The 72,089-nt window shown below is 36.6% G+C and overlaps 4 protein-coding genes across 4 annotated transcripts; 3 read left to right on the forward strand and 1 right to left on the reverse strand.

Annotated features, from left to right (window-relative positions):
• Positions 1-17,090: 17,090 nt before the first annotated feature.
• Positions 17,091-17,903, forward strand: LOC140137228 (craniofacial development protein 2-like). The gene has a single exon (XM_072158878.1). It carries the CDS (start codon positions 17,091-17,093, stop codon positions 17,901-17,903), a length of 813 nt encoding a protein of 270 aa, XP_072014979.1.
• Positions 17,904-20,919: 3,016 nt separating this feature from the next.
• LOC140137855 (uncharacterized) lies at positions 20,920-37,566 on the forward strand. The gene is made up of 4 exons (XM_072159653.1): positions 20,920-21,191; positions 31,468-31,699; positions 32,859-32,975; positions 37,453-37,566. Exons 1-4 carry the CDS (start codon positions 21,021-21,023, stop codon positions 37,542-37,544), a joined length of 612 nt encoding a protein of 203 aa, XP_072015754.1. The 5' UTR covers positions 20,920-21,020; the 3' UTR covers positions 37,545-37,566.
• On the forward strand, positions 37,546-48,753 carry LOC140137230 (uncharacterized). Its single transcript, XM_072158879.1, has 7 exons — positions 37,546-37,561; positions 37,612-37,779; positions 39,350-39,600; positions 40,482-40,595; positions 40,742-40,946; positions 42,231-42,440; positions 43,068-48,753. The coding sequence occupies exons 1-7, from the start codon at positions 37,546-37,548 to the stop codon at positions 43,127-43,129; spliced, it is 1,026 nt and encodes a 341-aa protein (XP_072014980.1). The 3' UTR covers positions 43,130-48,753.
• A 7,035-nt stretch (positions 48,754-55,788) lies between these two features.
• LOC140137231 (uncharacterized) lies at positions 55,789-62,741 on the reverse strand. Its single transcript, XM_072158880.1, has 4 exons — positions 62,664-62,741; positions 59,755-61,284; positions 58,930-59,105; positions 55,789-57,905 (listed from the first exon to the last, which is right to left on the reverse strand). The coding sequence occupies exons 1-4, from the start codon at positions 62,717-62,719 to the stop codon at positions 55,789-55,791; spliced, it is 3,879 nt and encodes a 1,292-aa protein (XP_072014981.1). The 5' UTR covers positions 62,720-62,741.
• Positions 62,742-72,089: the final 9,348 nt, after the last annotated feature.

Consider the following 72,089-nt stretch of genomic DNA (forward strand, 5'->3'; position numbering starts at 1 on the left):
ATGGATTTTAAAAAATAAGGTTATTTTGAGAAAACAAGCCTAGATAACTGCAGCCTTGAAGAATATGGCTCAAAATAAGCTAAGGTGTTATAAAAGTGTAACACACAATTATTTTTCCAGCTCTTTTCTTTTGGTCTCCAACCAGGTTTAAATTATAGTATGCACATATATCGTTCATAATACACTAAAAGAAAGATAAGTTATAGACCATTTACTTCACAAATTTAATTTTCTAGCCCTTAAATGACGTTATATTTGACAGACACAATTTTGATGATTTTCTGCAATCAAATAAAAATTTATAAAGTATTACATAAGGTATTTTGTGGTTATTTAGGTGTAGGACCTACAGCAACTGATTGTGGTAAAAAATGTGTCCAAATATTACAATAAGGAGGATAAATTGTTATAAATAAAATATGTGTGTCTGTCAAGCCATAACATACGCAAGATGTCTGTCAAATGTAACATACAGAATAATAATTTGGCAAAAACAGTAGTTCAAGATGGGAAATTGAATAAAGATCACATGCAGTTTATAAATCACATGTTTTAAAACACTTTTATAAACTCTAAACTATCATCATAATGTGAACATCAAGTGATTTTTAATTTTTTAAGCGTTATTATGTATGTTACTTTTGACAGACACATACAAATCTTATGTATGTTACTTATGCATAAATGTTTGACAGACAACACTTAACAATGGATTGTGTCATCAAAAAGCTTCTCCTCACAAAGTGATAGTGCCACAAAGCTAGGTGGAGCTAAATGCTATGTCATGTAGCATAATTAGCTGTATCACCCTAGTTTAGCAGGAATTACAGCACCGTCTTGCGTATGTTACTATTTGACAGACATTTCAAGAAAAAATTTTAAATTGTTATATGTTCAAAAAAGATGGCAGCCACTTACAAATTGATTATAACATGGAGAAATGAAGTTATTTACAATAGATTTACCCTTTAGTTTATGCTTCAAGTCTTTGTTTATAAAAAACTGAGGGACTTCAAAATCAATCAAAAGTTTGACAGACAATAGTAACATACATAAGGCAAACTTTTAAATCCTTTTTTGATCTGTTAACTTATAATTCATAATGCCTCTTTCTGTTTTTTTTTTTTGATTGGTTTACTGCACCATTTTGGGAAACAGGTCACATGAATTTCTATAAGGATCCATAAAAAAAATAAAAGCTGTTGAAAAAAGGCGTCTCTTGGCATGTTACAAATAAAAGTGTAAAAATAGGCATTTTTACAGCTATTTTTAATTTTTTTTATTATTTAGAGTGAAAGGATTTTACTTAAATTGTGTATGCTATGTCTTTACTACCTAAACTTGCCACTAAACTAGCAAATATTCCATTTCTATAATTATTATTTTTAAAAAAAGATGTCAAAATATATGGCTATAATATGACACCTTAGCATATTTTGAGCCATATATATATCTATTATACATGTAATATTCTTCAAGGCTGTTATCTCAAAATTATACCGTAAAAATTATACCGTAAAATATGCAAATTAGGTACCTAATTGTTTTCTCAAAATTATACCGTAAAAATTATACCGTAAAATATATGCAAATTAGGTACCTAAGCCCAGGCGATTTTAGCAGATTTAGCACTCCGAAAGAGACCATTTTTGACATAAAAACCTGTTTTAGACTTTTTGATAAAATGCTTCCTTCACCCTAAAAAAGTGGTTTTAATTGTCACATCACATTTTTGACCGCCCCTCTTTGGGTATGTGGGAGGGCCCACATGGGGGGTGTACTAATGTGCATGAAGATAACATTGTATAAAATAAGAGTAATTTGTAAAATGCAGTATGTTAATCATACAGAGCAGTGTGATGTCACTACAAATTGGGACTAAAAATAGTCTACATGCCTCTCCCAAGGGAAATACATACACACACTCACCCCCCACCCAACATCCCCCACCCCCAAGGTCACCCCGACTGATGGCCACACAAAGCCAAAGGATATAGCTAAAAGGTTCATATCAAACCTTTGACCCAAATTTGCTTCCATTTAGACCTTAAAACATGACTTGACTAGAGTATAGGACTATACGAATATGGCATCGGTCCAGCATCATCTCAAACATCATCGTTCATTTTCACATTACATGTACATATGTACACTTCTTACTAGGGTAATATTCATTGAGGAAAAAGACACAATCAGTATAACATGCTGGTCTGATACTAATGGACCAAAATTCATCAGTTTTGGGGATGAAAAGGTGTTCTCAATAATATAAGATTTGAGCACATGCATGTTAAATGAGTACCATTATCTAGCCGAGGCATCCAGTCAGGTTCTAAAGAATTTTCATTTTAAAATTGGAAATATATTGAGTCCAGAAAGAGTCATCATCTTTTGATTAATTTCCGACTTTTTCTTACTGAAATCGGGAAAATTGGAACGTTCCGTTTTTACAGACTTTGAGGGTTAAAAATCGGACCAGTTCCGCCAAAATCGGAACGGTTGGCAGGTATGCTAATCGTGTTATCCCCTGTCCGAGTCCTGCAGCCATTAATATTTCATTCACCCGTACAAGTTCTTTTTGGTGCTGAAATGGTTATAAAAATCTCCTGATATTGCTCCCGGAGATCAGCTGAATAGGATATAACACACATGCTACCAACGGCATCTGCAAAATACCGACATGCTCCATTACACGTTTTGTGATTGGCTGCACAGACCGTTTTTCCATATCACTTGGATTGCGGTTAAAATTCTTAACACAGGCCTCTATGTAAGGTTATAAGCCAATTTCAACTAAAATTGGCCATGATGTATGCATCTTTAAATGGATCTGGCTTGTGATTGGTGCCCAGATCTTGCTAAATAAAAAATAAATGCAGATATTTAAATACCGCTTTATGCCGTAAACAGCCTCAAAGCGCTTTACATTTATTCCGCTGTTATTAGAATATGTCAGAACCATGTTTGCTGCCTACAAATGGCGCGGGGTTCATCAGGGTTTATCAGTACAACGACTGACTACCCCTAGCTTTCGCGATCAATAAACTGGTAGATTCAAAAATCAGAATTGTCCAGTATTGAATTGCTCGTCATGCAAAAGCAAGTCAAAAAATGAATTGTTTGCACTGTCTAAAATGCTTTGTTATTGATAAAATTGGCCATAAAGGTCAATCCTCCATTACAGCCTATTGACCACAACCTATGTTGTGATGTTTCCTATAAGCTAGGTAACAAAACATCCTACATGTACATGGTTACAACTATTCCTTATTTGACTTATTTTTACATAACAAGCAATTTGAGACCAGTTTCGTTCAAATCGGAGCATTTTTAATTGTTGGCCCCTGTGTGGCCAAAAAAACTGACCACCGCCAAAAAATTTGACCTTTTTGCTTATAACTCAAGAACGGTAAGTCACAGGTAGGTAAAACTAGATACTTTTTCTGAATCCTTGCAATGAGAGGAATAATTTGGTGTGCTTGTTAACCAGATTTGAGCAACTTTGAAATTTGACCACTGTGTTGAGTTGACCTTTTAACCTTGAATATTGCCAGAGTGCCGGGAAATATTTTTTGTTAACATCTTGAATGTGTTATAGGACCTTAAAAGGAAGCTAAAAAAGTCGGTTTGGTAGAGTCCTGGGGGGGATGCACATTAAAACCTGGTAGATACCCGACTGAGCAAATTTTTGGCTAGACTTCTCGAGCATGCTCAGTCACAGGGTTCGAATTCGGCTGTATCGCATATAGCAGTTTACTCTATATTTTGAAGTAACTGCTACCCAAATTTGCATTTGTATAACCAGAGTATATGTAATAAAGAGGAGGGTCAACAGAATTATATCCTTGAGATAATCCCGTAGGTAATCCGGTCGTATCTATTCATAGTCCTTTATTCTCAAGTAGTTTTAAACATCCACTTGAAATATCCTATGATGTTATGTGTGTGACCGCCCATGGTTGACCGATTTTCACTTCAGAATTAGAAATATTTCCAATGTTTCTAATATAGAGAATTTGTTGAAAAGTATGAAACAGCGTGTGTATAAGGACCTGCTGCTTGGATGGAATACCACATGTGGATAATACTAAGAAAGAAATTGAGTGCTGTACAATTTCCCCCCAAATCCGCCCTTTTTTGTAAATAATATAAATTTCTAAAGAAGACATTTTTAGGATTTTTTAGAGAGGTGATGATTGTTGATCATTTCTATTTTATTATTTTATGTATTTTCCTGTCATTTCCTGCAAACCTAATAAAGATACATGTACATGTATCTGATAATTGAAAACATTCTTTATCATAAATAACAGAGGCTGAAAGTGGCAACAAGCAGCAAAAATTATAATTTGCCATGGAACTTCAGTCATATTTTATCCGAAATCTGACAAGATGACAGGGTCTGCATGCATGGTGTGCATGGCATGATGACATGCACACATTGACCTATCCCTAAAAGCAGTTAGCTGCAACTTGTGTATCACACCCACCCCGGGTTCAAACCCCATTGTGGATTCTATTGTAAAGCAGCTAAATAGGGTGATTCATCATTTACTTTGAATGAGCGGTCTCACACATATTTTGTTTGAGGATAGCTTGATCTACCTCCTCTTTATTACATCTTCTCTGGTATAACACTTTTTATAGTGCTTATACGGAAGTATCCTGACTATGTCATGAATTAAAGCAACTAGCGGGATACCCGCGCTTCGCGCGGGTCCCCGCTAGATGAGTAAATGGGAGCGATCACTAAAACACAGGCATGAGACTGCACTTTCCTAAAAAAACCTGAAAAAACTGAAAATGTGCGTGAAATTGGGCAAAAAGTACCAAAAACAGGCTGAAATTAAATAAAGTTGCGGAAATTTTGACTATAAAAAAAACTGAATTCAGTTTTTAAACTGAAAATTCTCATGCCTGAAAACAGGAGGAATTACTGAAAAGGTAGAATCATTGAAAGGTAAATTTTATTTTTCTAAACCTGTCCCTTCTTGCATTTTCATTTTCTTTTTAGTTTATTCTGCACGGGCCTAGTTTGTTTCCATTAAAACAAAATGCTATTTAGCTTGTGATTTTCCGTTTCCATGTTATTTATCTATATCTAGGCCTAACCCCATTCCCATTATTTTCTAAATCTATCCTTTCTTATACGTTCCCTTTATAGCTTCATTTTTATCAGCTGCTTAGCTTGTGATTTCCGTTTCCTTCAGTTGTTATTTATTTTTCTTATTTTTCGTGATTAGTTTCTAATTTTAACTTCTTTTTTCCCTTAATTTTCCTGATTAGTTTCTTTTCTTTCCCTCTTTAGTTTGCACCCGTTTCATTTAGTTACTGTAATCATAACCTGTATAATAGGCCTACCCGTAGGCCTACCTTTTTTGTCTTCTTCTTTTTTTTCTATTCATTTAGCTCATTTCTCTTCAGTTTCTTTTGCATCAGGTCTATTTTGTTCCCATGCTGCTTAGCTCGTGATTTCCGTTTCCATGTTATTCATTTATTGAGCCCCGTTCCCATGCATTATTTTATTAATCTACCATTTCTTACATTTCTCCTTTTAGTTTTGGCTTTTTTTCTACATTTTGTTCCCATTTTTCATCTTTCCTGCTTAGCTTGTGATTTCCCGTTTGAATTTTATCTATTTAATTCTGTTCTCATTATTTTAGGGTTTTTTTACGTTATTTATTGCGGGTAATCTCTTAACCGAATCCAGTACCATGTATATAATCCACAACCCGACCCATCCATAGGCCTACCTTTTCAGTTTTGTCTGATCCTTTCTTTTCTTTTCTATTTCTCTGGCACGGAAAGTTGGTCTGTGCATATTCTGCACCCCGTACGTGCGCGTCACATTGCTCAGTAGGCCGACGTACTAACGCCAACCCCTGCTGCCAGTTAGTTACAGTACGCGCTACCACTGAGTTTTGACAACAAAAATCCCGGAAAAACCCGGTTTTAACCATATTTTCACTGATTTTGAGGCCAATTCTTGGTCTTGACCGTTTTCAACCAAATAAAGTGCAATGCGTTCCCCGTATATTCCTCAATCTCCCGTATGAATGTGGCTGTAAAACTAAACGACGATTCATTATAGGCCTAGAATAAATAATAAACTTCACGCGACGTAGCCTTAATCTCTTGGCTGCCAACTTCGGTGCAGTGGCGGAAAATGGGGTGCAGCTCGTAAGATCATTCTTTTAGTACACGATGTTGTGCATCTAGATAGCCTGAATCATTTCTTGGCCACCTCGCAGTTGGCAGAAAACAGGGCAATGTTGCTTTGCGTATGGTTTTTTAATGGAAACATTATTACGCGGTTCACACTGTCCTTATTACCCACAATGCCACTGCATGCGATTTTGCATAGCAACACGATAGTTTTTTATGTTATTCTCTTAGTTACCATCAATTTTTGCAAAAATGAACCTCAGATGGTTTAATGGCAATATGTACCCGATCAATGTACGAATAAATCAGAGCTGAAAGTGAAATCATCTCTGAGTCTATTCGCGCACAAGATTTAGCGACTTCCTTTTATTTATATAGATGTGTGATTTGCATAAAGAATAGATTCTTAAATATTTGTTTTCACTGAATACATTATCCCCTTTTCGAGCCAAACAAATGAGGTACATTGTATAACAAAGAAAATTGCGATTCATTCCAACGCCTACAATGCGTGTACTACGCTCGCCGATCGTATTACATGTAACTGCACGGAGCATAGCGCTCGACGTGTGTACATATAAGCTGACATCGATCGTTGAACTCTGAATAAAACCGGGTCGACCCGGTTTTAATACAAAAAGTAAAATTTTACTGTTATTAAAGCACTTCAGGCATAGTCTTTTACGTGGTATTTTAGTATACCACTGGGCATTATAATTTTGCAAAAAGTAGAAATCCGAGTAAAATTGAGGGCGTCGCTGTGAAGCAAATCACAAACTGCTAGATGTAAAAAATTTTAAACGAATTCAAACCCTGCTCAGTCATGAGCTGATTCTAAATATTTTGAACACTTGAGGAGTTGTTCTGGTAACCTGCAGTTTCAATTTAAGTATTGGAAATGCCCAGGCTACAGGGACTGAGCTACTAACCAGTACCACTGCAGTATTTTGATCTTTTGCACACAATTATTTACTGTAAAACGGGGTGACTTTGGACAGTGGGGTGACTTTGGACACACATAGGAAAAACTATTATTTCATGTACAGGCTGTTTTACCTTTCATGGCCACGCGTTTTGAACTCGCCACCCAAAAATGGTGGTTTTGTTACGCTTTTCCAAATCGAGACTCGTTCAAATTGTTATATCTCTGCTTAAACAAAAGGTATTGTAGTGTGTTTGGTGTCATTTTGTAGCTAAATGAGTGACCTAACAGACCTCCAAAGGAGAATTGTTTATCAGCTAAGATAGTGGAGTTATAATTTTTTGAGTTCAGAATGGCCGAGGTGGTTGTTGTGGCGGTGGCGGTGGCGGTATGTACAAAGTCTATGAGAAATATAGATTTTGTGTGTGCACGTTGAATCAACTGATCATATCTTTGCATCCATATGGGCTACAGGCATGGTTAAGAGCTCTTGTGAAAGGTTATTAATTATGCTAATTGTTTTTAATCATTTTAAACTCTTTATGATTGGTTTAGTCTATAAAATACAAACTTTTACGTACAAAACTACCCGTTTTCATATTAAACACTGTAGTAAGCAATGCGGATGTCTTCAAAATCTAAAAGTTGCTGTAAATTTGTAATTACTTACCCTATCATAGTCAAAGTAAACATTTTCTGAGAGGAAATTTGATGAGGAATCTAAATATGGACTTACTTTTTCTGTATGGGTTAGGGGTAAAATGTTTCAGCTCAAAATATGTTGAATTGTAAAAAAATTGAACATATTTTGGGACACCCTGTATTCTGAGATTACCAAACAGCTGTGATTTTTTTTCTTCCAAAGTCAGTAGGCTCCCCCTAACCTCTAACCAAATCAATGTTGTTTACTTTGTTTATATCTGCAAGTTAGTAATAAGCAATGCATTAAGTGACCCATTTTTTATTTGGAAATTTTTTTTTCCACCCTGTATAACTTCAAGGTCACCCTGTACAATGAGTTGAAATGTGTATATTTAAATTGCTTTTGCCTTCAGCTTTCCAAAAATGTATACTTTTGCTAGTTTAGGGTTGATAGTTGTGGAGATATTCTAATTTGAAACTTGATAGATGTAAAAATTCATAATATTTGTGATGTAACGCCAAGGGTGGCGAGTTCAAAACACACAGCCTCATATATTTCTAAGAATATTTTTATATGTTCAAACAGTTCAATGATATGTGGTAATGTATGGACATTACAAATGACTTAAGTTTCCCAGTATTATGTGTTATCTTATGTTTTTCATAACTTTTTAGCTGGGCCCATAAAATACAGGATTTTTGTGGTGGTCAAACTTTCGGTACTCCACCGGAACATAAGATTAAGAGTGGAAACTCGAGCCTGTTGGTTGGATAGTGAACACAGATGAATCAAGAACCTACCTGGATAGTCATGATATCTACCCACTCTTAAGAATTTAAAAGCAGGCTGTGTCCAATGTCACCCCAGGGTTTGGCTTCGTTTCCAGGGTGACTTTCTTTGGACATAATAAACGAATGCCAAAAAATTTGACACTTTGTTTAAAATACACCACAGTGACCTTGCCCTACCCCAACAGTGTCGTCTGTGCTCCTACCCACCTCACAACTACTTCCACCCTCTCCATTGCTCTACTCTTCATTTTGGGGTGACTTTGGACATGCACTGAATGCATGGTGTCCAAGTCACCCCAAACCCAGGGGTGACTTTGGACAAACTTTGCCCCCTAAAATTATCGGAAAATAAAATAAACTCGAGTTGACTCTATGGGCATGAACTGTCCTCTATTGCTACATGTACTTGCTAAACCCAACATGAAACTCAGAATTCTACTGATCATTAAAAAAATATATACGACAATACATCAAAATTGTCCGAAGCCACTCCGCACAGTGTCATCGCCCCGATATCTCCATGGTAGAAATCGCCATGGTAGGTTGAATCCACAGCCACGAAAGGTAATTTTATTCCGACCTTATGAGACGCATATAATTAGCCAAGTGACCTGATTAAGGCTACGGACAATAGCCGGGGTAATTGATTTCTCGCTGTGTGAGTAAGCTTGTATACGACATTGGCATTGCGGTCAATTGTCATACTGCCTCCACTGGAGTAGTGCCTGCGCGCTGTAGTCCATACAAGACCAACGCAATATAAAATTAGCGATTTTGGTCAGATTTTGAGTTCAAGACTCACGGCCGTTTCTCAAAGCGCAAACTAACGACTATCATATATATCTATTCAACACGTATTTTCAAGTGTATGAGACCAGATCTGGTTTCTTGAGACGAAATCATTTACGGGAGATATTCATCATTTTCTAACCCGGTTACAACTCAATGGACAGTGGTTATCCGAAGATTTTCGTCTGATATCAAAATTAAAAATCGTGCATAGCAATTCATGTGTATCGATCCCGTGTATTCATTTTAGTGTCTCTGCTGCACCAAATAATTATTAGCCAGGCGATGTCGGTGTGCCCCGTTTTACGCCGCGGTACTACATGTACGAGTAGACGTTATTATGGGCGGCCGTGAGGGCCAAAAGGGTCTCAAAACTACACAAGGGTCTCAAAAGTATAATAAGGTCTCAAAAACACACAAAGGTCTCAGAAATAAACACACAGTAATGTCTCAATAGCACAATACGGTCTCAAAAACAGAGAAAGGTCTCAAAAACAGAGAAAGGTCTCAAATACAGAGAAAGGTCTCAAAAACAGAGAAAGGTCTCAAAAACAGAGAAAGGTCTCAAATACAGAGAAAGGTCTCAAAAACAGAGAAAGGTCTCAAAAACAGAGAAAGGTCTCAAAAACAGAGAAAGGTCTCAAAAACAGAGAAAGGTCTCAAAAACAGAAAGGTCTCAAAAACAGAGAAAGGTCTCAAAAACAGAAAAAGGTCTCAAAAACAGAGAAAGGTCTCAAACACAGAGAAAGGTTTCAAAAAAGAGAAAGGTCTCAAAAACAGAGAAAGGTCTCAAAAACAGAGAAAGGTCTCAAAAACAGAGAAAGGTCTCAAAAACAGAGAAAGGTCTCAAAAACAGAGAAAGGTCTCAAAAACACGCTATGGTCTCAAAAACACGTTAAGGTCTCAAAAACACGTTATGGTCTCAAAAACACGTTATGGTCTCAAAAACACGCTATGGTCTCAAAAACACGTTATGGTCTCAAAACACGTTATGGTCTCAAAAACACGTTATGGTCTCAAAAACACATTATGGTCTCAAAACACGTTATGGTCTCAAAAACACGTTATGGTCTCAAAAACACGTTATGGTCTCAAAAACACGTTATGGTCTCAAAAACACGTTATGGTCTCAAAACACGTTATGGTCTCAAAAACACGTTATGGTCTCAAAAACACATTATGGTCTCAAAAACACGTTATGGTCTCAAAAACACGTTATGGTCTCAAAACACGTTATAAAATACGCCAATGTCTCAAACCAGGTATTACAACCGACCGTTATATGTGCAGTACCGCATGCAGTACTATACTGCACACATCAGCAGGCGAAACTACACATTCTGTCACGCACTTCCGCATGAGGAACTACATATCCCAACTTGCATTTCCGCATGCGGTGATGCAGGTCGGGATGTGCAGTTCCGCATGGGGAACTGCAATATTTTTGGTGTATTTCCGCATGGGGAATTTCGGTATATAGGCCTATGGATGGGTCATTTTGTTTTCAAAATTGTCTTAATTTCTTTTGGAAAATAGACCAACTTTGCATCACTGCAGCCAAAATGTTTCTCAAATTGCTTGCGGTTGTAAAAACTAAGACAATTTGTGTTAGACAATTTGTGTTAGATTTGGCCAAAACTTTTGTCCAAATTTCTTACAAAATTACAAGTTGGACTTAAAAAGTCTTATCATATAATGCGACTGAAAAGAAATTTTGCATATTTGAACACGTTCCTAACGTTTTCCTACACCTTTTAGGGTGTAATATAGAAACGTTGCCCAAAATATATGTGCCAAAAATTGCTTGCCCCCCCCCCCCCCACCCTTTCGACCTGCCAAAAATTACTTGACCCGCCCTTTCGACCTGCCAAAAATGCTTCCCCTTTGACATGCCAAAAAATCTTTATGTCCCCCTATAATTCACCACCCGGCCCGGGGTACAATTTATTGCACCACCCCTGACAAGTTCAGGCGCCTAGAGGTGTAAATTATGAATTGAATAGAAATTTAGTATGAAATGGGTCTATTGAGAAGATTTATCAATTTTGTCCAGGTATTTGGAACATGGGATCACTCAGGGTCCTGGGTCCACCCCATATTGGTATATCACTGTGGAGGATGAATCTTATTCAAAAATTGAGTTTTATTGGAATTCAGCAGCAGGCATTGCATTCACTAATTTGGATATTTTCAAAACAACTTGCACCTCCCCTCATCAAAACAAAACTTCACTGAAACCCTCAGTTTTTGGCAAAAATCAATGCCTGTTTTACACAACAGAAAAAAAGTCTTCTTTGTGCAAGGGGTAAATGTGAAAGATAAAAGGCATCACAAAGAGAATATTTTGAGGCAATTTATGAATTGTTTTCAGCTCAAAAACATTGACATATTTTGCTTAAAATTGTTTTCCTTATAAATTTGGGTTTTTTTCTTGTTTCACCCCTTGCCATTAAAAAAGCTCAACAATTAACTTGTCTAATATTGATCAGCACATACACCAGTCACCATGAAAACAAACACATAGATGCATGTTAAATTGTATTCTTATTTATAGTCACTTTATTTTTCTAAACACACACAAGTATTCCAACATGTGGTCAGTATACGTACATGTATGATTCAAACAAAAATACACAAAGTTGTAAAACCTAAAGCATGTGTTACATTTTTAGAATTATTAATAAATTTGTTGTTTAAAATTATCAAATTTTACTAGCAGTGCACGTATTATTTTGAATATGCATAATTAACATTAAAAGTTGTGTTGTTTGTCTGTCACTTTTTAATTGATTTAAGGAATATCAACAAGGAATTACAAGAATCATAACAAAGCAGCCATGAAAGTGAAAATTTTAGCTCTTTTGACTTTGGGAACTCAGGCCTGTACATGGGGGAGTGGGGAGGGGTGCGACCACACCTTCACCCCCAAATTTGCACAAGTATACACAAAGTACCAAAATATCACATTTTTGTGAGCATAGCAAGCAAAAAAATCAGTTTTTTTACGCTTTTTTGGTCAAAAAAAGGTGAAAATTCCACTTTTCACAATATCACCCCCTGAAAAAGTGCACTTTCTCAAAATCAGCATCTCCAAAAAATCCTGCGTACTACGGGCCTGACGGAACTGTGACCTCTAAACTTACAGCTAAAGAGCATTACTTCTTGCCATTTATATAAAGCACTTATGATTTAGAGCTAATAATTCTGTTTGTACTGAATTTATTCCTAAAAATCACGGAATTCACCTTTAATGCCAAATTTGAGTACTTTCTACCACTTTTATGAAAGTACATAAAAGATTCTGAATCAGCACCCCAAAATTGACTAAGAACACTTCTCAAACCTTGTATAGCTCTCTGTGTAGATCCCAGTCCGAAACCCCGTCAGTCCGACACCAGCGCCTTAGACCGCTCGGCTATCAAGGCTTGATGGTGTCATGATGAAAATTTAAAAATATAATCACAACTTCATTACTTCAACATACCACGTGACAAGCAAATACAGAAAACGTACCATATTTTGGAATTTTATTTGTTAAAAACATTAATGTGTATTAATAGCGCTCAATTGTTGATAACTGCGTGTTTTATATACAGAAATAGGAATGAGGTAGTATAATCGATTTTGATTCACACGAACTCTTCCCGTATACTAAAAGCATAGATTATCAATGTGGCGTGGCCTACCATTTTTCTTGTAGCTTCTTTTATACACGTCGATGTTTTCATCAATTACACAATTAATCCACATTAGACCCATAATTTTATTTCAGGAAATAAAAGATTAGATTACCATAAAAAACGAAACAGTTATCATTGGTTGGGTCTAATGTAATTTATACATGGAATTTTCAGCGTTTTTTCTATCGCCATTCTCGCTCAATTAAAAAAGTATTTTGGCGTATATAAAATTGAAATAAAATTTTCTGCCTCATAAACGACATCAAATGTGCCACAATTGGGTATCACGAATCGTTATATATGATGTGCAGTTAATATTCATATTTTCTTTCCAGAGGATGCTTCAGTTTTGACAGGAAAAATATTTCACTCGGTTATTTTAAAAAGGTAACCACGCTTCCCTAGAATGTGCAATAATTACAATTAAAATTTTTCTTATTCTAACAGCAAGCGTTTCTAAAATGCAGTATGGCGAAATGTGGTGTAGATATTTTAACAAACCATCTAACCCAATAAGTATGATAGGGCCTATATTGCGACGAGCTTAGTAACTTAATTTAGCATGTGATCCTAGCATCCTTTTTATGACATTTTTAGTAGATATCCACGAAAAAAGCTTATTCACAAAATTTCAATCCGATTTTATGCGTTTGCGAGTTACGCATGATTATGTGTATTATTCCATAGGCCACTGTTGTAATTTCGATCTGGTATACGGTACCAGAACAAAATTCAAATTTTTGCTAAATGAATTAATCTGCAAGAAATATTTAGTACATAAACATTATGTAGCCAAAATTTCCCAATGGTATAAAAATCTCAACTTTTTGTTGTTGAAAAAGTGGGGGATGAGGCTGTGGATCACGAAATGCCCTTTTAACTGCATGTCAAAGCACGTAGCCATTTGACTTAAACTTTTGATTAATACATCTAATTCGGAAATGTACCAAAAATTGCATTTCCCCATGCGGAAATACACCAGATATATTGCAGTTCCCCATACGGAAATACACCAAAAATATTGCAGTTCCCAATGCGGGACTGCAAGCGGATGTTGCAGTACTGTATGCGGTACTGCATATATATATACGGTCGGTTGTAAAACCTGATTTGAGACCTAGACGTGTTTTTGAGACCAAGATGTGTTTTTGAGACCAAGACGTACTTTTGAGACCCTTTTGGCACTCACGGCGCGGCCGCCGGGGTCAAAAGGGTCAACGCCGAGAATACTATGGGCGGCCGTGTGTGCCAAAAAGTGTGTCAAAACACGTTCATGTCTCAAAAACACGTCTAGGTCTCAAATCAGGTATTACAAAGTCAACCGACCGTTATGTGCAGTCTATGTCTCTGAGGTATATGTCTCTGTTTTTGAGACAATAACGTGTTTTTGAGACCATAACGTGTTTTTGAGACCATAACGTGTTTTTGAGACCATAATGTGTTTTTGAGACCATAACGTGTTTTTGAGACCATAACGTGTTTTGAGACCATAACGTGTTTTTGAGACCATAACGTGTTTTTGAGACCATAGCGTGTTTTTGAGACCATAACGTGTTTTTGAGACCATAACGTGTTTTTGAGACCATAACGTGTTTTTGAGACCATAACGTGTTTTTGAGACCATAATGTGTTTTTGAGACCATAACGTGTTTTTGAGACCATAACGTGTTTTGAGACCATAACGTGTTTTTGAGACCATAACGTGTTTTTGAGACCATAGCGTGTTTTTGAGACCATAACGTGTTTTTGAGACCATAACGTGTTTTTGAGACCTTAACGTGTTTTTGAGACCTTTTTCTGTATTTGAGACCTTTCCCTGTTTTTGAGACCTTTCTCTGTTTTTGAGACCTTTCTCTATTTTTGAGACCTTTCTCTGTATTTGAGACCTTTCTCTGTTTTTGAGACCTTTCTCTGTTTTTGAGACCTTTTCTGTTTTTGAGACCTTTCTCTGTTTTTGAGACCTTTCTCTGTTTTTGTAACCTTTCTTTGATTATGAGATCTTTCCCTGTTTTTGAGACCTTTCTCTGTTTTTGAGACATTTCTCTGTATTTGAGACCTTTCTCTGTTTTTGAGACCTTTCTCTGTGTTTGAAACCCTTTTCTGTTTTTGAGACCTTTCTCTGTTTTTGAGACCTTTCTCTGTATTTGAGACCTTTCTCTATTTTTGAGACCTTATTGTACTATTGAGACCTTGTTGTGTGTTTGTTTCTGAGACCTTTCTCTGTTTTTGAGACCTTATTATACTTTTGAGACCTTATTGTGTGTTTATTTCTGAGACCTTTATGTGTTTTTGAGACCTTATTATACGTTTGAGACCTTATTGTGTGTTTATTTCTGAGACCTTTGTGTGTTTTTGAGACCTTATTGTACTTTTGAGACCCGTGTGTGATTTTGAGACCCTTTTGGCCCTCATGGCCGCCCATACGTTATCATGCAATACTACTCTTATCTACTGCGCTGTGTAGTGCAGAGTGAGAGTGGTGATCGAGTAGTGCGCTTGTGTTTTATATTGGATATACATTGTTTTTGGCCTTTCTACAGCACTTGAAACGATCAAATACTTCTTTACCGGTTAAGGAATGTTGCTGATATTTTATTATAGTACTTACCAACTTCAAACAGGTAAAATTCTGCTTCGAAACAAACCGTCTTCAGGTGTCAAATGGTGTTGAGTCACGAAAACACTGCTCATATGATGATCATGACATCATCAGTCATGCGCACGGTGATGTCATTATTTACATTTTGTTACTATTTTTAGCACATCATTTTACGGAAATCGGTATGGGACATCCAGAGACTTTTATGGGGACATCGACATCGCTATCAATGTGTGATTCGCATAAAAGAATACCGGTAGATTCCTATAAAACGTTCGTTTTTACTGATATCATTGTCCCCTTTTAATTTCGAGCCAAACAATAAATATTGAAAATTGCTATTTTTATTGGCCATTTATAGCCTAGTAATAGTATCTGTGTTCGGTTCATGAGGTTTTTTAATTTTTATAGTAGGCCCCTTAAACTGTTGTAATAACAGACCGGTGATCCTATCATGTTTATATCATGATGTATACATCAAATGATTAATAAATTAGTGAATGCGTATTGTCTTTCATTCATTTTTTCAAGAAAAATCCCAATTCCAAAAATAAAGCAACAAATAGGTACACTGAATTGATTAAAAGTGCAAAGGAAATGTTTTTGTATAGTTTACCTTATACTAGTCCAGATGAACAGATTTAATATTCATTTTATTATATAGTTTACCTTAATAATTTTGTTGTAAATGAGCTTTTTTTTTGTACAAAAATGTTAATGAAGTCATAAAATCAGTGTTCCATATAATCCCTACCAGGGTCTGGATCTGGATCAGGTTCTCAGATCTCGTCATTTCATTTCGTGATCCACAGCTTCATCCCCACTTTTTATACCACTGTAAACCTCTGGCTACATGATGTCTATGTACCAAAAATTTCTTGCAGATTATTTGTTTTAATAGCAAAAATATCGTCAAATTTGAATTTCGTTCTGGTATACCAGAACGAAATTACAACAGTGGCCTATGGAGCAGTGTACGCGTACGGGTAATATATACACATAATCATGCATAACTCGCAAACGTCACAATCGGGTTCAACTGAAATTTTGGGAACAAGGGACCGTTCATTATTAAAGGGGAGGGCCAGGGGGCTGGGAGGATTTCAAAATTGAGTTCATAAAGTTACACAACCCCCTATTAGCAGCATCTAAAATTACACAACCCCCGACCCCTATTGCCGCCAAAAAAACCCCAACCTAACCCCCTCACATCATGGAGGTATATTTATATACCTCCATGCTCACATCAATAGCATATTCAGTTATCATTAGTATTATAGGGACTTATGAAATTTAACAGTTTAATTTCATCCTTGTAATTCTATATCAGTTTGGTACTTACCTCCAATTGCAAATGGTCTTCATTTTTATTCAACAATTTTATAACAAGACAATAAATGCTTGTGAGGATACAAGTTATTATAGGTGTGGTGTATTTGCACACTGAGCATGAAAGGAGCAGCATGAACATCAAGTCATAGGAACATGGAATGTTCAAGGTATGACTGCTGGGAAGCTAGAGATCGTTACAAAAAGAATGGGAGAGCAACACATTTGTGTACTGGGCATCTCGGAAACATGGTGGCTCAACCAAAGACGTTTTACTACAGACAACGGATACACAGTGATATATTCAGGCAAAGATGAAGGAAAGCGGGAGTTCGGAGTTGGTTTCATCTTGGACAGGAATACAGCTAGATCCTTCCTGGGCTTCAACCCAATCAACGACAGAATCATCTCTCTCAGACTGCATGGTCACCCTTTCAACATATCAATTGTCCAGGTTTATGCACCAACATCTACTGCATCTGATGAAGCGATGGAAAACTTTTATGGTCAGCTCCAAGATGTCCTGGATAAGATTCCAAGCAAAGATATGCTTATCAACTTGGGAGACTGGAACGCAAAAGTTGGCAAGTCTGACATCAAATCAAGGTCAATTGGAAAGTTTGGATTGGGAGAAAGAAACGATCGTGGAGACAGTTTGGAAGAGTTTTGTCAGGCAAACGACCTGATTGTTGGAAACACCCTCTTTCAGCAGCACCCTCGCAGACTGCGGACTTGGAGGAGCCCTGGTGGAAATGTGAAAAATCAGATTGATTATACGAGTAGAGGTGACTCAGAGTGGTTCCAAATTGGCAGAGGTGTGAGACAAGGGTGCATTTTGTCTCCTCAGCTTTTCAACATCTATGCTGAGAGCATCATGAGAGGTGTTTTGGAAGACTTTCGAGGAGGTGTTACCATAGGTGGTCAGCGGATCACAAACCTCAGATATGCAGACGACACAACCCTGGTTTGCAGTAGCAACTTTTGATGGATCTATTGAAAGCAATAAAATCGGCAAGTGAACAGAGGGGACTCATCTTGAACACAAAGAAGACGAAAGTCATGATTGTAGACGCAGGACGAAATGACACAGATGCAAACTTTTCCTTAGAGTGTGATTTCATTGAAGAGGTGGAAAGTTTTGAATTTCTGGGTTCCATCATTAACACCAAAAGTGACTGCACCCAGGAGATAAAACGAAGATTGGCAATAGCTCGAGGTGTAGTCTCAAACCTGACCAAACTGTGGAAAAGTAAACTTCCTTCATATCCCTCAAGGTTCGTTTGCTAAAATCAACTGCATTTGCTGTGGCATCATATGGATCTGAATCCTGGACGATGAAACTATCTGACAGGAAGAGGCTGGATTCTTTTGAGCTGTGGTGCTATCGACGAATCCTGAGGATTCCATGGACTGCGAGGAAAACAAATGAGTGGGTTCTCTTAGAGCTTGGATGGAGTTCAGAAGACCTTGCGAGCCGATATCATTTCTAGAAAGTTATTATTGGCCACATCACCAGACATCACTGTCTTCAGAAAACAATTGTCCAAGGAATGTTTGAGGGAAAACGCAAGAGAGGCAGACCTGCAGCGAGCTGGCTTGACGACATCAAAATTATCACAGGCCTGAGCATCACTGGGGCTACCAGGGCTGCCGCTGACCGCATTCGATGGCATACTCTCATAAGAACCGCACCTGCATACCTGTATGCAATGTGACCTTAGAGAGAGAGAGTATTTGCAGGTACTAGGTGGGGTGGCCATGTGGTTCAGGGAGGACATGACTACGGAGGTGTAGCTTTAATAGCAGGGCCGTCACTACCCAGCAAACACAAAAACGTTTTTAAAACGTTTTAAATAAGTTATATTTTGGCTTTTGGTTTAGGTAAAAACATTTTAATAACATTAAAATGTCGGGTTATATAAAGGTCATGATAACGTTTTAAAACGTTTTGTATGAAAACACACTACAACAATATTTTTAAATGTTTTCAAAAATGTTATGGTAAACTATTTTTGCAAACATTTTTGCCAAATATTGTGTCAATACTTAAATAACATTATGTCAAAATGTTTGAACCCAGCAAACACAGAAATGTTCTTAAAATGTTTTTTTTCAAAACCTTTTAATAACATTTAAATGTCGGGTTAGGCCTATATAAAGGTCATGAAAACGTTTTTAAAACGTTATTGAAAATATTTTGGGCAAACATTTTCGCAAAATATTTTTTTCAACCCCAAAATAACATTCTGTTTAGAATGTTTTGTATTAAGTTTTCCAGAATGTTTTTGGAATGCTATTAAAACGTTTTTATACCCTTTATATAACCCGACATTTAAACGTTTTCTGATAACCTTTTATAACCTTTTGCCAATGATGACGAAAACGTTTTGTGTTTGCTGGGTATAGACATTTTCTGAGATAAAGACATTTTCTGAGATATTTTCTCCGGGGTGGTGTTGCAAAATAAATTTTGCTGGTATATGGCCGGATTTACCTTTTGATGGCCCCTGGGCGCGGCATGGCGGGCATGCAACATATTTGCCACCTCTGGCTCTTCAGATAGAAGACACACCTCTCCCCACATTTTGTAACCCAAGTTTTTCCAAGCTGTTTTTTTGGAAAAGCACATAAAAATCTGATAAAGTGCGCAAATGTGCTATTTCAATTATGCTAAAATTCAAAGAGTGATGTATCGGAGTCACCGAGCAGGCTCCGAGCAGGGGGCAACGTTTCCAAATCTTCCCACTGATCTGCTATATACCCACAGAATTAGTTGGTTTTAATTCTGTGGCTATACCGGTACTAAAAGAACATTACTGGGATAAATGTGCGCGAAGCGCGCGCAAAAATGCAATTTCAATGCTAAAATGAACAAAATTGAGGACAATAATAGCGCCCTAAAATCGTGCCAAAGGAAGATGCATATAGGGCTTTTACAACTTTTGGTTAACTTAGTCCCAGTATTTTGATCATTAAGTTTTGTGCTTTTTCCAGCAGGCATCAGAGGATATTATTTATGATTTATACAAAGGATTATTATATAACTCTCATTTTTTTAGATTCGTGTTCAAGTTCAAGATGAAAAAAAGAAATTGGCATTTTAATACTAAATGGGCCAAAATGGGGTTAATTTTGGGTCTAAAATAGACCAAAAAGAAAATGCAAATCGTAAGTTTTGTCACAATATACCTGTCGACTGACATGGCTGAGTAGGGAGGGTCGACTGATGACTTGCCACCCTGCCCTATGGCTAATCTCAATTTGTGCTGATGAACAGTGCTAGTGGCATTGATTTCTTTTTGACATGAGGGGGATGGGGTTGGAAAAATTTCTTGAAGTATTATGTGATCCAGCACCTTTTGGTGACAGAATAAGTTTATGGTACAATGTGCGCGAAGTGCGCGAAAAAATATTGCCATATTGAAGCTAAACTCAAAATAATGAAAACATGGTGCAAAAGTGGACTAAATTTGCGCGAAGTGCGCAAAAATTGTAACTTTTGTGGCTAAAATGGCCAAATATGAGGTAAATTTATTGGTCAGAATCCCACATAGGCCTACAGAATGATACTTGGTCATAGTGAATAATTATTAAATTTCACATAAAACCCCTATCAGGAAAAATAAAATCACATAACCCCCTGTTTGTTAAAGTGAAAATCACATTTAAATAATGAGCGGTCCCTAAGGTTTTTTCGAGGATATATATATCTACTGAAAAATGTCACATGCTTAGCGCTAGGACGAAATCCTCCTTTAAAGTGAATTCTGCCTCACACTAGAGGGTCATTTGACATGTCATGTTGTTTTATAGTAATGTTAACTAATGTAGGAGAGTCATGATGTTTAGTAAGACAAGTTTTCTCATCTTCTCTGGTTACAAAAATAGTGAGATATAAAAAAACAACTGAAACTTGACTCGCATCATTGGCATATCATCGAGTGTCTTAATTTTCTTCCGTAAAAAACGCACTTCCGATGGAAATGACCTCTGACCCAGACAATCTTTGACGTCACACTTGTTATGAAGCTTGGGACATGAAAATTTGTTAATTTGGTCTTCCAAATGGTTCCAGATTTTATGAATTTTAGGTGACAACACCATGGAAATGGAGGTTGCAACGATCGTCCCCATGTACATGTCTGTAACTGTTGGTGTAGTTATATTTCTAGTAGGATTGGTCTTCGTTTTTGGCTTTAAATCATCCGCTCAACCACCAAGCTTTGATTTTGATGATGAGAATGAAAAGAAACACAGACGGACTCGCAAAAAGGTAACGTGGCAGATACGAAACATGTGGGTTTTGTTTCTGTTTCGTGGAAAAGTGGATTATATATTTGGTATTCTTGCGAAATACATGACTTGTTAAGTTATAAATGCTAGTATAGAAAAGATTAGATTGTATTTTTGTAACGCCATTCGTATAAAAATGTACCAATTTTCAATTTTTTGATTAAATTTTTGTTAAGCTTAAAATAAAATATAGGTAACCCAGGCAAACCTTAGTTAACACATTTGCTGGTCAGCCAAATTCGCCGACAATGTCAATGCATTTTTACATAGAAATTTAAAACTTGTGCCCGAAGAAAGAAACCTACATAAATATGTTTTCTATACTTCACTTGACCCAAATATATAATTTTTATGGTGATAAGTCACCCGCACATGGAATTTCAGAGGGATTTTGATAGCAGTTCCATTAAAAAAAGCTGCTATCGCCATGAGACTAAGATCTAGAAACACCCCCGAAATGCCGTTTTGGGGAATTTTGCTAGATGAATCTTTTTGATGAAAGTCAGGCTTTGACAAGATGTAACTTTGCTACGGAAAGTGCTATGAAAAAAAGGTTTTCAGTTTTGGCTTTGTTTACTCAAGAGCTTTAACGCGGCTGTGTACTCAAGACGTTGTTTCTTTCGCAAAATTGAGATTTTTTGATATTTGTTACTTTGTTATGTTTTTTATAAATACAAGGAAAGAAAATCCAGATTTATAAACTCCAACTGCGCTATTTTATGGATTTTATTTCACTATTTCATTCGTGTTTGCAATTTTAAAGAGAGAAAATCTTTGTTGTATCAGCGAGGTACACGCCACGCAACAACGCATCGCGCTGCGTGTCGCGCAATTTGTTAACGCACAGATACGCTTACGCATACGCGACGCTTATCTGCATGCGTTGCGCATCCTTTGGCAACACTAGTTTCAAGTTTTCAAATGGCTCCGTTTTAGCTGATAAAACGTGGGTTTTTTCAAGTACTCTACCTCGATTTGAATATCAAGTTATGAATGGATTTCGCTCAAACTTCTCAACGGGCTGTGGATTTACCCGATGTTCACGTAATATAAGGTAGAAAACGAAAACTGCCGCATTCTCCTGTGAGATTCGATGAAAGGGCAAAATGTGACCACTTTAAACTTCAACAGCCATTATTTCAATGTTCATTTTCTCGGTAAAACGACGATTGAGGTACACGATAACTCCATAAATACAGCATCGTATAGGTAAGCAAACATGATCATCGTAAAAGCATGATCGACTCAAGCAACGGTTTTCTCATTTTTTATATTTTGGTCTATTTCCGATTTTAGGCATCATTTTGTGCAAATAGGCGTTTGTGAATTTTAAAAAGTTCATTTTGATGCCTTATATGGTCAATATCTCAAAAACTAAGGCCAATATCAAAAAAAAAAAAAAAAAGCGTTTTTGGAATGGATCCTCAAGATTGAGCTAAAAAAAAATAAAATATTTTGGAAAGAGTGTTTTTTGTTATGATGTACATGTACCTAACAAATATTGCCAAAAACTCACTTTTTTGTGATTTTCTTCATAATTGTTGTTTTTACCCCAAATCTGTATTTATATTAAGATTTATTGATGTCTTGCCTTTATAAAAATGTATACTTTTATATGTCTTATGCGAATAATTACAAAGTTATTGCACTTTTACTACATGCATGTCTGAGAGTACACAGCCACCTTAATTTGATATATAGAATGATGCAGTTTGATGGCAAATTTGAATTCACCTAGGCTAGGATACCTATAAAATATGCAGGGCTGATATAAATAAATAAATATTTAAAAAACTTTAATTTTATAATAAATTTTAATTTTTGATATACCTGTATTAATATTTTGATGTATTTAGGGGGCTGGCATTTTGTTCGGAAGGGGGTCCCCCGGGCCGGGGCAGGGGGTCATATTTTAAACTCATCACCAGTCATAATTTAATTTTTGGAAAGAAAAGTAGGCTGTGAGTGTGAGCCTGTCTGTGTGTGCGCCTGAAAATGCTCACTTCCGGGGACATTTTTGTGTGTTTAATCACATCACACAACCGGGGACATCTGCCAACCGGGGACGTCCCCGGTTGTAGAGACTATACCACCTGCATCCCCTATGGCTAAAAAGCTCTAAAATGCAATAAAAAAACCGGGGACATTACACAGCACAATCAAACTTGCCAACCGAATTTCATCTATGCAAATGAGCAAAAGCACAACTACTAAATAACTAATGACTATCACATGCTCAAAACCAGCCAATCACGTGCGTGAGATTGGTCACTTTTTGGTAGAATTTCATGAGAAAAACCATCATGAATATTGCTTGCGAACATGGAAATGCACGACCGAGCAATGTAAACAAAAGCATGACTGAATGAAACAAACTTCCATTTACGCTAAACTAATTCCTTCTTTACCATAACAAATTTTTAAATCAAGTTACGAAAGGATGAAATTTAAGCTTCTATGACACTCACAAATTTTGTGTGTTTTCATGCTGGTAAAAAGTCATTTTTCAAACAGCTATAACTTCCGTTCGGTGGCATGTATTCCCATTCTGAAAACTGTAGCGACAGCCCGCCATCTTTAATTTTCCGAAAATCATCAATCGGCACTTTCCGGATCTTCATATAAAAAAGCTTGTTTTCATTCATAAATCCACCTCGGCTTTTTCCGATGGCTGCCGAATCTGGTCATGTGCTGGGCTCATGAATAATTAATTAGGTGGACTGGCTGGTTTCAATTGGGGTCATGCAGTGGCGCCATTGCCGGTCCAGGGTACATGCCACCAAATAGCTTTCCATAGACTTTACGTGCAAAACAGGGGTCACGTTTTAGGCTATAAGTCGAGTTACGTCTTACTTTGAAATATATATTTGATATCATTTCAATCAGAACAAAATTCTGCATAACATATCTGAAAATGACACCATATTTTAGGTCTACTTTTTGAGAAAAATAGCGCTATATAAAAAGACCCGATTTTCCCGTGTTTACGTCTGACTGCTAACCGCGTTTTGACCTCGTGTGTTCATGCGCTCATCATCGTAAACATCACTCAAATTTTCAAGCGTTTTCTGTTCAAATTAGTAGAGATCACATTCACAAGTTCTAGCAAAACACGATTTGCAACACTAAAATTGTTAATATTGTACCGATTTTGCACATTTTTTATGCAAAGTTGGGACTATACTAGTGATAAACTTTTACCGGAAACCGCTTCACACGCCGATTTAGTGGTATGAACCCTTGAAGAGGCTAAAACATCGTTTTTAGGCCTTGAAAATGATTTTGTTATCTTTTTCACTACATTTTGAATTAATTGTAAGAAATTTTGGGTTATTTTCTTTCATACTTTAGACAGGATGCCGATTTCAAGCACAAGCATGATAGCCGACAATTGCCATTTTTCGTCATTTTGATGCACATGAATGCACAATGGTTGCTGATTTGCTATTTTCATGAAGATATTAATTGATGTTAATAGTAAACGTTCTTTGAACATCTTTTGCAAGTGCATAACTTCAAAATTAAAACATTCTCAGTACCTGCAAAATATTTAAAAAGACAAGAAATGTCAATCAAGTAGGCCTACCCCCCCCCCCCCCTCCATCGTCACTTTTAACCCGTTTTGTCCAAAAAGCAAATGTAATGAATGGCTATTTGAAATTAAATATTAATATAAATTAAACTTTGAATGTTATAACAATTTAAAATACTGGACAGTGGTATAAATAAAGCAAACTAGAAACTTAAATATCTTAAATCTAATTTTTATGTAATTTTATTAAAATTGAAGGCCAAAACTTGAGTTTAAATGACAAAAAAATTGGGTAAAAAATAACAATGAAATTGAAAAACTTTTTTGTAATTTAAACACCAATAAACAATGTTTTCAATATTTTGAAACTCTTCTTTATTCATATCAAAAGGTTTCAAACTTCTACCAAAATCGGAACTTTTATTAAATTGGAAATAAAAGAAAGCCTATTCGCGGAAAACGCACGTACAGCGAAAAACATGGCGGCGTCTATGCACGCGCTTGTTGATGTCCTTCCTCATTTCTTCGCGTGCATTTTAAATAGATAAAGACGTGCGAAAAACGCATGGAATTGCTCCTTAAAGGGTACATGCCACCAAATAGCTTTCCATAGACTTTACTTGCAAAACAGGGGTCACGTTTTAGGCTATAAGTCGAGTTACGTCTTACTTTGAAATATATATTTGATATCATTTCAATCAGAACAAAATTCTGCATAACATATCTGAAAATGACACCATATTTTAGGTCTACTTTTTGAGAAAAATAGCTCTATATAAAAAGACCCGATTTTCCCGTGTTTACGTCTGACTGCTAACCGCGTTTTGACCTCGTGTGTTCATGCGCGCATCATCGTAAACATCACTCGAATTTTCGCGGTTTCTGTTCAAATTAGTAGAGATCACATTCACAAGTTCTAGCAAAACACGATTTGCAACACTAAAATTTTTAATATTGTACCGATTTTGCACATTTTTTATGCAAAGTTGGGACTATAGTCGTGATAAACTTTTACCGGAAACCGCGTCACACGCGGATTTAGTGGTATGAACCCTTGAAGAGGCTAAAACATCGCTTTTAGGCCTTGAAAATGATTTTGTTATCTTTTTCACTACATTTTGAATTAATTGTAAGAAATTTTGGGTTATTTTCTTTCATACTTTAGACAGGATGCCGATTTCAAGCACAAGCATGATAGCCGACAATTGCCATTTTTCGTCATTTTGATGCACATGAATGCACAATGGTTGCTGATTTGCTATTTTCATGAAGATATTAATTGATGTTAATAGTAAACGTTCTTTGAACATCTTTTGCAAGTGCATAACTTCAAAATTAAAACATTCTCAGTACCTGCAAAATATTTAAAAAGACAAGAAATGTCAATCAAGTAGGCCTACCCCCCCCCCCTCCATCGTCACTTTTAACCCGTTTTGTCCAAAAAGCAAATGTAATGAATGGCTATTTGAAATTAAATATTAATATAAATTAAACTTTGAATGTTATAACAATTTAAAATACTGGACAGTGGTATAAATAAAGCAAACTAGAAACTTAAATATCTTAAATCTAATTTTTATGTAATTTTATTAAAATTGAAGGCCAAAACTTGAGTTTAAATGACAAAAAAATTGGTTAAAAAATAACAATGAAATTGAAAAACTTCTTTGTAATTTAAACACCAATAAACAATGTTTTCAATATTTTGAAACTCTTCTTTATTCATATCAAAAGGTTTCAAACTTCTACCAAAATCGGAACTTTTATTAAATTGGAAATAAAAGAAAGCCTATTCGCGGAAAACGCACGTACAGCGAAAAACATGGCGGCGTCTATGCACGCGCTTGTTGATGTCCTTCCTCATTTCTTCGCGTGCATTTTAAATAGATAAAGACGCGCGTAAAACGCATGGAATTGCTCCTTAAAGGGTACATGCCACCAAATAGCTTTCCATAGACTTTACTTGCAAAACAGGGGTCACGCTTTTAGGCTATAAGTCGAAGTTACGTCTTACTTTGAAATATATATTTGATATCATTTCAATCAGAACAAAATTCTGCATAACATATCTGAAAATGACACCATATTTTAGGTCTACTTTTTGAGAAAAATAGCGCTATATAAAAAGACCCGATTTTCCCGTGTTTACGCCTCTGACTGCTAACCGCTTTTGACCTCGTGTGTTCATGCGCTCATCATCGTAAACATCACTCAAATTTTCGCGTTTTCTGTTCAAATTAGTAGAGATCACATTCACAAGTTCTAGCAAAACACGATTTGCAACACTAAAATTTTTAATATTGTACCGATTTTGCACATTTTTATGCAAAGTTGGGACTATAGTCGTGATAAACTTTTACGGAAACCGCTTCACACGCTGGATTTAGTGGTATGAACCCTCCATGTAATTTGGTTCCCGGTAGCTTCTATTGCAAAATCCTGCAGTGGCAATGGGGCAAGTTTGATTGTGCACAGGTGTGGGGTCATGACCCGAAATGGTCAATTATTCCATCAAAAAATGTTTTTGAAATCGGCCATTTTGTCCCCGGTTTGGCAATTAAAAACACACAATGTGCGTGTGTGTCCCTGCTTCATACACAAGTCGGGAGGGGGGGTGGGGGGGGTCATAAAATTGTTGATGACAAAATTAGAGTCACAAGTACAAGACACAAGCAGTGTAGGGTGCATTTACTCTCCCCCTCCCTGTTTTCCCCCAGTAAAACCCAAAATTGCGAAAATTTCCACTTTTTGCAGCAATTTTGAGCAAAATTGAGTTGATTTTACACACTCGGCACTCGGCAGTCCACGCTTTTTAATGCGTGCCGGTTCGAAATTCTGAAAATTGGTGAAAGCGTGGGGGTTTAAAAAAGGGTGGGAGTCAAACCCCACTGCCGAGTACATGTATGTTTTACCCCCTGAAATTCACTTTTCCTCTCAATGACAATGCCCCCCAAAAAAATTCCTGGTGCCGCCACTGGTCACAAGATGACCAGGCACAGATAAAGTAATATTCAGATTTCCTTTTACAAATTAATCGTAGGGGCCTACTGCTAGCCGTCCAGCGCGTATTATTTTGCACAAGGTCCAATGCACGCGCTTGACGTCGCTAGCGTAGACACGATGGTTATGCTGTCAAAGGAAATCTGATATTGTGTGTTTATTTTATTCAAAAAGACTTTAAGGTGTATCGGTGGTGGTAGGGGGGGATGTAAAAATAAAAGTTTATTGCTGAAATAGGTGGGGGGGTCACAATTTTATTGATGCTGACTTTTTGTAAGAAAATGCCAGCCCTTTTACATGCATGACTCTGGTACATTTAAACATTAAGCTCATGAACATGATAGGGCTACATGTATAAGGTCGTGTGTCTTGAGCTCGCAAATGTAGGCCTACATTTTGCCAAAGTCAACTCAAAACAAATGATGATATCTCTGTCAAGCAAGAAGGTATTGTCATGCTTGTGGTCTCATTTTATTGCTAAATAAAATTGCACTTTCAACCCTGTAAAAAGAAATACTTGAACTTTTTTAATACTGATGCTGGTTTCATACTTTCCTGCCGCTTGCCGCTTTGCCGCTCTGAAGATGATTTTACTTCACTGCGCAATCTCACTAAAAACGCTAGCGGTGACCAGCGGCAAGCCGATATATCGATCACTCCACCGCTTTGCCGCGGCGGCAGCACCGCCGGGAGTTGAATTCAAGTCAACTCAGAGCGGTCACCGCTCTGACGTATGAGAACAAAATACGATTTTGGAGCGGTGCTGAGCGGCAAGAGTAGCTTTCAGAGTCATGCCGCTGCCGCTTAGCGGTGTGCCGCTCCGCTTGCAGAAAAGTACAAGCGGCATGATGAAGCGTCATGCCGCTCAGCGGCAAGCGGCAGAAAGTATGAAACCAGCTTGACACTGTTGCTCCATAGAATTCAGAATGGGCAGGATGGCGGTGGTGGGGGATGTGGTGGTGGGGGATGTGGTACACACAAACTCTATGGGATTGGTATTTTTAGTGCGTATTCTGCTTCTGCAAAGGCTGTAAATTGGATTTGGACTCTTTACAGCTAAACAATTCTACTAATTGTTTTTAATCATTTATGATTGGTTTAGTGACTTTAGTCTAGAAAATACAAACTTTTCGATACAAAACTACCCGTTGTCATATTAAACACTGTAGTAAGTAATGCAGATGTCTTCAAAATCTAAAAGTTACTGTAAAATTTTAATTACTTATCCTATCATAGTCAAAGTACATGTATAGATTTTCTGAAGGGAAATTTGACGAGGAATCTAAATATGCACATATTTTTTCTGTATGGGTTAGGGGGAAAATGTTTAGGTTCAAAATATGTTGAATTGTAAAAATATCTAACATACTTTGGGACACCCTATATTCCGAGATTACCAAACAGCTGTGATTTTTGTTTCTGCCAAAGTCAGTTGGCTCTCCATATCCTCTAACCAAATGAATGTTGTTTACTTCCAGTTTATTACTGTAAGTTGGTAATAAGCAATGCATTGGGTGACCCATTTTTTATCAAAATCGTTTTTATTCCACCCTGTATAACTTGCAGGTCACCGTGTATAATGAGTTGAAATGTATATATTTGAATTGCTTATGGTCATGTGTCATATGGTGGGGCACATTTGCGTTACAAGCACTGATTTTGATCATTTTTCCTCCTTTTCACTTAAATTGTTACATCTCTAAAACTATACATCTCACATCAACATAACTATACATTTTTGGAAAGCTTATGTTCCAAGGAATCCAACTATACAAAAATGAAGTTGGTATACAGGGTGCATAAGAAAATATATAGGGTGATAATGAAAAAAAAAAAAAATGTACTAGTAAATTCATAATTTATTGCATTTACTACTGATATGGAATACCTCAAATGTAATCTAATTTTGTGGCAGCTAGGCAACACTATGAGCTTAAATAAAATGTATACTTTTGCCATGTTATGATTGACCAAAGTGGTGATACAGGGTGTGAAAATATACGTAACTTCACACACAAAATGTTGATTACATTTTTGAAGATATTTTCTTTAGAGTGCATCCTACATTTATTTTAACTGCATTTTTGGATTCCTGGGGTAAAAAGCTTTCCAAAAATGTATACTTTTCCTTCTTAGGGTGTATAATTCTCAATTTACAACAATTGAAAGCCAAAATGCATGTCGTGACTGAAAATCTTGGCATTTGTGTGTAAGTGAATAGGAAAAAATTGAGGTTCTTGTGACTTGCGGTTCTCAGTGAATACTTAAAACATGATTAGAAAAAATTAATAGCTGAATATGAATAATGAATGATCAAGCTTTCATTTGAGGTATGATTTGCAAGTATAGCACACAATTTGGCAATGATATAATTTAAAATTCAAAAGGATGCCATGTCTCCCATAGAGAATGCACATACTCCACTACCGCTTATCCACTACCGCTTATCCACCAGGTTTATCTTCGTTAACATTTTGGTATTTTTCACTAATTAAACAAATTGGCATTCCAAATTGAGAAACATATTTAAAAATTAGAATAATCAGGCTGTATAATGAGCCCAAACTTGATGCAATTGGACCAAGTATAGCCCTGTGACAACAAGTTAAATCTGAAAGAGGAGAGCAAAATGTAACGTCACCAGGTATTTTGGGGTCCCACCATAAGACACATGGCCTTATGCCTTCAGCTTTCCAAAAATGTATACTTTTGCTAGTTTAGGGTTGATGATTGTCGAGATAGAATTAGAAACCCGGTTGGTGTAAAAATTCATAATATTTGTCATGTAACGCTAAGGGTGGCGAGTTCAGGACACACGGCCATAATTATGAGCCCTGGCCCTCCTGGGGGTAAAAGCGTTGATGCCCGGAAGGAGGTACATGTATGAATTAAGGGTTCATTTATTTATTTTCATGACTAAATGGTTCTTTATGCCCGAGGGGCCGCATAAACTAACCGTTTAGTCAAGAAAATACAACATTTTATATATGAATATAATGAAGGACTGTTGGGTGAACTCGTTTTTCCCAAACACAATTAAGGATTGGAACATTATCCCACAAAACATAGTAACCATTGAAGAAACAAAGTCATTTAAGCAAGAGGTCCTGAACCAGTATCAAAGTCAACAAGCATAACATCTTTAACGCATTGCGCACAACTTCCTCCTCGTATGGTTACAATTGTAGCGTTGAGGAGTATCCCAAGCAGATCAAGAATGAACCCCGTTCATACATACCTGAACATTTTGTGATTATTTCATCAAAATAATAACCAAAAATTATACGGAACATTATCATAAAAAAACATGATTTTCTTTCATTTTCCCTACCCGGCGATCTCACATGGATTTAAAATCACAGAATATTAATTTTGGTACCAAAGGAGAACTTTCCAGGCTTTAAAATGAATGCAAATTTGATAGTATTGAAACAGACTAAAGTTGTTTACTTCTTAATAATAAGTCATTTTTTACTTCAAAAACGAAATAACACCACCCTATTGGGAACACCAGTTCACGACACATGGCCATCCGGGACACCGGGCATAAACGCTGTTTACGCCCGACTCTTGACCAATCGCACACGCTGTTATATAGCGTGTACCGGTATGTATAATTCATTACCGGTATGTGATGTCATCACAACTTTCCAACATAATTATACAATGATTTGTTGCTTTCTGAGATTTAAAAAAAAATAAAATCAACTTTCTTTGATTGCAGAAAACATCCACATCAGACAAACACAGTGCAAATGGCTCAGTAAAAACAAAAGTAGAGGATCCACAGAAAGAAGCTAAAGATGTTGCTGCTGCAGCAGCAGCAAAGAAGGAGAAAGAAAAAGTCAAGAAACAGAAGTTAAAAGCAGCTAAGCAATCAGGACACGATGCTTTGCAACCAGGGAAGGCTTCCAAGAACAAAGGAGTTGATGTGGATGAACAGGGTGATGAAACTGGTAAGTGGTCCAAGTTGCAGGGACTCTAATATAAAACATTGTATTTCTTATAATATATGTGTACATCCATATCAAAAGCAGTTGCACTTATCGGCTGCTACATGTGTCTCATTTCACAAAATAGCTAGGAATAAATACCAGACTCATATCAAGTGTAGGTCACTTCAAATCATCCCCAAGTCAAATTATATTAGGAATGATCTATGTATTCCTAAACCATGATGTGACTTGGGATGATTTGAAGTGACCTCCACTTTGGAGATGAGGCTGATATTATTCCTAGTTATTATGTGAAATGAGACACATGTAGCAGCCGACAAGTGCATCGTTTTGATATGGATGTACACATATGATACTTGAAGATTCACTTGTATGTATTTGATATAAACACATCAAAAGAAATAAGTCCCCCTCTGAACATGTCGTCATAACATTGTAAGGTTTCGTTTTGTACCAATAAAACTAACTTTGAAATAATTATATGACTGTTTACTAAGTGCTGTGTGAAAATGAGCGATTTCCATGACTTCAGGGCTGAATGAGCCTAAATTGAAGTCAAAAACTGCCCTTTTCAAAAGTCACAAAGTAGGCCTATGCTTGTCACAAAAGTTTCATTCATGGCTTGTTACTAATGGAAAACCCCATGTGTTTGAGTGCAGTTTAAAATCCTCACCAAGTGAACATTTATTGTAATGTGTATCGATTCTTGATCATTCTGCCATGCAAATCCCCTGGGTGCAGAGTTCAGCACAGTGAGTTGTAAGATGGCCAGTTCCATTCCTTGTCCCAATACGCCTTGCAAGCATAGGCCTACTTTGTGACTTTTGGAAAGGGCAGTTTTTGTCTTCAATTTGGGTTCATTCAGCCATGAAGTCATGGACATCTTTCATTTTCACAAAACACTTAGTAAACAATCATATTTAATTATTTCTAATCTAAGTAAGTTTTATTGAGTACAAAGTTTTACTTTACGATGTTATTATGAAATTTTCAGAGGGGGACTTATTTTTCTTTTGATGTGTTTATAATATTATGACATGTTTCACTTTATTTCAAGGAGTGATGACTCGCAGTAATATTTAAAAAACTAGTCATTAACCATTTTTGTGATATACGTACTCAAGAATGTACTTTTATTCATTTTATTGATTTATTTTAGACGAGGGTTGGATAACTCCCATCACTCGGCGAGAGAAAAAAGAGAAAAAGCAGGCGCAGAAGGAGGAAGCTTTAGCAGCTCTTGAAGCAAGTAGAGCAGAGAGTAGTAGTTATGATGGTAAGTGTGTTATAAAAATAGGTTGGTTACAAATGTAAAACAAACCCCAAAGTTGAAAAATATTCTTCTCTGTGTCTTCATCCTTTTCAAACCTGGTCCTATTTCTGAAACTCTGATATGTTTTCATATTGAAATAAAATATGAGACATAAAATATTAACCCTGGAATTATGGAAATTTTTAGGCCTCATAACTGCTAAATTGTTGGTCTAAAGTATATAACAGTATACATCTAAATAGGCAAAGACTTGATGAATCCATCTGTGAGGTCAAATTTGGGCCAAAATACTCAGTTTTTTTCAGGAAACTTAACAAATAATTTCTTGAGTAAAAAAAACATTTTAAAAACTAGATATAAATATCTAGGATCCATTTTTATATTTTTGGATTTTGACCACTTTGAGAAATTTAAATTTTCACTAAAAATTGTTAAAAAATGCTACATTTTGCTCAAAAAGCATAATTTTTGCCCAATTTCAAATATTTTTGGTGAAGTTGATCAAAATTCAAAACAAAAATAAAAAGATGGATTTGTTAAGTCCTTGCCATTCTAATATTTATACTTATATTTACTTTAGACCAACAATTTAGCAGTTATGAGGCTCAAAAATTTGCATAATTCTATAGTTACTTAAGACCACTCTTTTAGGGTCATGTTTCAAAGAACTGCTACATGCATGTACCTAATTTGTGCTGACTGTATTTGACTAGTTTTAATGTGTATTATTTTCATTTCCTATATAAATATATAGGAAATGAAAATAATACACATGAAATCATTCATTATTTTCTATTTCTTTTTAATTAATTTATTCATTTTAGCCCTACCTGTATTTTTCAGAGTTGTGTGTTGTAACACTGAAAAAGCAATTTGATGGGGTTTTGAAACCGGTTTTCAACATACATAAAATTTGATTAGTATAAAGCATAAATAAATCATTTGAAATTTGCATAGATACATGTATTGTACATGTGTGGTATTCAAAAGCTTGATGCATCATAAACGTAATACTTATATCCTGGTGTATGCTATTTAAACCATGTGGTATTGAAATGGGAAAACTGTATGTAATTGCTGTTGTACAATGCAACATATGGTGCCTTTATATCATGATACTTGATACTAGTGTCAATTGATATTTTGACTTACAGTACACTTAATCACTTTACATCATATGACTACATGTATAGTGCGTTATATTTGTGTCTAACATGAAACACTCTTTTGATTTTTGTCTCACCTGAACTTGTTTAGAAAAAATTACTATTAGGCAACGAAAAGAGAAAACTCTGTTCTACAGGCCCGACCGACCCAGATTTTGAACAAATTGGGAAAAAAAATTTCCTGTACAAATGAATACCCTAATTTCGACAATTTCAGGAACAAATTTTTTTTTTTTGTATTTTCCCCAAATTGCAAAATTTACAGAATTTGGTAATTTTTTGTGTCATTAAAAAAAAAGCTCAAAAAAAGCTCGACCGACCGACCCTACTTGAAAGGTCCGTCTGTCAGTAGAACGGGGTGTTTTTTTTTGTTGCCTTACTATTCTGTTTGTATGTTTACATGTGTATGCGCTTTTGATTAAAGTTTCATAAAATTGATATCATAACATATGTTACTATACTTAGTGATCTCAAACTTAGTAGCAATTTATGATCGTGGTGGGGGGGGGGGGTACAGAGCCGTAGTTATGATTTTACAAGTGCCTGTCATTTTCACCAAACTGCCTGTCCAAAATTGAACCATGAAAAATAAACCACACCTCTGCCCCTTCTGGGGGGTTCATTCCATTCAAATAGATATTGCTATAGCATTGATTGATTTGGTTTGGTTGTGTTTTGAGTTCATAGCTCTAGCTTATTCAAGCATTATGTCAAGAATTTAGCATTATGTCACAGACATATTGCCTATCCCAGGAGCAAACTGCCTATCCAAAATGACAGGTGGATGGGTGGCTAGCTAACACCCCACCCTGGAAGGAGAAATAGGATGCCCTGAAAGATGTTGGGATCAAGGGTCATCTTGAGGGTCAAGTAAGGTCAATATGTAAATAGTACATTGTAAACATCTTATTTTTCCCTTGGAAGTAATAGATTAAATTAAAACAAGGTTGGTCAAAATGTACACAATTTCATATGTATACAGGAATTTCAGAAAATTGCTCTGATTGGAATAAATTGGGTGTGAGAGATGATAAGGCTTTAAAAGTTAAAAAAAACTATGTCTAAAGCCACTTCGCTTATTATTTTTCTTAGGGCAAATTCATTTTATCTTTTTTAGTTTTTTTTTCAGTTTTTTGTCGTAAAATCATGAAATTCTGAGACAAATTTGGAAAAAAAATTTACTTGATTTGATATTCGCATTGTTTAGATATAAAACAATTGATATTTGTACTTCAACAGCAATTTTATGCAGTGTACTTCAATTAAAAATGACACCTTAATTCAAAATTAAGTTTTAAAAAAATCTTTGAAAAAAAATTCAAATCTTGAAAAAAAAATCCGCATTTATTTTTTGAAACTGACATGGGCTTTGAGACATTAAATTTTATCAAATTTGCTCTGATTTGACTAAAACTTTGTGGAAAATGTGCATGTCACAGACAGTCACACATTGGCTCCCTACAGTGGGTTTCAGAGAAGAATGGCAGTACCTTGCTCAGATTGTCGCGAGCGCCCTGTTAATGAGCGACCTACACAGAGCTGTGTGTTCCCTTCAAGAGCGCCGAACTGCGACGACCAACGTTTTGACACGTAATCGGATTATCGGTGTGTTGTTATGTTTGTCAGATGATTGAATCAGCCAATAAGAACCCCACTTCTGTAATTACGCTCTGCACGCTCTCAAAATGAAAACAAATGCTGTTCTTCTCTGACAAAAAGTGTAATTAAAATAATTGTTCATTTGTGAATTTTCAATGCAGGTGAGGCTACTGCACCATCAGTGCTCTTGTTTTAAAATGCAAACTAAAATTTCATTAAATAGAATCATAGAACTACATATACCATGTGGTATAAGGTACATGTACAATGATGTTGTACAAATAGTGCATTTTATAGATTATTGAAAACATGAGACCATCTGTTGTCTGCCTATGGGAACTGTCACTCTGTGTTTGTTGACCTTGAAATTACCGTTTTATCTTATTTAAACGAGATAAGGTTCATAGTCAAATTTGTTGTGAACAAAATAATGAAAAAGTAACACTAACAATGATATGCATAAAATTGTCACAGCACAAAGCTGAAGTCCTTTAAAGGGGCATTTCGTGATCCACAGCCTCATCCCCCACTTTAAGCACTTTTCCCAAAAAAAGTTGAGATTTTTATGTTTATGTACCAAATATTTCTTGCAGATTAATTCGTTTAGCAAAAATATCGCTAAATTTGAATTTCGTTCTGGTGCACCAGAACGAAATTACAACACATTGTCTATGGAGCAGTGTAATACACATTTAATCATGCATACATGTAACTCGCAAACGCAAAATAGGAATCAACTGAAATTTTGGAAATAAGCTTTTTTCGTGGGTATCTACTGAAAAATGTCATAAAAAGAGGATGCTAGGATCACGAAATACTCCTTTAAGTATTAATATTATGAGTCCAGTGTGTGTTGATCAGAACATGCTAATATATATAGCTAAAGATCTGTAAACAATGTACCAACATGGATTATACTGTACATACACATGATGCAGGATTCAGATATAATTTATAAGTCAATCAATTTCAAAACGTTATCTCTTCCTAGGCCAGATGGCAAATATGAATCCCCTGTTAAATGAATGAACTATAGACTGCATGCACCAAAAGTCAGCTATTCAAATTCAGATTTCATATCAGATTCATTTTATTTTATTTCACAGTGTGGCCCTTCTGGCAAATTATGAAATATTACAATGTCACCAATATTACACCACAGCCATCCAATTTTAAAGCATGAATATGTATGATAGCAAGGTCACTTTGAATCAATCCCCAAATAGATGATGGATATGGCTAGTGCCATACTATTACGCTGACTTTCGTATTCGCAGAGGAGGACAATTTCGACCTCCTCATCTGTTTACAAACAGAGAGGTAGACAAAAGGCCTGTCAAAACTGTTCCGCTTGTCCAAATACTCAAGTATCAAAATGATGGTCCATAATAGAGTGATTCACACAACATGAATAGGGGATTAAAAAACTGTGAAGTAGGACCATGTGCTTCTTTTGTCCAATTTGGCATCAAGATTTCGAATGGAAACAGTTCAGACCCAGAACACGAGCATGTCAGAAATTAATATTTTGTTCTGGGTCTGATTATTCGGACTAGGATATGGCAGGAGCCCAGTAGAAGAAGAGCCTATTCTTGTAAGTCGATCATCCAACACTGAAGAGCAGTCTCCACCACAGCCATCCGATTCACATGAATATGTATGATAGCAAGGCAATTCTGAATCCATCCATGTATTGTTTTTTATTATATAAATAGATGATGGTTGGAACCCAGTGGAAGAGGAGCCTACTGTTGTAAGTCAAGCAACCAACACTGAAGAGCAGTCTCCACCACAGACATCCGATTAACATGAATATATATGATAGCAATGCAATTCTGAATCCATCCATGTATTGTATTTTATTATATAAATAGATGATGGTTGGAACCCAGTGGAAGAGGAGCCTACTGTTGTAAGTCAAGCAACCAACACTGAAGAGCAGTCTCCACCACAGCCATCTGAATCACCAGGGAGCAAAGCAAAGAAGAAAAAGAAGAAAGCTAAGGGCGCTCCTGAGAAAGAGGCTGAACAGAACACCGAGGGTAAGTATGAAAGCAGCTGTAGTTACGAGCATTTCATGAAGAACGCCCTGCACTTTTGTCAAGATAAGCCAAGTATTCTCATGATTTGTCAAAGGTTAGGTTTTGCTCAGTCTGTAGAGTTTATAATTGCAAGCTTGCAAAGTATACATGTAATACTGAGCACTTGAGCAGCTTCACATATCTCTCTTATGAATTTGGTCCATCACCTACAGTCAGTCTACTCTGGAGTACAAAGTACCGACGCGGATGCACACATTGTGCCGACTTTGAAGGCACGCATACCTGCAGCAGAGACGCAGTACTGCGCACTGTTTACACGCTGCTGTATATGCTCGCGTTGTCACTTTGTACTTCTGAGTGGACAAACTGTACTGCCTTAGAGAGGCTAGACTTCTCCGTAGTCCACTTGCCAATTGTGCATAATCTGGCTATTACATTTAAGCTTAAAACTCTGATTTAATTAATGTGTGCACAATTGATAGATTTTCACAACTGATCTTTTCAGTCACCGTACACCCTCTGTTTGTTAGCTTCCCAAGTGGACTACTGACTTTGCCTTGAGAGTTAGGCCAATTTCTGGCCTAACTAAAGTTGGTTATGATGTAATGCATCTTTAAAAATGAATCTGGCTTGTGATTGGTCGCCCAGATCTCGTTATTGTTTAAATCCTCCCGACGCGTACAGGTACCATTATAACTATACATGGTACACAACTATCTAGGGAATGCGGCGCTTTTGTGCTGGTGGATGAACGATGCATCTAGCGGCGTATTGTACCACCATGCTTAGTCTTGTGGTTAGATTTTATTGATAAACAAGTATGATTGACAGTGTGTGAGTCCTGGGGTAAAGTTCTGCTTAAAAGTGAAAGTCCATAGTCGGTTTTTCGGATAATAAACTGGCAGATTCTAAAATTAGAATTGTTCAGTATTGAAGTGTCATTATAATTATGCCATTATGATATGTTGCATTCAATAATATAAGCCTCACGAGGGCCTATACTTTACTTTTACTGTCACAAATATAATTATATAAACTTTTTCATAACCATTTTATACTAGTATTTTGATGTAATAAATATCAATATAATTTCGAGTTCAACTGAATGCGTTCATCATGATTAATAACATTTTTATTTATCAAAAATCGACTATGGCATAGTCTATAGAGAGGCAGGTAGGGGCTAATGATGCAGGGTGGAAGTTGCCTGGATAATGATAATATCTTTTATGCACTTCATCTTTGAAATACTATTTTTAAATAAAGAAGTGAAGCCTGGGCAAACTGGCACAGTAATAAAGGAGGGAAAAAATCAGAATCATTTTGATTTGAACCAGCGCACACTCACAAATTCCTGTCAATGAGTTCACCACCACAATAGCTCACGGTGGATCTGCCGGCGAATTAAAATGTGTAATTATTTTATTTTGTCGTAAATGTCTCATAGCCAAGTAAATTAATTATAGAGGGGTGGCCTATCTGCTGTGTCTTAGCAGAACATCAGTCAGCGAGAGACTTTACAAAATAATACTATTTTTGTGTGTGTCTGTTTTTGTCTTTGCATAACCAGACCAACCACCTACAGCAGAAGAGAAACCAGAGAAGAAAGAACCAGAGAAGAAAGAATCCAAGCCGTCAGAGGTGAAGTCAACACCAGCAACTACAGCAGATGCGGGAGATGCATCATCACAAGCACCAAAAGATGCGCCAAAGGAAACAGTGACACCAGCCGACAAAGAGACTCCTGGGCTGGAGGTGCCAAGTGAGGAGAAGGCTGGGGAATCACCTGCTAGCAAGTCACGTAGGAAGAAAAAGATTAAGGTAAATAATGAAGAAAGATATCCTCAAAAATGTATTAAAAAGTTGAGGATATCTATTTTTTTAAAACCTGGATGAATGACAACCTTCACAAACATATTTTTTGCATATTTTATAAGGGATATCAGAATCAGTTCATGTCATACATGCTTGCTGTGGTGATGTTGACCCTGTCTGTACTGATGAGATTATGAATATCTACAGTATTGGATTGGATTAGGACTGTCTTCAGGAACTCCCACCAATACCGCCATCCATGTCTTGATGCTAGAGTAGAGTGCACACCTAAAGAAGCCCAGGGAGTCATTGTACCTACTATCTGACTGTATCATCCTATGCTCCAACCTGGCTGCTTTGATAAACTGAAGACACTGCCCATTTGGCTATTTCTAAAGCCAGCAACTCAGTTTTTGGTGAAAATTTTTCAACATCAGCACAACTAGAGCATGCGGTGGTCTTTCTGTTCCCATCAGAACTGCCCAATCCAATGAGATTTTTTTTAAGAGTCATAGTCTATTAATGATTTCAAAAGGGATACAAATCCAATGCATTTTGAAATCATTAATAGATTATGAAATGAACACAATGTTATTTTTGTTGTTGTTGTTGTGACAATGTTATTTTTTGTTGTTGTTGTTGTTGTTGTTGTTGTTGTTGTTGTTGTTGTTGTTGTTGTTGTTGTTGCAAGTCAACCACAAATGATCCTAGCATTTAGCTTTGGGTCCAGAGACACGCCAAATCTTGGGGTGGGACTTCACTCGAATGTGGGACTATACTCAGACGAGTATGGTTTAAGATTTAACTATAATACCAAGTCTTGGGCAAGTGCTTGTTCTTTCAATTGATTTATATGTGTATGTCATTTTGTTGTAATCTAATTGCAGAAGCCCCCACCACCAGAGTTTGTGATTGATGACAGTGTGGACTTTACACCAGAGCCAGAGGACACAGCAGACAAAACCGAGCAAGAGGCACAGGGAGAAACAACTGAGGAGCAGGTTTGTGTATGTCTGTGTAGGGGTGTCTTTGTGTGTGCACACGCTGGGGTGTGGGGTGGGGTGTGTTTGATGTGGGTGAAGATTTGTGTGTCAAAAATATGCTGCATTAACAATAAAGCCAATATCTCCTCGTATATCATTAACAGAATAAATCAACAGAAAACACCGCATCGGAAGACAGCAGCAAAACAAAAGACGCAGGCAGCAGGCAGCCTACACCATCAGAAAAAGGCAGTAAAAAATCCAATGGGAAGAAAAAGAAGAGGAAAGGAGGCGAGAAAGAGAATGCTGGAGGAGAGGCATCACCAAGGGTGCAAGATGTAGTAACAGTAGAGACACAGTCAAGTACAGGTATGTTGTAGGGTTATTTGCCTGCTGTGGTATTTCTGTTATTTAGTTATAGCCTTAGCGGTGCATTGCATAATTTATTGGTGGTGTGTGTCGGACGACGATGCTGCAGGATCCTCTAGCGATGGCCGTGGTCAAAGAAAACTAAAGATATGGCCTTGATTAACTTGTATTCCTTGTATAATGTGTTACTTTGAAAACCTTAAAGATTCCAGATTTTTACAGTATACCAAATACAGAGAATAATGAGATGTCGCTGGCTAAATATGAATATTTATGATTAGCCATCCAATAACGTAACAATATTATGATGTAAATAATTTGTGACCTGCTCCCACGAAATGAGTGTAAAGTTTTGAATTTCGAGACGTTCCAATTGTTGAGTTGATGGTCTTTGTTTGAAAACACCTGCATTGGTAGTGGTGTGTCCTTTGTAAAGGGGGACATGTAATTGAATACAGAGTACAGCATATTTTATGGCAGCAGGTCACATTTTTGTTTTTGTCTGATCATGTTCAACCGTCAATGAAAATGGGTGTATATCGTCAGTGTCTCAATACATAATGATCTAAACAAGTTCAACAAGTCCCTTGGCCTCGCCATACAGGTGTAGGCCAATTCAGAAAGGTATGCACCACTGGTTGGGGAGATCAGCTGGCCGTAGTAGAGAGGCCAGGGAGACCAGCTGCCTGTAGTGTTATAGAAAGGCTGGGAGATTTTTGTAAAAGAGAGTGCTTTTCATGATTATTTCAAAATTAAAGCATAATTAAAAAATGACACAAGCACTAATAACATCAAAAGTTACAAGCAAAAACAGTGACGTTTCTGCATGATCCTCAGCTGTTATTTTAAAGTATGGCCTACATTTCCTTAGAACCAACCTTTAGTCACTTTTTGTTGGGAAGATATGTGTTTGTTTTTCATGTTCATGTATGTGAATTTCTTATACTACAGTAGAAATTTCATTTGAATGAACACAGCTGTACGCGACACAACCGTGATTGTATATCACGTATTTCAAAATACAACACAAATGCACGAACGTGGATACAATAATTAAAATCCTAACCAATCACGAATGAGTTGGCATGATTGGATTCACTTCCGCATTATACATGCACAGTCGCACACATGGGCGTTCATCACACAGTGTACGCAAACAATCATCACACTGTTAGCAGCTGTGTTTATTCAAATGAAATTTCTGCTGTAGAAATAGAAGGTTAAAGTTTGCTTATGTAGAACAAAGGGTCAACTGTCAAACATTTTTGTCTTCTTTATTTGTAGAAAAAGATACTGCTCCTTCAAGGGATGCAGCAGAAGAAAGACTCATAGCTGCAGTAGCAGAACCAAAAGAAGTCAGCAAACCACCAGCAACAGCAGAAACGCCATCAGCAGCAGATGCAGCGAGTGCTGTAGTCAGTGATCCAACACCACCTATGCCCAGCGAAGGGCCCATCGACAGTAACGAACCTGAGTTTGACCCCAATGATGGAGGTACGTATCAGAATCATAGTTTGGGTTCTGATCAGTTAGCTGGCCCTCTCAAGTTTTTCTACAAAAACATTTCATTTTTCCTTAAATTTAAGCAGTAAAATGTTTTTTGCTTGTTTGTGAGCAAAGAAAATATGACATTAGACACTATCTGATTCAACCAGCAAAGTAAAGGAGGCAATTATGAAAACCGAGTTATTATCATCAACTTATTCAGTATATTGAGCAAGTGCAATTCTCACAATCGGCATATTTGTGACCTGCACCCACGAAAAAGTGGTTAAAGCCTAACAATTCCGTCTGATTATGAGCTGATGATTCTGCGTGTTTCTACTGGGGAACGGTTGGCGAGTAATGCGGTTTAGTTTGGGGTCAGGAAAATATTTTCAGTACTTCGGTACACACAACAACCCTTATTTTAAGCATCTGTAGAAACGTGGTGGTTGTTGCCTGAATCGGATTGTGGGTTACCAAGTACCGAGTAAAAATACAGAGTGCTCAGTGTAAACACGCAGAAAGTATATCATATTCAAGTTACTTTGGAATAATACATTGAAACCCTTGAAACACCTGAAAACTTCTGAGCTTATTTCATATATCATTCTTTCATTTGCTCATGCTTTTTCACAGGAGGGGACTGGGTTGAAGCTAAACCACAAAAGAAACGCAAGAAGGTACGCAAAGACATGTGACATCAGCATCGCCATGGAAACAACGCATTAATCGCTGTGCCTTAACCGGTGTGTACATTCCATCCTTACGAAGTGTCCAAATTTAATTGGTATCCAACAACTCCAGAGAGAAAATGGTATATGGATAACCAAAATGATGATATGACCTATTGTATATTAGATATATTAATCCAATATTATCATCAGTGCTCAGCTCGGAGTGTAAACTGTAAGCTGTGATCCAGTGTCTATATTAGACGTAAAGAATGCAACTTGATTCTGTCACTGAAGTGCTTAAGAAGCTTACAGTTCCTCCCACATGTACCATAAGCCTGTTGTTGGATCACACATGTCTCAAAAATTGGACCAAGGAAGAAAGGAGTAAATCCTGTTTATAGTTGACCTTTGGCTTTTGCTGGGTCAAAGGTTCAAAGGTCAACTAGTGTCTATGACTGATACGCGAGGGAGGTCACATTTGCATGTTGTGAAGGATCTTGCTGTACTGTAACATGCATTGAGTTGCCAGAATAAGGTGACTGGATATTGTGGTTTTGAGTGGTCAACTCATCATTTCCATGAACTTTGAACTGAGGTCAGCTTTGTATCTTTGACATTATGGTGTGGGTCATTGAACTTTCTTTTGAAGGTGGTGGTCTTAGAACTACAAAATGAAGATCAAGCGTCTGATCAGCTGTAATAGAGATTTTTTAAAAGGCTAAGTATGTTTTTGAATTACATAGAAAAGTATTTTATGCCTAGTTTGAATTAATTTATTTTTATGTAAGCATACAAGCTATTGAGAGTCATCCTTGAAATATGTGAAATATAGAACTTTGTGTTTTGGACTTGCTAGGTTCAATTCAGTTGTTCAAATATTTGCTACATCATTATGTCTGTGCATGGGCATGATGGGTATTATTGTTTCCTAATGAAGCAAAACAAAATCATGTCCACAGAGTGAAACTAGCTAAATTGAGAATTTTCTAGAAACCATACATACATTATAAAGTTGACCCTCATTTTGCATCTTGAACTTTTATTGGTGTGAGGTTGGCAGGTAAAATACTGAATTCCTTCCAGTTTATCTTACATGGTGGTATGGAATTGCTTACTGATGAAGAACTACCAGTACCTAATACTAGCAATCTGGTTAAAATTGTGAAAGTTTTCAAGTCCATGTCAGGTTTTGCTTACCAATCTCAATTCAAATACAGCGTAGAAGATTATTTACTATGTAAAAAAAAGCTGTGTTTTGTGAAAAAAACTCACTGTGTGAATATGTTTTAATTCATGTGCATTCGATGCTTTTTGTGTAGAGTAAACAACTTTACTGACCATCTACCCTTGCCAAAAGAGATGTATTATCATGTAAATTGCTTAATGTCCACTAACATTATTAGTAGTGAAGCGTACACAAATGTCCAAGTAATCATTTTTTCAGTGTTTCTCTTGTGTGTCTTGTAATCAACTTCTGTATCTTTAGAAAACTTGGTAAATTTAATTTACTTTAATGATAATAATAGTGTAGATTTATCGAAAATGTCTGAATTTTTGTAACATTTTGTGTAGATTATGATAACAATAACCGCTGTATACCTATTGGCAGTATAAAGATAGGAACTTTGGGGCATCTCCAGATTCTTCCATCCAAGAATGGGTCCAAAATTATATCTACATTGTATATATGTGTGTTCTCATGATACGAAAAAAGAGTATAATTATTTTGAAATCATGAAAGGTATCTTTTCGTATTCAATACCATGACGATTTTGGAATAACATTAATTTAAAATGCATGATTATACACAATAAAATGTTGGAATTAAAAAGATCAAGAAATTTCAAGTCTAATTTAGAGTCGTTATACAATGTACATTGTATATACATACACTTGAGAGAGATTGAATGTGCTCAATTTCTTAAGCAGCAGAATTAGTTATTGATTACCAAAGAGGGTTCACAGACATTTATTCTCAGCTTGGTTTACATTTGTACTCGTGTGAAATTGTGCATCCCACCAATTTGTTTTCTCTGATTTTGGAAACTCTTTTTAAGATGAACGTATAATTGAATATTATACACCAATTGTTTTTTGTTTTGTTTTTTAAGGTGGTGGCAAAACCCTGTTATATGGGTCCGACCGACCCAGCTTTTTGTGTTTTGGGGTGTTTTTAGCTGTATGCAAGTATAAACAGTCGTTTTTTGACCGAGATGGATTGATATTGACTGAAATCAACCTTTATGTGTAATTTGGAAGTAATTTTCACTTGTTATGATTACAGAAGGGTGCTAGTAATTATTGTGCAACTTCAGCTTTTTAGGGCCTTTTTTATTGTAGACTATCTACTTAGTCACTGTCATCTGTAATAGTTGGGAGTACGACTAGACTCAACTTTTTGTGCAACATTTCAATTACCATCAATTTTCAGGAAAGTTGATATTACATGATTGTCATCAGGTTTGGGTTTTTTTTTCCACCTTGTTAAGTGTACAACAGTAAAGCTGGATTGGTGTGGAAAATGTGAAAGAAATATATGTGACCCATCTAATGAGGTAGAATCAAAGAGTCCCGACTCTGGCTTGTTTGTGTGTCACTCATGGAGGCCACTTATCCAGGGTCAGAATTTTGTTTCACTGTGCGAGAATCAATCTTTATTCTTGCAGAATAAATTAGTGTGCCCTGAATCATTTGATTCTTGCAAATCAACTTCTGTGTAAACAACAAAAGTTTGCAATAATCAACTTTGATTTATGCAAATCTGTTTACGAGAATAGATTCTCGCCGAAATTCTGACCCTGCTTATCTGGATTATTTTGCTATGCGCACAGCAAACTTCAGTTCAAAGTGTGTGGTTGTTTATTTGTGTTCTGCGTGTAACACGTCGTGCCAAAATGCACGCTCAAACTTAACGACACAAATTATCGCTGGATTTCAGGCTCTTGCCGACAAATGCCGGAGGTATATTAAGTGGCTCCATGAGTGACAAACTAAGGTGGTGGAGTCGGTAATCTTTGAGTATGGTATCTTTGGACCCATCGCATCAAAACCATGCAGTTGTCTCTAAAAATTAACTTCCAGATTTCTTAACCAAGTAGGGGCTTTTTATTTGCCCCTTGATGTTGATGTAAAAAATTGATTTTTTTAACTTAGTGCAAATTCCTTATTGCTTTATTTTTTTACACATTTTCATTATTATATTTAAATTTTAAGCTTCCGACAGGCGACAACTGCTGTGGTGCGATTTTGATGCGATGAGTTACCTAGGTATTGAAAAATCTTGCAGTTATTTATGTGCTTGGAATTTGATTTAACTTGCAAAACATGCTATACATTTTAGACACTCTATTTGGGCTATTTTGGAAGTGTGTGTCCTTATCAGTTCACAAGATGAATAAAAATTTAAACATTGTATTAATCCGTAAAATTTATTTTGTTGTCAAGAAATGTTTCACCTTCAATTTTGTACCATTTTAAACAGATTTGCTTTGTGTTAATAAGTGTAATTATGATGGGTCAAACAGAACAAGTTTCTGAAATCATTTTAAGTGCCATGGTTCAGATCCAGAATGATTGGGTAAAAATGCTTACAGTAATGTCAAAATGTGTAATAGTCTTGGGTATTGAACCGAAGGCCTATAGATAATAATGACTCGTTAGCTCAGTTGGTAGAGCATCGGTCCGGTGATCCAAAGGTCCCAGTTTCTAATCCGGGATGGTCAGTGAAATTTTTTCACTGTCATTAATGTGTATGTGGAGACTTGTGTTTAAAGCCTTTGTCATGTGTAATAATAGTCTTGTTTATGTTCAATTCATTTCTCCAAATCACATGTCAGATGTTAACAGTAGGTTGCACATATAGTAACTTTTTAACCAAAATAGGGTGTGGAAAAACAAAACATGCTTAATTAATCAACAGAAACTACATTTCCCCCAAAATTGAATGGAGTGGTGTTTTTGCATCTTGACTGAAATGTAACACAGAATGCCAGACTTGAATGGATATGATTATCTGGTATAAGAGTTGACCTGCAATTTGTTTGATTGTGTTATAATTTATCAACTTTCACCATGCTCTTGCTTGTGTTGTATTGTTACATGTAAATATGCAAGAACCATTGAAATTACAGAAAGTATTATAAAAACTGGTAACTATATTGGGGCAATGGTATTGTAAATGCAAAGAAACATAACATATAAATCATACATGAATGGTCATGAATTCTGCACGAAGAGAACAATAGATATTTTGTTGTGAAATTCCTAGAAAGAATTTTGTAGTTAATTTATCCCAAAAATAACTCTAGCAGCAGCATTTATACTTCATTGACAGTGGCAAGTGATGTCTGCTCAAAATATCAACAATTGATAGGTAATAACACAGTTTACAGATGAAAAAGTTATGTAGCAGAATGACTATATTTCCTCTAAAGTATTGTTTTATTGCTCACAAAACTTTCTCAATCTCAAATTTAGGGAATTTACAACTCGTTTTTTGTCATCAACATACAAATTTATGAAAGTGCCAAATTTTGAGATAAGAAGTTTTAATTGATTTCACAAACATATATAGCAAATCATACCGTGTTATTTCTGTATGGTACGTACATGTATGTGTACAAGTATTCATGCAGAAGTGTGTTGGTAATGTACAAATGGGTCATTAATTTATCATATACATTGAATAGAGGGGGCAGGGGAGTACTTATTTAAAAAGTGTCAAATAAGGGATTAAATCAAAACTCGACTGCTGGTTCCGTCCGGTTACCATTGTTTAGAACAATAGAAACCGGACGGAACTGGCATTCAACTGCCGCTCGAGTTTTGATTTTTCATCCTTAACAATGTAAAGTGTGCCAGGTACTGAACCAAGTACAAATGTATCAAAGTATTATGATTGGTCATTCATTGTGTTCGGTATAGTTACTTTGGACGGGGTTAGTTTTTCCCACATGGACACGGTGCCTGGACAAGTTATGTGAACATGTGACATCAATATAATGTGCTCCAACCGCAAGGAACTCAACGTTACGCTTTTTCCCCCCAAGATTTGCCTGTCGGACTGAAGTACAGTATATTTTGTACTCTTGAAAGTTAACTGCATTGATTGACATTATAATGTTGTCACACATTTATGTACCAAGTCCACTTGCAGTAAACAAACCCCGTCAATAATGTTCCAAGTAGCAGAGGTAAGCATCATGGCTTATTGCAGAATGAACATTTCACTGCGAAAAAATCAGTCACAGCGCCCTCTGTTGATCGCTACTCATGCTTAACAAATCACCTGAAACACTTCACATGTTAGATGGATACGGTTTACATTAAGCTGTTATTCATCTCTCTGCCAAATTCATAATGACATAATATGTTGTCATAGGTGGGCCCCAGTCAGTTACATGTATGGAATTTGACAACAAACAGAAAATGGCTGATGTCCCAAAAGCTCAGCAATCCCTTTCACTATTGGATGATACACAATTCATGCCTGCAGAAGTTATATAAAAATATATATAATTATGTTCTTGTTGGACAGATTATCATAATACCGTACCTGAGAATTCCATGTACAAGCGTAATTTTTTTTTGACGATAAAGACAAAAGGCAGCTAGACACCCTCTACAAAAACATACAATAGATTAGTGAATCATTAGTCTTACAATAATACATGTTTGTACAGCCACCTGTATCAGTAATATAGTTTTGGAGAGTGTCTGCCTTTTGTCTCTTTCATCAAAAATACCCTCATCTAGAGGCATATATATATATATGCTTGTAGATGGAATTCTGTGGTATGTTACACAAAAACAGTAGTGCTACCTCATCAGTTTCAGACTGTGTTCAGACTCGATCAGAAGTCTCAAAGTCAAGTACAAATAAGGGGGGCTTTTAACTGTTTGTGTGAAATAAGGATTGCTTGCTTGCTACAGAAACCATGTTGGAAGAAAATTCAGTAGATATGCAAATAAGTACTCAATATGACTAACTTGGCACTTTATGATGTACATGTATCCTTGCAAGAATTTGAACGTGTCAATATGTTCAAAGTTATTATTCGTTTGGAATCGAATTGGAATTAATTTTATTTGCTTTGATTTGAATCCTGAATATATATATAAGAAAAAATATGAATTTGATATTTTCAAATATGAATATGATATATTTTAATGTCAACAAAATATGTGTGTTCCACAGCTATACCTTTAAAGTATTTTGAGTCATTCCAGTAGAATTATTATGTACAACATGATAGAGTTAGACATAAATGCAGGCACTAGGATTAAAATAGGAAGTGTTTTACAAAAAAATATAAATTGCTTTTTGTGCTGATGAGCTCTGAACATGCTCATTTAAATATCATAATGGTTTGAGAAAGAATTATATCCTAGTAAGTTTGACATGAGAGATTACCATTAGACTTTAAAATAATGTGGCAATATCATTTGAGCATATCCAATGTACAAATGATTTTGCATGTTCCTGTGATCTCTATTATAGTCTCATTCAATAACGTTGTAAAAAAGGGCGAGAGGACAGGACTTGGAAGATATTCAATTTGGATCTCTAAATTTACTGAAATGCTGGTCCTAAGGATCAAAATGAATTAATACCTTGCTTGAAATTACAATATCAAAATCAAAATTAACTACTATGAACTGCTTATGAGAGAGCTTCCTTTTTGAAAGTATTCCAGTAAAGTCATGAAATGTACTTTTCTTTCAATAAAACAAGGTCATCTTGGGAGCTTGATAATGTCAGAGTATATGTGTAAACAGTGTGTTGAACTCACAAAATAATGTTGGACAAATGTGCTTGGAGATGTAAATGATATCAAGTGTTGAAATATTCTGACACAATGATGGCTGTGCTAGTGTATTCATATAACAATATCAGGTTCCAAGCTGGTTGTGTTTTTGTAAAATTGTGACATGATCTGGTCCATGGGGGGCCAAAGGCGGCAAATTTGAAATTGAGATAAAGGCAAAAATATGGAGTAAAAAACAAAACAATACATTAAGAAAATAGAAAACTTGAGAACTTTAGAACCAGGTATGCTAGACATTTGGTGTTTTCAGTATATTGATAGCCCAGTGTTTAAATAAGGTAATAATTATAGGAAGTCAATTTTCAAAAATGCCTGTTTTGGCCCCCATGTAGCAGACCGTGTCACAATTCGCCTCAACATTATTTTGTTACATCAGCACCTTCTCAAATAGGCAGTTGTACAAAACAGATGTAACAAAGCCATATTAGGTTCATGACATATGAAAAGTTATCTTGTAGCTCAAAAGATAAAAACATCCCACATTGCATTGTGTCCAGCATGAAATTCATCAGTCACCAGTACCTTAAAAGTAGTCATTTTTGTCCATTTAAATTTTTTTTAATTATTGATTTTGAACGACTTCACTTGAGTGTGTAAGATTTACTGTTATTCATAAATACCGGACATAACAAATATATGGGGCTTACAGCAGTGCATTATGGGATGCTAGGATATCTTCACTTTTTGAGTTGACTCTGGGGTGTGTTGCCAATTTGGGATATCGACTGCTCAGTGCCAAAAGTGGGTAAGTGTAATAGCTGCCCTGTGAACATTTGGCAATTTATACACAGTATTTTGTTTATCTGCATGTGGCAGCTGTTGCACTTTACCACTTCTGGCACTGAGCAGTCGATATATGTATTTTCAGTATTCTGCAACGTGTAACTTGAAAAGAAACCTTGCAAAAACTGTATATAAAAATATAGGCCCTGATGATGTATTCATTAAAGTATAGGACAAGAATCACTTTGTCCAGAAAAAAAATATTTTGTTGATTTGTCTCATTTAATTTGTGTCTCATGTTGTTTTAAAAGGAAGAAGATCTACAGGTTGGCATCCTCAAGATCTGTTTTACTACTGCTTATAGTCCTACAAAGAGAAACACCCCTGGGTTCCTATGAGAGTGGGGGCGAAATAATGAACCAATTGAGTGGAATTGACAGAAACAGCCTGTAGAATATCTTAACTTTGGTTCACACCACCCCTTGCAACATAAGTTGGGTGTTGTCAGGACTTTGACCCACAGAGCCAACACGATCATTACCCGCGACGAAGACATACAACATGAGTTGAACCACATCAAACAGTGTCTCCACCAGTGTGGTTATGAGCCATGGGTTTTCGCTGTCAGTGATAACAAAGAAAAGGACAAACAGAAAGCTAAGTATCAAAACAGACCACCGGCCAAAGGTAGTGTGGTGATCCCCTACATACAGGGGGTCTCCGAGACTGTTGCTCGCCTATTCCAAGCCAAGGGCATTCGCACACACTACAAGCCGGTTAACTCCGTTCGTCAGAACCTCGTCGCTCCCAAGGACAAGACAGCAACTGAGCAACGCCCGAACTGTTTATCACATTTCATGTGAAAATTGCCCGCTGCATATGTGGGTGAATCTGAACGCACGCTTAGCACTAGGCTGACGGAACATAAACGCAAGAGCAATGCCTCCTCGCCGGTCGCTCAACACGCTCAAGCCGCTAAACACACCATCGCGTGGAAGGACGTGAAAGTGCTCGATCAGGATTCCAACTGGTTTAATCGTGGTGTAAGGAAGCCATCAACATCAGACGCCACCCCAGTTCACTCAACAAGGACAAAGGCCGCCACCAGCTACCTCCGGTCTATGAACCTGTTCTGTCACATGACATCGCCAGCCCGTCATGTGACATCCCAGATCAATAACTCAATCACCATCAGTTTGAAAAAGACACAGAGTCGTCGTGTCGAAAGCTCACGTAAGTGAACAATTTTAGTTGTGTGTATAGGTTTAAACTCTACCAATAGCCTGTAGAATGTTCTTCAAGATGGAGAAGAAGTTCAGCAGATTCAAACAATGGTGCTACCTGTTCATTTTGTGGGAAGTTGGGCTTCAGGAATGTTATACTCCATTATGCTAAACCTAACTGGAAGAAGCTCATTGCAGCCAAATCCTGTAGGGGTAGGGTGTCAGATGAGCCAGTCTACAAACCCAACAAATAAGGTTGGAGGCCAGGATGGTTATCACAGTGCCTCTTCACCGCAAGAAAAAAGTAGAAATGGAGCACATTCCAAGTGCAGTAACATTGAAGTGGCAGAACTTGTATTAATTTACCAAATCCATCTGACAAAACCTGGAAGCTATAGATGAATTACAATATGGAGAGCTCCTCACAGAAGTAGGGGTAAATCTAGAAAATCATGTCTACAAGAGACTGTGAAATCTCAAAGTGTCACCATCACAGAAAATGGAGGCGCCTAAAGAAGATTTCCAAAGAAATGGACTCTTATTTCAGAAGAGAAGAAACAGGATCTCCTGGTACTAACAAGATGCCCTCATTGTTGGCAGGAAGTGTCCCAAAACTGCACAGATCCTTTATGACGTGATCAGCAACATTTGAAGAACTGCTGTTGTGCCTTGTAGTTGGAGAGTTGGAGAAACGGTTCTGATCTGCAAGAAGGAAAGCACACAAGATCCCTCTCTCTTCAGACCAACACTTGTGAAGAATGCCAGTGGAAATATTGGCATGGGAATCCTAGCTCAAAGGTTGATAACATACAGGGTTCAAAAGAAATAACCCCCTAAAATTACAAAACATATCTTTGCATAACTTGACATGTTAATGATTTGAAAAATTCAAAAATCTGTGAATAGAGAATCGTTTTTCTACCCTCCCAAGTTGTCCCATTTCCAAAAACAATTTCCTTGGTCAAAAATAGTCAAATTTTCCAAAAATTATGCCTTCAGTACAAGTTGCACTTTTTCACATCCCATACATAATAATGTACAAAACGTTCTCGATATCAATGTTATGATTGATTGATTATTTTGCCTTTACCTTTCTGTCTCTGATCCCTCAGTCACCCATGCAAGTACAACCATCATTACGTTCAAAACAATGATTGTGGAAATGAATGTTCACATAAATGAGGTTTTCTTAGTATTTAATCAGCAGTTGTTTCAAAATGATAAGATTCACTAGGAAGAAGAAATGAGTTCTCCAGGCATACATTTGACCAAAAGAGTAGACGGAAGCATTTTGCATCTTGATCTAAAGCGATGGCGTTCTTAGATAAAGGCGTAAACAAGCCTCTACTATAAACAAATTTAACTGCAACAGGATCGTTCATAAAAGCATAAAAGTCATTGATCAGCAGAAGTTCTCAAAACAGATCCAAAACAAGTAAATTAGGTACTCAATAGAAATATTTCCAGAAAAATCAAACACTGATCAACTCTGCAAAAGCTAATCAAGGACATGAAGCGGCAGGAACACAGGAAAACCCTCACCAGTTTCCTGCAAGCTTGTATTCACCTACTACAACAACTATACTGCGCCAATCCTTACACATGGAAAAATAATAACAGTAATAGTAATAGTAACATAGTAAATTTGGTTTTTTTAATAGATGTACTATTTAATCCTGCACATTATGACACCACATTTAATCTAATGTGATCTCAAGAAGTAAAGTTACAAGCAATTGAATAGACGAAGGTTCAGTTTTAAAAGTGACAAACCGGCCTATAAGGTGCAAAAAGATTCCAACAAGCGAAACAAAGAGACAACACAGTTTCTTCAATGAAGCGTTATTTAAAGCAGTTTTTATTTCAGTTTTTGCTTCTCTATACTTTTCATAACTTTCATTTTATTTGTCAGTTCTGTTGTTTCAATTTTCTTTTCTTCCTTTTGTTTTAAATTAAAGCCAAACACATAAATTAGCCATTCACCACTCTCAAACCAGATGTCTAGTCTGTGGAGTTTTGAATAGGCCAGTTTGTCACTTTTAAAACTGGACCTTCGTCTAATCAAATGCTTGTAACTTTGTTTTCTGGAAGTCACATTGGATTCAATGTGGTGTCATAATGTACAGGATTAGATAGTGTATCTATTAAATAAACAAATTTACCCCAATATTGTTCAGTTTGGAAATTGTGATTATTTTTCCAAGTGTAAGGACACTTTATTGGCGCAGTATAGTTCATAGGAGTCAACACCATGTACCAGGAGCTACCAGGGATGGATCTACTGACTGGATGCAGTGCATGATAGGGGATATTCTAAAGGAGTCCGTTATCATTTATACCCTTCCTGGCAGTGTTCAATTTGTGCTTAGATCGTCTGGATAGAATGAAGGATTTTGGATACCAGCTCAACTCTACCCTTATAAGCTGCCAAAGCCTACGCTGATGATCTAACCTTAAAGATCCAAAAGGATGGCAAACACTGATCAACTCTGTTTACAAATCAAACCAAAAGCTAAACAAGGACATGTAGCCGCAGTAACACAGGGAAGCCCTCACCAGCCTTCAAGTGTCAAAGATGTTGATGAGGAGGATATGCTCATTCATTTATATGCCTGTGCAGCACCAGGACCAACCCCTCGCTTCAAATTATAAGTTTTCATTTCTCTTTTGTTCAGAAACCAAAAATCAGCGGATTAAAAAGAGGGGTACCCCGGGGGTAGAACTTGGCTGCAATCATAACATCTAAAGCTAAATTTATACTACATAGCTGAGCAACAGTGATTGGCTTTTACCCAATGAAGTAGAGCGCTATTTGTTGCGTTGGGAAAATACCAACCGTTTTTCGCTCAGCGATAGAGTAATAAATTCAACTTTAGTGTTGAGAGTTCCATTAAAAGTATATAGCTCATTTATGATTGTGCTGAGCAAATACATATCCGGTTGTGTTTATATTGAATGTAGACAAATATAAATAGATCGGATATCAATCATACGTGGACGATAACAGGACTGACGTGGCATGTGTGCTGAAAATATAAGCGTCATAAAAGCTTTTGTTTGTTTGTTTGTTTGTTTGTTTGTTTGTTAGCTTGTTTGTATGAAACATAAACGATGCATAATGATGCAGATGATTTGATTATGAATTAGTTTATTGTCCCCGTTAAGGTTACATCGCCATATATGTACCTCAAAAAGTACACTTTCTGTGAGTACGTCCCCAACGGGGGTGTTTTTGTGACCTGTCATGCAAACCGAGAATGGGATTGGAATTAAATTGTCAGGTTTTATACTTCTATCAGATATACTTCTAATACAAGTGTTCAAAATCCATATGCCTCCATACGTTAGAGGATCTGGGTCCTCAAAGTGAGTCTGTGAAATGTACGTCCGCAACGCCGGAACTGCCCATAGACTTCTAACCATTGGTTTGTCTTGGAGTTCTCATTACTAACGCGTAAAGGTTCAACAGATTCTCCATTTTATGATCGGCCCTGTTGTATGTTAGGAAGACCTTGCAAGTTTGTTGGTTGAGGCCGGTATTGATGGTAGCCTATCTGACATGAGTGAAACAGGTCACTAGATTGACCGAGGAAAACCGGTGGAGGATGATTTCTCTCTGGATTTATTTGCTGGTTCAGATTATGGACACTATTTTTCGGTTGATTCGTGATGGTACCCAAGATATCTGTTAATTTCTGATTAGGTTTGCTGTTGCATGTTCCAGAAGAAGTATGAGAGTGTGGCAATCTTCTAGGATTATGAGATTGGTGAACTATTGTTTGAGTCTGGTTTCTATATGGTAATTCATGCTATATAAGCTCTATGTTTAGTGGTTGCTTGGTGCAGGTGTTGCCAGTAACAGAAAAGGTTTGGAGAGGCATGTCACATACTTTATCAGAAGGCTTTAACCTCAATTGTGTTTGAAAAACATATTATGATAGGTATCGTCATCGACATCATGGTCATCATATGGTAAGACATCGTGCGGATCATCGTCATCCAAACGTCCCAAGACTAATCGTAAGACACCGTTGCTGCCTTCAATTTGCTTAGCTGAAAGCAACAGATTGGTATCCTCCAAGTCATTAAAGGTCGGTTTCTGGTTGCCATTTGAGACTTCTAACCACTGATTTGTCTTGGAATTCCCATTGCTGACGCTTAAAGCTTCAGCAGATTCTCCATTTTTAGATCGGCTCTGTCGAAGGTTAGGGAGACTTTGCAAGTTTGTTGGTTGAGGCCGATATTGATGATAGCCTATCTGACATGAGTGAAACGGGTCACTAGATTGACCGGAGAAAACGGGCGGTGGTTGATTTCTCTCTGGATTTCTTTGCTGGTTCAGATTATGCACACTGTTATTCGGTTGTTTCGTGATGGTACCCAAGGAACCTGTTAATGTCTGATTAGGTTTGCTCTTGCGTGTTACAGAAGAAGTATGAGAATGTGGCAATCTTCTAGGATCGTGAGATTGGTGGACTGTTGTTTGAGTTTGGTTTCCACGGTAATTCATGCTATAAACTCTATTGTTTAGAGGTTGTTTGGTGCAGGTGTTGTCAGTAACAGACAAGGTTTGGAAAGGCTTGTCGCATACTTCATCTGAAGGCTGGGCAACTGGTTGCTGAGAAAGAGAATGGTACTGTGTCTGATAATATGGAACCGCTTGTTTTGGAAAGTTATCGGCAAGAGTATTCTTGGTTGACTTTCTGACATGTGCAAATGCAGATTGTGGAGACACGTGCAACGTTCGTGGACGAAGATTTCGCTGACTTGGTTCCGTTTGATGAAGAGTTGATGACTTGATTTCGGCCAAAGGCTGTTGAACTTGGTTTGTAGGATTAATTTCACTTCTCATGTCAATACAAGTGGTAAAGTCGTCATCACAGGCTGTGGAAGAGCACCTTGACATATAATCACCGTCATCGTCGTTAACTTTGTTGCATCCATATAAATCCTCCTCTTCGTTATCCATCTCCAATACAGACCTTCGTCTATTCAATTTGCGACCCTCATCATTTGTTTGCATTTTATCATGTGAGATATTGCCATGTGGTCGTGATGTTTGCAAAGATGTATCTTCAGGGCCATAAAGATCATCATCAGAGTCGATGCCGTCATCATCAACACCACTGGTTCCTTTATAGGACTTATGGTACATTAGTGTAAACTTCAGAGTTCCTTGACCATCAGCTGGAACTGCATCATCCAGTTTGATACGTTGAGACTGGACACATGATTTAGATACGCTCTCTCTGTCATCATGTACGGTTTCAACCATGGTTCCTGTTGTGCGTCTACTATTTTGTAAGTATCCCAAATTAATTTGCTTAATATTGTCTGCTCTCCTGACATTTAGAAGCTTTACAGGATCTGATACCAAGATCTGCGGAATTTCTCCTTTCTTATCCTGATCCCCAGCCTTCAAGTTCACATCTTTCAACAACTCTGCCGTTTTGTCTAAATCGTCTCCAGACTGGGTCTTGTTATCGACTAGTTGCTTTTCAAGTATATCTCGTGCTTCTGCATATTGCTGCAAGTGGACTAGGATGTTTGCAAGACGATTGATTAATCGTATAGTTGTCAGGTGTGTGTTTCCATTGATCTCACGTCTAAGAGCCACAGCTTTACGATACCAGGAGAGTGCTTCCTCAAGTTGTCCCTTTCGCTGGAGAACAAATGACATGCTTGTGTAGAGGGTTGCTGCGTCTGAAGTATCAAGACCAAACTGCTCTTGTAAGATCAAAGCTTCTTCTAAGAGCTCTATGGCTTCTGTGTGATTACCTGAAACTAAACTACAGTTAATGGCCACATTGTTGAGGGAATTCATCATTTCTTTACTATTACCATGATATTGTCTTTTAATTGCGAGTCCCATGCGTGAGCTCTCTAGAGCCTTCTCCTTGTCACCTAATCGCTGATGGCATAAACTGATGTTGTTATATGTGTTACCTATGCTTGGGTGGTGCTCCCATAGACCAAGACGAAGGTTCAGACTTTGTTGAAGGTATGTCAGTGCCTCTTGAGGAGTGTCTGTTCATGATAAGAAAAGAAACCGTAATACATTACTTAACATTGCATTACAAAATTTAAAAAATGCTATGGGAACAAGAAACAGTATAAGTCTTACGTGTCTTTTTAAAAGTTTAAAAATAGGAACAAAAGTAGATACTGAGAGCTTGTTCTATTCATTAGATGCAAATAGACCTACTACTGTAAAACAAATCTACCACCAGCATGAACTCTTGTGGGATAAATAGTTTCTTTGAGCTTGTTTGACACATAGGTAACCAATTAACATATTTTAGAAATGGCTCTACAGCTTTAGGAGCGGTTCTTTATCAAAGATGATTTTAGGAGTGGCTCTGCAATGACATCTAGTAATTTAAAAATCAAGACGTGCTGCCCACCGATTTTTTTAAGCACATGAGACGGCTGCATGTTGATGAAGATTCTTGTTTTGTTATGAAGTTATGTGACACTGTCACAATATGTTATAGGTTACCACGTGCATGGGGCGATATTCTTGCAATAATCTACTAGTGACTTCCTGTTTCTGTTGTGGAGATTTCTATTTTGAGATACCCGAAAAGTTTACTATTGCTCAATTTCCTTTCGGAGGAAATGTATGCCAGACAGTTCAACCATAGGCCTTCAAAACATTTCGAAGGCCCGTGGTTCAACTGTTACCCATCGCATTTTTTAAATAAATTATGTTGGAAAATCACGATAAAGGTAGGCCTAGAAAGACTTTTATCTAAACTTTAGTTTCAAGAACATTTTCAATTTAAACTTGGACATAGCCTACATGTGGGGTATGTGTGCGGTGCGGTCTACACCTCTTCTTTCCGCGCGGATACTTAGATCAAGATGTTTCAAAATTGCTGCGCGCATTCATTTGTCTCGGAGAAATTGCATGACAGAAATGGCATGTTGATTTTTTTAAATTTTTATATTTTACACAAAATATCGGTAAAATATATTTTCAAAGCATTTGTTGGAGTAATTTCCAGCATTTGTTTTTACCAAAGATCAATAGGCTATAAAGGAAACTTACTAAGATGAAGAAGCACAAGTCCCAGACTCGATGCAGTTGCAGCTAACCTCTGCTCAAGACGTTTTTCTTCTTTTGCAAGCAAAGAATATCCTAATGAAAACAATAGGGACTTGCGAAAGGTGTTGATGGAGCAGTCCAAAAGATCTTGGAACATGTCAAGCGCTTGAATAAGATATCTGTAAAGTCAGAGTAACAAAACGGCGACTGAAGAATATTATTGTTAAACCATCGCAGCGTTGGGATTCTTCCCTTAAGGTAAAAAAAAGAAGAAAAAAAGAAGAAAAAAAATCCTTGCCCCTTTACACATACCAAATTAATTTGCAAACCTCAAAATGGTCTATAAATGATACAATGCGAGCAGAAAAATTTGCATCTGCACGCGTTACCATACTATATCCCGAAGCCATTTTAGAGCGTTTTATTTAAAAGGTGTCTCGTTAATATGTGCCAAAATCGCTTCCCCCTCCCCTTTCGGCTTGCAAAAATTACCCCCCCTTCGGCTCGCCAAAAATATTGCACAGCCCTTATACATAGTTACTGCAGGAATTCAAACGCGAGATGAATGCAAACGCTGACATTGGCAAATATTTTATATACGAGTCTCTACGGTTCTGGTCTACAAACTGCAGGGTTTCACATGAATGATAGGCTCGAGTAAAATCATTAAAGTACAAAGAAATAAGATAAAATGTGAAGATTATTTTACAATTTATATTTTTTGTAGATTAACAGGAGGGTAATCTGCCAAGTCAAATCAGCTGTTTCGTTCAGATTCTGCCTCCTGCTCTGGGGTACGCCTTTGGTTTTTTTCAAAGTCTCACTTACTGTTTTCCACAGATGCCCAGACCTCTTGAAAATAGATTCCATCCTGCCGCTGTCAACAACCAAGCCAATTCCCTACATTTGCCTCTTGGCTCCAGCAAGACCAACGCTCGTCGAAGCTGCCGATATGCTTCATCGAGATACTCCTTGCTCTGACCAAGTAACTGCCCATAGACGATCAGCATCCTAGCCTCCGCCAGTTCATCACCGATATCCTTGGCCAGCTGAATGCAGTAGTGATAGAACTGAAGTGCCTCGTTTCGTGGTAAGATAAAAGTAATGACAATTTCTGCTCGGAATGCTACTTTCAAAAATATGGCGTTGTCATTTACGTGAGAATACGAAGCATCCAAGAGGAGAGATTGGAGGGATTCCAACTCTCCACGCACAAATGGCAAGTGTGAAAACCTAGAGGTTTCAAGAGAAAGAAGGATTGCATTTTGACAAAACGCGAAGAACAGATCGAAGTGAAAGCTAGAGTTAAGGTATTTGAATAAGGAAGTAAAAAACAGATGTTCTATCAATATCCAGGTGAATACGTGTCTCTGAGGTTCTGCTATGACACCTATGCTGCCGAATCCATTGGAATCACACTTTTCTGACGATACTATACAGCTGACTGGTGCAATCGCTTCCAATGTAGTTGAAGGATTTGTTGTGATAGTGCGCAAAGAGATACAGTGTCCAAATGATTCAATTACATAGTTCAACAGAATGCCATTCTGAAAAAGAGGACGCTGTCTTTTCAAATCAGTGATTATAGTATATTCGTCACTCTCGTTTTCTGTCAACCATACATCTGTGACAATTTCTCTTGAATTTAGATCTGATGTCAAGTTGCGCGAAATATGCGAGAATATCTGAGGCTGATGATGTAAAACAAAGAGAATGGCTGGCAAGAGATTATTTTGACAATCAGATACTTGTTCTGCACATGTAAGTGGTTTCTGAGACCTCGCGAAATCACTAGATGCAGGAATTGCTTGATTAGATGATGAAGATTTTAAATGTACCTCATCAACATGTTTCTGAAGTGCCCTCCATGGAAATGAACTGGCAAATACAATGCTCTTTGGCCTTATCCTTATCATAATTATATGTGGATTTTGTAACTTTAGTATCTTCGACAAAACAACATTAGTCATCTTGGACGAGATCATAAGTAATGGTGTCATGTCATTTGAGAGAATTATACAGGTTGAAACCGGGAGGATATTTAGAATGTGGCTAATCAGAGAATTGGAAAGAACATGATAAGAGCTACTGAAACAATTTTCAACGTATTCTGGAATCATTTCAGAGCATGTGTCTAAAACGACAACCATGTATAACAACCTGGGCATATTCAATACAATCCTGTGACCTCGGACACATAGTTCATCATTATGTCGATACTCAATGTTTTGCAGCTGCTTGATATTTTTCGAAGTTTTGTCCTTTTGGTCCTCATGATCAAGTATGTTAATGCTGATCTTCTTTTTGGAGTGTTTGTCGTCGTTTTCGTCTGATTTATTTGAAGCTGACATTTTGTTTCTGAAAGCAGAAATATAATTTTGGTAAATGAAATAACGAGTATAAGGAAACATTTTAGGAGTGCAGGAATACTTTGTTGGAGGATGGGGAAAGAGTGGAGCAAAGAATTTGGACACAAAAAGAAGTGTCAAACACGTTGGTTGCAAAGGAGAGTAATTTGTTCACCCAAGATCACGCCAGTTTCCCTTGATGATGGTGAGCTATGATAATTTGACTTGCTTCACTCGTTACCATTTCCATGGTTTCCTGCATGCATACTATGCTGTTTGTATTTGTGGTGATTGTTCCCCCAAGATCACATTTAGTTTGCCGAGTGCATTCATTCCAATAATGTACTATTGAGAATGTTAATCTTACCAAGGGGAGAAAATATCCGAAAAGTTTCGTGTTTCAAGGAAAAAACGTTTCAACCTCGATTTCAAATTGCCCAGCAGTCTCAAAGCAAATTATTTATGAACACACTCTAATAGTTATCGAGATTTATTATGCACTTTGATTATATTTTGAAAATGTTATAATTGGATTTCTCAAAATGATGTGAAACTTTCGGAATGAAGTCATTATAAAATTCACACGTAGCGCTATTGTTAGTATTGTGAAACAACAAACACAATCCAATGTTATATCAAACATGTGGTTCACAATTAATATTGTTTCGGTTCAAAGAATAGGGTAATTACTACCAGTTTTTTGTATTATATTATGACCTCATTATTATATGAATATACTGTATAGAGTACATTACCGTATCAGATTAGGGTGACCTTTGATTTAGAATTGTTAATGATTTAATAGAGATATTTATATTATAAGTATCCTCTAAAATTTCCCTTGATTTTTCCCGGATTTTTTTAGTCATAATCAAACAGTTTCCGTCCAACAGCCATCCGCAACCCAAAAAGGTACTGTACTTTTGACTGATAATGATTGCGCATATTGTAACTTAATAAACTTAAGTATATTTGAAAAGTCACTCTTGAAAATACTTTACTCAACTTGAGTAAAAAGGTCACAACTCAACAAATTGAGTAAAATTACTCAAATTGCGTAAATAATATACGACATTGAGCTCATATTAATAAATAATACCCTCAATGTTGCGTAATATTTATCAATATGAGCTCAATGTTGGGTATTATTTCTTCAATTTGAGTAATTTGTTACTAATTTTGTTGAGTTGTGACCTTTTTACTCATGTTGAGTAAAATATTTCTAAGAGTGTAGGCAATCAAATAAACAAAAACAGGTATGCATGCACATTACATGATAGGCATAAGGTACACACATTATACTTTATTCTTCCATGGTCAGATGTCATCCACAGCGTTTTTATTATCATTTTATTAATTATAAAACAACAATGAAAAAATAATACTTACATTTTTGACGAAGAGCAAATTACCATATGTAAGCTACATTTGTTAAACGTTTGCATAAGAAATACATAACTATACGTGGCAAATTCACCAAATTCGTCACGCCATATCAATTGATTGTCAGTGGGATTTCCCTATCGCAACGTTGGAAAGTCCCTTCTTTCCATTTATATAATGCTCAATGACCTGCGCAATAGGTACATAGTACAAATACGGGTTTTTTTCATCGAGTTTATTTTACCAAATTTCTTAGTTTCTTATCGAATTTAAATGAAAGACAAATTGAATTGAGGAAAAAATGCATATGAAAAGATTTTTCTTTCTTCCTGCACAAAATTACCTAAACCCATGTTTTGGTATCGAAATGTCATGGGAATATTTTAATTTACTTCCACACAGTACACAAAGATAAAATTAAAACATATTTATTTTAAAAAAAGATATCATGTTCGCAAAGTTTGGTTATTGTTTCAGTAAAAAGTGGAGTGATTTGCCTGATTTGTTTCCTGCAGGTGGCCTGAAATTCTAAATAATTTTTAGAGTCAGGACGTTATTAAGTGCCCGCTAAGTGACGTAGCAATAACCATTGTTACGAGTCGTTGATAATGACTCAAGGCCAAAACACCTTCACACTTCAGAATGCACAACAAATCACACTGTTTATTTAAGTTAACAATATCTAAGTCTTTAATCAAAAGCAAAGTATGATTTGACAATTACACTGTGAGTGAACACATACATATAATCAATACAAATCAAATACATTGTTTAATAGTTTTACTTAAAGCCATAATGTGTGATTTGCTTCACAGCGACGCCCTCAATTTTACTCGGATTTCTACCCCTTGCATAATTATAATGCACAATAGTGTACTAAAATAACACGTAAAAGACTAAGCCTGAAGTGCGTTAATGACAGTGAAATTTAACTTTTTATATTAAAACCGGGGAGACTCGGTTTTATTCAGAGTTCATCGAACATGTCCCGTGGATGTCAGCTTATGTGTACACACGTCGAGCGTTATGCTCCGTGCAGTATTACATATAATACGATCGGCGAGCGTAGTACACGCATTGTAGGTGCTGGAATGAAATCGCAATTTTCTTCGTTATACCTCATTTGTTTGGCTCGAAATTAAAAGGGGATAATGTGATCAGTGAAAACAAACATTTGAATAGGATCTATTCTTTATGCAAATCACACATTATTGCTTTAATAGCCAGCAGCATGCTTCCTGTTGATGATTGTAAAGTTCTATTTCTCAATATTCTTGAAGTATATCCTGATTCACTTGTCCTGCGAAGATCACTGTTCAGCGAAGTCCACTTTGCGTAAAATCCGCACACAGTTGGCTATCTCCAAAATGGTGCTCGTTTCACCTTTCACACAATTTCTTCAGAAAACAGACCTATGTCGTTTACAGTTACCCTCTTGTTTCCGCTTACATTGACAGATATGTTGTTTCAGAAATCAGACTTCAGCAAGGCGGAAGAAGAGTATATTCCTTTCTTGGAAGAGGTACGCATTTTGACGTAATTTAGATCTTCTCCGATTTACTGTCAAGTAGTAGTACATCGACTACATAAAATATTTCTGGCTCGCAATTTCCCTCCATTGAAGGCATATGGAATGTTGACACATTAACTAGCCCAGAACAACACTATAAACTGTCAAGAATTATATTTACCTCTTTTTATATACCAAGCATAGAAAAAAAACCCATTCTATTGATAGTCAATTACTACCTTCACAATATATGATGTAATCTGGGAAATTCCTATGAATAATTATAAACATTAACATTTCACATTACATCACTTCGTGTGGGTTTTTACCAACATGATGTCATTTTCACTTTACAATCTTGGGGATTTTCCCAATTATGCAACATACTGAACCGGGGATTCCCAGCTTTCCAAAAGTAGAAATGATTGAATTTGTTTTTGATCAACTTGATGAATGAGAGGGTATTTCCCAAAAATGTCATCACTCACGAAATAATTTTGTAAACAAAGATAAATAATCAAATTAATTACTCAGGGCACATCACACCATGATAACCATAAAACAACGTCACCAATAATAGAAGGGACATAGCTGGTAATCAATCAGGTCCTGTCCAACCGGAAACACTCGGGGAGTTTACTAAATATATTTTTAAGAGATTCATTCCAACTACGATTCAGCACATTATTTTTTTAAAATAAATTATAGGCCCTAATGTGAATTGCACCATTGGAATAGGCAAACAATTAGACTAGTCATTTGCATAATCACATTTCTCGCAGTGAGGCATGAACAGATTTGCATCCTGAATCTGTGGATATAATTATGTGAAACACAGTATCACGCAAACACAAAACGTTTTTAAAACGTGTTAAAAAGGTTAAATTATGGGCCTTTGGTTTGGTAAAAACGTTTTAATAAAAATGTCGGGTTATATATAGGTCATGAAAACGTTTTAAAACGTCTTGTATGAAAACACACTACAACAATATCTTTTAAATGTTTTCAAAATGTTATTGTAAAATATTTTTTGCAAACATTTTTTTCCAAATAATTTTTCAACACTTAAATAACATTATTTTTAAATATTTGCAGCAAGTTATCACAAAATGTTTTTGAATGTTATGAAAACGTTTTATACCCTTTATATAACCCGTTATTTAAACGTTTTCTGACAACCTTTTCTAACCTTTTGCGAATGATATCGAAAACATTGCTGCAAGTGTCTGGTGAGCAGGCGCGTATATTGGGGGGAGGGGTTGGGGGGGGGACGTGAGCCCCCTGGTGAAAGATGGGGCGGCAAAAATGAAGGGGCGGCAGAAAAAGAAGGGGCGATACAAAGAAATAGTAAAGAAAAAAAAAGCGGAAAAGTTGGTCAAAATGTGAAACATTTGTGAAACAAATGGAATTATACACAAACGAATAATTTTGTTTTTAGGTTGGTAGCGCCTATTATTATTATTATTATCATTATTATTATTATTACTATTATTATTATTATTTTTTTTTTTTTTGAGGAGATTCATCAGGACCGGTATAAGTAAACTGGTTAACAAAGTTCTTTGTATCAGATCCAGAATGTTCACTTACTTAATTGTGTACGTTTCAACAACACCTGTTGTCTTTATCAACACTTGATGGGTAGTGACTGCTATTGGTAGAAGTATTTCCAGCGTTGATCTTGGAGTTGCCAGTCTGTTTTCCTTCAAGGGCCAGATGCAAAGCGTCAAGCCCAGGAAAGTGAGCAAAAAGACTGATGATAAAACCAGGAGTAAAGGCATGGTCGTGCTTCCTTATGGTAAAGGGTGTCACAAAAAGGCAAAAGGTGTATCCGGCAAACTGCTCACCTGGATTAGGTGTCAATATTGGGCCCACTTTTGGTCTCTGTCTTCATTGATGACCTGGGTGATTATTGTGAAAACCAACTCTACCTCTACGCAGACGACTCCATCTTATTATATGAGATTGCATCTAGAGACAACTCTGAAGCTGTTACTGCTAGCCTGAACAGAGACCTGGAGAAAATGAGGATCTGGGCAGGTGACCTTCGAGCCATCAATATGTAAGGCAATGAAGAATCAGGAAAGAAGAATCTAACCAAGCCAGATCTCCTGTTTGGTACCACCAAACTGGCTGAGAAGGAGAAGCTGGAGATCCTGGGTGTCATTTTCGACAGCAAGCTAACCCGGACAAACCACATTTTCAACGTCTCATCCAGAACAGGACAGAGGCTGGGCGCTCGGAGGAGAGTTGCAAATAAATTTGATGTCAGAGGCAGAGCAACCGTATGAGCCTTGTAAACGTGGTCATGGTCCTCTACAAAATGCACACCACGTTGTTCCCACCAGATCTGAAGGCACTGCTCCCACAGGCATCTGTAGTCAGAACAGCAACCCGCTCCAGCTTGTCCATGCCTTGCCATGCTCTCACAGTACCAGTTTCTAGAACCATATCTACTGGCAGGACTTTCATCCACATTGCAGTTCACGTTTGGAATAGCCTACCAGATGGGGTAGTCGGAGATATATCTGACATATTGTTGGTGTGATGTTACAGAGTCATCTCCGGATGCAAGTCATATAATTTCAAGTTTTATCCCCTGTTTTCGTTGGGTTTGGGAAAATCATTGGCATCGAAGTCTTTTCAACATCATTGGAACCTGGAATCTACCTCAATCTTAACAAGCTTCAGCTTCAAGGAAGACCGTATGGTGTGAACTTTTATATCACGGATTTCGTCATGAACTTTTGCGTATTCATAGAAAACCGGTAACAGGAAACTGTGCACAATTATTTTTTTCATCAAATAAGGCAGTATTTTGGACGTTATAAAATTTTTTTAGAGATCTCTGCTAAATTCAAAGTATATATGTATCTTTTAAAATTAATTGTAAGATTATCTTTTTGAAAGTCATAAAGACTATTTTTTTTTGAATAAATAAATACATTCTTGATTTGTTATAAAACTTAATCTGGTCCTGTTTACATTTACTCTTAGCATCCTGACTGAGTATATTGGTTAAATACCACTAATTATGTATTACACGTGTTTCAATGGGAAAATGCCTAATTTCGGGTGGAATTTTCTCATATTCAGAACTCTCACAGTTCAATGCCACCAATATCAGGTGAAACTATATGATTTAGATGCCAAATGATCAAAAATTCAACATAGGTTGACCTGAGACTTTTCTTGTTTTAACGCACTGAACCGTAAACACCTTAAAATGACAGTGCGCCCTCGAAGCTGAAAGTTACAATATGATAAGGCGACTATTTACTAAAAACCGAAGCCGTGCGTATGAATTTTGGTACTATTACATCAAAAATGTCATATAATGAGAGAAAATGTACCATTTTGAAGCATCAAGCTCTAAAAAGTACTTTTTTTGCAATATAACTTGATCAATTTCAGCGATTTTAATGCAGTCTTTTCGAATGCCATGAAAACAAATAGTTCCTCATCGTATTTCAATGTATCGCCCAGGCCTATTAGTGGTCTTTAACCTATTGGGTAAGGTGACAGTGTACCTGTACAAATATGATGTGAATTATTACAATTTTAGTCCCACAAAATATTGGCCCGAAGGCCGAACTACATTGTACACAAGAGCATTAAGCAAGGAACAAAAAATCCACAACTATAGGAATGTTTATTCGGTGAGAACTTTGAATATGAGATATAGACATATAGTAGTAATATCTGCTAAAGAGTCGCTTTTTATCCTGGGTTTCTCTCTGTGACCTACGAATCATGTTTATATATCGATATTGCTGTAAATCATGGTATCATTCATTCCAACGTCAACTATAGACGAATCCAACGAGCCAAGTCATGGTCAGGATTTGGTCGGCCATCTTTGGGTAGTCGCTAGCACCAACCTGGTGTTTTGAGCGCCTTGCCTGTTGTGCAAGTAAAAGCCGCCTAACACCTAGAGAAGATGCAAGGACGAGGAGGGTTAATAGAATAATACGATAGAGATAATTCCGCAGGTAATCCCGTCGCATCTATATTTATACATCCATTTGTAGCGTTTGATATGGTGTAGTTAATCCGATTATTATGTCACTTCAACAGCGAATAGACCATGTAGAAGCTGTGTGTTTTGCCGAAAGGAACTGTAGGGCCTATTGTGTTGTAAACTGTAATCATTCGTTTGTCTACCTGTGTTTTTGCGGAAGATGAAAACGGGTGATGGAATGCAGTTTAAAATTTCCGCCAAGGCCGAATCATTTCACATTTTGGGTGCATTGTAGCCGACGGATACCCAACTAAAGGCTGCTAGGTAGGTGTAGGAATGTGTGGATTTGGATTCGTCTATACAGTATAGCGCCACTCTATTGCTGAAATTAAGCCACTAAATTCATATGAAGGATAAGTGAATAGAGGGTGTGTTCTATCAGTGTTCATTTCACCTAACCTGCATTTCACTTCACGTTCAAGATTGTATGTAAAGGCATATAATTAGATTTGAAAATCATTCATAACATAATAACATTTTTCCGTTGGCTGCCAGTCTGCCAGCACGTCAAAATGGGACATATTTTCCCTTTACAAGGGATTTCAACATAAGGTTTAATACCGTAAAACCCCGTCTACAAGCATAAATAGTGTTTTTTATAAAAGCTTAATTAATTTGAAGCAAGCGTTAATATACCAATACAATAGATCGGTCTTAAAATAATACTTGTTTGTATATGCTTGGATCCGTAATTTATTTGCTCAAACTCCATGATGGCGACTGGATTAATGTAGCTTTCATCAGAAGCACACTATATGCTTGTAGACGGTGTTTTATGGTATTCGATCATTTTGGGAGAGTAATAAAAGCACCAATTCGGAATCATTCTGCTGATTATGTTGTTGTCTTAAGACGAAACCTGCGGTATTGCACATTTGTGGTTGGACGCGGCAAATGAGCCGTAAACTCGGCAAACTTCATTTCGAGCTACATGTGAAAATATATGCAAATCTCGTATTTTGGCGAAGTTGAGATTTTTGGAGATTTGAAATGTTTAAGCTTTCTTCTAAACACATACAAAGTTTTATTTTAAAGAAATAAGTGGAAATATGAAATAATCTACATTTTCTGAGGCCCATCTGATGAATGGTCATTATGCTTCCCTAACTTTGAACGCGTTTTTCTCGGTTTCGCGTTTTGATTCATGACAACCTATAACAAGCCATAACTTCGCTTCTGATTGTCATATGAAGTTCATTGAGATGTCATTTTAATCCGTGAAACATGCTCTTTGCAAATATGTAAAAAAGTAAAAATGACCAGAGGGGGACTTTACGGCTTATTCGAGGTGTTCAGGCACATTTATTAATTAAAATATAGTCAAATTCACCTTCTGCTGTATTATTTGCCTATTCATATTTGCATAAGGTTTAAAAATATTAAATATTTTGTTTGAAAATGTTTTTTTCTGAAAAAAAAAAAAGCACGATGCCCCCCCCCCCGAAAAAAACACCGTACTGAAAAAGCGAAACAAACTTTTTAAAGGCTAAGATGACTTTTCTTTTACATTGAAAAAGTTAATATAGAATATAATGGGATATTTCTCCTTAATTGACAAGTCATGGTCACGTGATAAAGTCTAGACCATTATCGACCTTGTAATTAAATTAATTTAATTGAAATTGTGTTGATCAATACCTAGCCTTTCAACAAGGCTTTGGCTACCTGGGCCAGCACCGTAGTGAGAGCGCCATCTATCATATTCTGCTTGATAGCAATTTCATAACTGAACCATATTGGGCTAATTTGTTTTTTTTAAATGCACTATCTGAACCGGTACATTATTACACCCAATTGAATCCAATGAGACTTCAAGAAGAAAAGTTACAAGCATTTGATTAGACAAAACTCCACAGGCTATCTGGTTTGAGAGTGGTGAATGGCTCATTTGTGCGTGCCTTTAATTTAAAACAAAAGGAACAAAAGAAAACTGAAACAAAAGAACTGACAAATAAAACGAAAGTTATGAAAAGTACGGAGAAGTAAAAACTGAAATAAAACCTGCTTTAAATAACGCTTCATTGACGAAACTGTGTTTTCTCTTTATTGCGCTTGTTGGAATCTTTTTGCACCTTGTATAGACCAGTTTGTCATTTTTAAAACTGGACCTTCGTCTATTCAATTGCTTATAAGTTTACTTCTTTAGGTTACATTGGATTCAATTTGGTGTCATAATGTGCAGGATTATATAGCGCATCTATTGAAAAAAACAAATTTACCCCAATATGGTTCAGTTTTGAAATTATGATTATATTTCCAAGTGTAAGGATATTTATTTGGCGCAGTAAACATATATCTTATCGCGGCTCTAAGAATAGAAAAAAACCCCAAAACAACAACCCATGCTTATATACTGCATTATACACGTACGTCCATAAGGTATTTTAACAATAATTTAGACAAAGGACAAATAGAGTGTATCAACATTGGTATTGGTAAACAATGGCATATTAATATGTTTTAAGTGATATAATAATAATTATTAACAGTCTGAGAGGGATGATCCAAATTTCAGCCGCAACAATGGACAATGAACGGTTGCCATACTGAGTCGATGGTGATGACCAAAGAAGTCTAATCTTAGGATTATACTTACGACGTAGTTCAACATGTCTTGGATTTCTTGAAATTGCCTCATTGATCAATATGCTGTTTGAAGCCCACCTATTTAGAACTGATATAAGTATAGAGGACAATGCCGTTTTCTGACAGTACAAAGACCCTCCTTGGTAATGTGCAACTGAAAAGTACCTAGGTATTCCCCGGTAGGAAGACGGTTAAATATTAGTATGTGTATATACGAGTATTTTTTCAAAATACAATAGAATGCAAATAAAATTGTCAAGTCATGCACTTAATTGGTGTAGTTTTTTAATTTCACCTGCAAAGATAACTTAATAAAAAATAAAGTAAATATCATATAATTATTAGATAATCATGAAAAATATCACTGAGTCAATATTACTATTATAAAAGCGGGATTATCAGTGCAGGCTGTTCTAGATGACCCGGCCTGGTAATTTGAAGGCTATGGTAGACGAAAATAGCTTCCATCCCTTTGTGTTAGTTTACCATTATTACGAGAAATATATTGTTCCCTTCCTTCTCTTTATTGAAACGTACTGACATCCATTAATATCGTCTGGGAACAAAAGAAAAAGCTATTATCTAAAGCCTGGGCTTTCAAAAATTCTTGTTCAAGCACAGTGATGGAATGAAAATGAGTGTGTTATTATAAACAGAACACCTGATAACTTACATAGATTATGACAAATGTAGTGCAAATCCGATCTCAGACTTCAATTTCCATTTGTCGCGTAACCGCCCACCTCCTTTCATTTGAAAAAGATAGTGGTAGTTCCGTATTATGCAATATGCAGTAATAGTTGAATAAACCTTTGCCCTCTGTCTACCAATAGCAATGACAGAGAGCGCGATAATATTATACAAATGAAATGAATGGTAATTTTATTTATTGGAACAAAGATGTGTTTTGTACTCAGAATTGGTAAATCCATAAATTAAACTTTGAAGGTGTTGACTGTTGATATACTATAAAAATATGCAAGACACGAAAGTAACTTCGCTAATTCCCACCATCAAATTAATTTTAACTGTGTTCTTTACGTTTTGAACAGCACGTGTTTAACAAAATTGGTTTCTTTTTAAGCAATGTTGTTTAACATTTGTACAACGGCTGTTCATGAAATTGTACAACCATTTTAAACAGCAATTTGCTAAACAGCGTTTTCGCTGTGTAGTTAGAAAAAATGTTAAACACATTGCACTAGATATTTCATATTATATAGGATGGTATCGAAACTGATAAACTGGTCTAGACTATATTGAACTGAAACCTTGCAAGTGACAGAATGAGACGTGATAAAAGAGGTAGATCGAA

Source organism: Amphiura filiformis, chromosome 17, assembly GCF_039555335.1.
Source record: "Amphiura filiformis chromosome 17, Afil_fr2py, whole genome shotgun sequence".
Classification (NCBI taxonomy): Eukaryota; Metazoa; Echinodermata; class Ophiuroidea; order Amphilepidida; family Amphiuridae; genus Amphiura; species Amphiura filiformis.

Excerpts from the sequence above, each read along its gene's own strand:
- LOC140137855 (XM_072159653.1), top strand. The coding sequence starts at position 21,021 with ATGGAAATGGAGGTTGCAACGATCGTCCCCATGTACATGTCTGTAACT. Across the intron at positions 21,192-31,467 it reads ACAGACGGACTCGCAAAAAG|AAAACATCCACATCAGACAA; the intron begins GTAACGTGGCAG and ends CTTTGATTGCAG. Across the intron at positions 32,976-37,452 it reads AGAGAGTAGTAGTTATGATG|ATGATGGTTGGAACCCAGTG; the intron begins GTAAGTGTGTTA and ends TTATATAAATAG.
- LOC140137228 (XM_072158878.1), top strand. The coding sequence starts at position 17,091 with ATGACTGCTGGGAAGCTAGAGATCGTTACAAAAAGAATGGGAGAGCAA.
- LOC140137230 (XM_072158879.1), top strand. Across the intron at positions 39,601-40,481 it reads GTAGGAAGAAAAAGATTAAG|AAGCCCCCACCACCAGAGTT; the intron begins GTAAATAATGAA and ends ATCTAATTGCAG. Across the intron at positions 40,947-42,230 it reads AGAGACACAGTCAAGTACAG|AAAAAGATACTGCTCCTTCA; the intron begins GTATGTTGTAGG and ends CTTTATTTGTAG.
- LOC140137231 (XM_072158880.1), bottom strand. The coding sequence starts at position 62,719 with ATGCAAACGTTTAACAAATGTAGCTTACATATGGTAATTTGCTCTTCG. Across the intron at positions 59,106-59,754 it reads CTGGGCATCTGTGGAAAACA|ATATCTTATTCAAGCGCTTG; the intron begins GTAAGTGAGACT and ends CTGACTTTACAG. Across the intron at positions 57,906-58,929 it reads ACTTGTGCTTCTTCATCTTA|ACACTCCTCAAGAGGCACTG; the intron begins GTAAGTTTCCTT and ends TATCATGAACAG.